At 41.6% G+C, this 72,089-nt stretch overlaps 3 protein-coding genes and 3 long non-coding RNA genes across 11 annotated transcripts in view; 3 read left to right on the top strand and 3 right to left on the bottom strand.

Annotated features, from left to right (window-relative positions):
- LOC131704973 (uncharacterized) overlaps window positions 1–1,209 on the top strand; it is a 22,612-nt gene extending 21,403 nt beyond the window's left edge. For all 4 annotated transcript variants that reach the window (XR_009310090.1, XR_009310089.1, XM_059006779.1 and 1 more), the window contains one exon: window positions 593–1,209. Coding sequence is in view for 2 of the 4 variants with exons in the window: in XM_059006779.1 (XP_058862762.1) it covers window positions 593–744 (152 nt within the window). In the remaining 2 variants the exon portion in view is untranslated. The remainder of the gene's footprint in view (window positions 1–592) is intronic.
- An 11,588-nt stretch (window positions 1,210–12,797) lies between these two features.
- On the top strand, window positions 12,798–25,653 carry LOC131696847 (uncharacterized). Its single transcript, XM_059006588.1, has 5 exons — window positions 12,798–12,864; window positions 16,135–16,479; window positions 23,265–23,501; window positions 23,784–23,827; window positions 24,792–25,653. Exons 1-5 carry the CDS (start codon window positions 12,798–12,800, stop codon window positions 24,909–24,911), a joined length of 813 nt encoding a protein of 270 aa, XP_058862571.1. The 3' UTR covers window positions 24,912–25,653.
- Window positions 25,654–27,922: 2,269 nt separating this feature from the next.
- On the bottom strand, window positions 27,923–30,187 carry LOC131704981 (uncharacterized). Its single transcript, XR_009310099.1, has 2 exons — window positions 29,975–30,187; window positions 27,923–28,712 (listed from the first exon to the last, which is right to left on the bottom strand). It is a non-coding gene; the product is annotated as an uncharacterized LOC131704981 (long non-coding RNA).
- Window positions 30,188–45,232: 15,045 nt separating this feature from the next.
- LOC117968960 (uncharacterized) lies at window positions 45,233–55,313 on the bottom strand. 3 transcript variants are annotated; one of them, XR_009310091.1, is made up of 4 exons: window positions 53,473–54,415; window positions 50,299–50,640; window positions 47,354–47,692; window positions 45,233–45,905 (listed from the first exon to the last, which is right to left on the bottom strand). XR_009310091.1 is itself a non-coding variant. In XM_059006781.1 (4 exons), the coding sequence occupies exons 1-4, from the start codon at window positions 55,236–55,238 to the stop codon at window positions 45,706–45,708; spliced, it is 948 nt and encodes a 315-aa protein (XP_058862764.1). In that variant the 5' UTR covers window positions 55,239–55,313; the 3' UTR covers window positions 45,233–45,705. The 3 variants fall into 3 exon arrangements, 2 of the variants coding, with proteins under 2 accessions (XP_058862764.1, XP_058862765.1); XM_059006781.1 differs by lacking the exon at window positions 53,473–54,415 and adding an exon at window positions 55,172–55,313; XM_059006782.1 differs by lacking the exons at window positions 47,354–47,692; window positions 53,473–54,415 and adding an exon at window positions 55,172–55,312.
- A 303-nt stretch (window positions 55,314–55,616) lies between these two features.
- On the bottom strand, window positions 55,617–58,928 carry LOC117964767 (uncharacterized). The gene is made up of 6 exons (XR_004661208.2): window positions 58,833–58,928; window positions 58,241–58,498; window positions 57,864–58,094; window positions 56,872–57,747; window positions 56,583–56,684; window positions 55,617–56,337 (listed from the first exon to the last, which is right to left on the bottom strand). It is a non-coding gene; the product is annotated as an uncharacterized LOC117964767 (long non-coding RNA).
- Window positions 58,929–71,132: 12,204 nt separating this feature from the next.
- LOC131704983 (uncharacterized) overlaps window positions 71,133–72,089 on the top strand; it is a 4,368-nt gene continuing 3,411 nt past the window's right edge. The window contains exon 1 of the long non-coding RNA XR_009310102.1: window positions 71,133–72,089. This exon is cut by the window's right edge and continues 1,412 nt beyond it. This is a non-coding gene — a long non-coding RNA (uncharacterized LOC131704983).

Raw genomic sequence — 72,089 nt, 5'->3', positions numbered from 1 at the left:
ACTCGCTTTTAAACAGCGACGTACATTTCAAACAGCTTAAAACACATTTAAATACACACAATGTCTAGAACAGCATTAGTACCCTTTGCAGCGGCCATTACCTGTAGATAACTGACTTTGGGCCCGATTCACAGAATGTTTTTGTTGGCACCATTTCTGTCTTAATATCAGTGCTGATACCCTTCAGCAAATGATGTAACCCACACAGCTCAGTATGTGTGCTTGAATTAGTGATGCAGTAATAATGTGGTGTAGTTTTCAAGACGCTTCTCATTGTTTTAGTGTCCTGTCTGTAAGAGGTAAGAGTCCCACTATCATGGTATAAAGGGTGGTATTAACGCTAAGTAATTATTCATGAGAGCTGAACAAACGACACAGAAAGAACACCATTAGGAAGTCTGTGGATTACAGCGGGAGCGAGGAGTAAAGTTTGAGGAGTGATAATAACACACCTCCAGTCTTCACTCCAGTTTTACCACTGGGACGTGAATTGGGCCCTTTGTCTTTGACGGTGGTCAATTGTGTAGAAGGTACTGGCTGCTGTGTCAGATATTAAGGCATCATTTGTATGTAAATTGAATTGTGCTTCCAGGACCTCCAAAGAGAGATTCAACTACTTCAACAACAACAACGACCACAACCCCGACAACTAGACCATCAGCAACCCAGAAAACCAGCCCATGCCCAACCCAGCAGGGGAATGCAGCAGCACAGAGGAGATCGTACTGCATGAAACCGCTTTGATAACTGGATTCTAATTGGATTGCATGTACCTGTATTTAGTGAGTGTTGTGAGTTAAGCGGAAGTTCAATTATTCCTGTGTGTTGCTGCTGCTGGTTCCCTATGCTAGTATAGTCCATTGTGAAAGAGTATTGCTGTTACTGTAACCCGCTGCATCCTGCCTGTGCCTGCATCTCTCCATTTCTATATCATTTTAATAAGAGCGTTTTAGCATTTTGATATATTTCAGGTTCTATTCATCACTGATAGCTATTAGTTTATTTTTTGTATAAGTTAGTTGTTGCTGTTTACTATAGATAATTGTTAATAACAGTTTTATATTAGTGATGTGAAGACAGCAAAGCACATTTGTTAATTTTATGCTTAGTATAAATTAGATTCCTGATTACTATTAAATGTTAGTTGCACAGTACAATATCTTATTGCTTTTCCTTTTTTGCTTATGAATAATAAAATATGTAGCTGTGTCCTGTCTCTCTTGGCATTTTTCAATTTTTTACATGACAACCATAACTTCAAAATACTGGTAGACAAACGTTTCAGACTCAGGGCACGAGGGGTTATATAGACTTAATACTGGCTTTTCAAGTTCCACTGAACAGACCTGAATTAAAAGCACTGCTGCCCCCTAGTGGATATTATCAAGAGCAATACAGCAGTATAATCTGACACAGTTTGCTGTTAATGAAGTTTCACAACATTCGACTCGGATTAAACATCAGAGCTGAAGAAGCAGCAATATGTATATTGGAATTCCCTTAAGTTTATATAGAGGGCAATTGCTAGGTAGTTACATTAACAGATAAAGGAAATATTTCAAAATTGTATCTGTGTTGCAGTTATTTACTTAATATTGCGGTATCATTCTGAGGAAAGTGATGAGTTTATGCATTGAAGCGCTGTAGAGTGTGTCAGTAGATACTCGTGGAGCCTCAGATGTGCCCATAGCCTGCATGTGGGGCACAGCCCCTTTAAATAACTCCGAGGAGAAGGCATTGTGAATGATTCCCGCTGTCTCATACTGGAGATGTCCTGGATGGCTTTTGGTTATGAGATGCAGCAAACGTCTAAACCACAAAGCAAAAGAGACGGGCTCATCTGCATTCGTGGTTTCGAGCGTTTAACCTCATCTCTCATCTCACCGGCAGGAGACAGAATCCATCCCGGGAGCGGATCACACAACACTGCCCGTTACAGCAGCAGTGTGAAGGGTTTACAGCCCCAGCGCTGGGAGGATGGCTGGCACCGAGGAGCTCGTTCTGTGGGACCTGTCTAGGGTCCTAGTGCCGACTAGAGCTAATTATTACATAGAGAGGTTTAGAAAAACATTTTACACAACACGTGTATTTTTATGTTATTTGATCGTTTTTCTTAATTTATGTGTATAAGGGAGGATGTGTGGTAGGGGTGCATGGAAATAAAATATCTTAGTATCACTTAAATATCACTAAAGGTCTATGCACACCGGACGCGAACGACGCGAGCGAGCAAATAAAAAATAATGAAAGCTATTGATTTAAATGGAGCGATGCACACCGCAGCCGTAGCGAGCGGCGCGAACGAAGCGAGCGAATTTAGAAATCAATGTGTTTTATTTCTATTCGCGACACGAGCTATTGGCGTCGCAATGCACCAATCAGAAATCAGATCAAAGGGAGCGGCTGTCAGACTGTCACTGTCTCGCTCACGCAGAGATTACCACAGAAATAAAAAAATGACATCAATGAGAATGTAATTATTAAAGACGAAAAATATAATGCTCTTTATGATGCCAGTGTCAGTGGTTATAAAGACAATAAAAAGAAGGACGCCATATGAGAAGAAATAGCAGAACATTTGAAAATTCATGGCATGTCTATCTCTCTTTATTTCACCTCAATTTCAAAGTGACGGGGAGCGCCACACACTGGTTTCGGATTTCTGTAAAATTACGCTTCTTTTTAATAATATTGACCAATAATAATAATAATCACATTCACACAATAACTGAGAAGATTTTATTAAAACTGAAAATCAATAAAAGTATATTATATTAAACTAATGTCTTCAGTATTTCCAAATAAATATATGTAGATTTTAGGGTTCCACCTGTCCTGGTTTGACCGGGACAGTCCGGGAATTGGCCTCTGTGTTCGGGTGGCAGGAATTAACAAACCCGGACGCCCTGATGTCCGGTTTGAAGTGAAACGCATAAGAGACACCAGCCTGCCTTTAATATTTTCTTTGACAGGCCGCAGAACGGGACATTTTGGAGAGGAATTGATTTTGGCTTTATTGGTGGTTTGGATTGGCTCGCCAATAATCCTTCCACCAATCAGAAGGCGGCACACAGTGTGCGATCCCGCCCTCGCACAGACTCGTGGTTTGCAGCGCAGGTTAAAGAAGCGCTGGCCATGGGGAAGAATGTTTCGGATGTCAAAGTGAATATGAGAATGGCAGCGAGTGATACTGGAATGACAATGTGCTTCAAAAAATGAAATGCAGACCGGACATTTCCATCCATGGATTTAGGAAATCTGGAATCATGATGCGATCAGAAACTCTGAGGCAGTGTAAACTGCGCTGCTACTATGGTGCAGAACCTGCAGGACTGTTCTTTTTTAGGTTCAGCAGTTTTGTGTTGTTTGTTTGTTTCTTGTAGTGAAGTTAATTAAACTAGTTCCCACAGATTATATTATTGCAGTTTATATAAAATACTTGGACCTATCAGTTTCTTATAGTGAAGTTAATTAACCAGTTCAGCAAACCTGTTCTTTTTGTGATACATACAAAGTAGACGACAACGTTAGCAGTTGAATGGTCTCGTTACAGACTCGATTACATTTGTAAAGTACACAGTACCAATTTCCCCCCAATCTATTTAACATGAATATATAAAACAGCTGCGTGCACCCAAGAATAAAATAAAATCTAACAAATGAAGCCGAGGATTCCTTGCTGCAGGAGCGGGACAGCTATCAAATAAAGCACACAACGTTAACAGTAAACTAACAGGCTCCCTGACCGGGGAACCCCAACACGCTGCACCCCGTGTTGGAAATGATCCCCTCACGGTCAAACACAGGCTTCCTGGTGTGCGACACGAAGTTATAAAGTCTCTCCACTCTCCAGATCCAGATCCAGCTCCACATCCAGATCCAGTCGGCCGCAAGGACTCTCCTTTTCAAGTCCGGCTCTCTCTCTCACAATATTCCTCCGCATTTATAAAGGCAGTAGATAATTGGCAGGGCGGGGAGATCAAGCAGCGAGCCGCTGGCAAGCAGAGCCGTGGAACGGGAGACGCGGTTGCTAAGCAACGGGGGGGCGGTGGGTGTGGTCCACTGGTTAAAGAAAAGGGCTTGTAACCAGGAGGTCCCCGGTTCAAATCCCACCTCAGCCACTGACTCATTGTGTGACCCTGAGCAAGTCACTTAACCTCCTTGTGCTCCGTCTTTCGGGTGAGACGTAGTTGTAAGTGACTCTGCAGCTGATGCATAGTTCACACACCCTAGTCTCTGTAAGTCACCTTGGATAAAGGTGTCTGCTAAAAAAAAAAAATCCACACGTGAATTATAATAATAATAATACACTAACTTAATAACTAACAAAACGACTAAAACACACACACAGTATTTGAAGTGCTTATTTGGTGCTGCGGACGGTAAGAATGTATCCGAATTTTTTTATTAAACTTTATTAAATAAGTACGATTTTTAATATATGCAGGACTCTGATAAAAATCACGTTTTTAGAACGTTCTCTTGACGTTGTGTAAAACACAACCAAACCAGAACCTTGCAGCATCGTTGTGTGTTGGTTGAGATCCATCACGTACAGAACGTTTCCCTTTCACGCAGCTAGAACGTTCCTAGAACATTACGCCTGAACAGAAACGTTCTAAGAACGTTCTAACGACATTGTGTTCGTCACAACCGAACGGGAATCTTCCAGGAACGTTAGGAACACGTTTTGTTTTAGCGAGGCTATTGTTTTGAGCCGCGGCTGCTCCAGCGCAGTACCTCTTGAGAAGCAGCGCGGCTGTGCAGACTTTTAAACCCGTGGATGCCTCACCTGGTGACGTCTTTTCCGGCTGAGTTCACGATAAGTTTCCCGCAGAAATCCACGTGTTCATTACCTCGCACCCCAGAATGGCTTGGTGCCCGTGCTAATATAATATCTGTGTCTCTGACTGCACCTTCATTGAATGCTATTAGAATATCATGTATAATATCTTTCCTGACTCCAGTCCCTGTCTCAATAGCATTCAGTGAACTCAGAGCACCAGTAAACAGGACTGCGCTGGCTGCTTTTATTAACATCACTTTATGTATCGCACCTACCTGCTGGCCATGCTGCTTCCGGCTGAACACTGATGACGATGCAAGCGTGACGACACGGCTATGCGTCGAATCTGCGCCGCGGTGCTCTGTGGGAACTGTAGTTTGTTTAATATTTTTGCAGATGTAGTAAAACACATTCGATTTAGAAAAACGTGAACAAATATAATAATGTGATCCATCCAACCCCAGCTGCTCAACCCCTTTCTTAAGCTGAAGGAACACGAAAACACTTTTTCAGGACCAGTGGTTTGAAACCTGGTTCCAGGAGACCGGGAGGCCTAGTTTGAGGTTGCTGTATCAAACCCCAAGCCTCCCCTGGTGTGCCCTGCAGGGGCCTGAAACCAACTTCCATGGCAGGAAGTGGCTTCGTGTTCCCTCCGCTTTACTCGCGATTCTGTCAGATTTCTGCGGCACCGCGGCGATGGTTAATGTTGCTGATACCAGCAGCAGGACAAGAGCACTGGCGGCTCTGCGACAGCAGGTGGTGCTGTTTCCCTAGATTCCACAGGCACCAGTAAAGGCTGCCTGAGTCACAGGTCCCGAAAACACCCATAGGGTTGTATTGTGATCTCTTAAACTAATGGAGAGGATACTGTTACATTAGTAACTATATTATTCCCACTGCTCTGGTGTTTTCCCCAAGTCAGGGTGATTTATAATAAATCCCTTTTCAATGTCACTCAATGCTGTGAATGCATCGTGAAACAATATCCTAGTTTTAAGAGTTTCAGATGGATTGGAGGTTTGAAAATGCACCAGCGATTCCACACAGGAGAGAAACCTTACCACTGCAGTTGCTGTGGGAAGTCTTTTATGGCCTCCGGTTCTCTTAAAAGACACAAATGCAAGTTGTGAAAGTTTTGTCAGAATGTGAGTGAGTGTTCATTCACCCTCACTCAGAAATCCCAGTCTTTTTAAACAGCAGCTTAATATAAAAACTGTGAGAACTCTGGTGAATGTCTACAGAAGACGCACATCCCTCAATATTAAACACACTGTTCTGAAGCTGTTCCATTATAAAGTACATTCCTATAAGTGTTTTAGCATTATAATTGATTTCTCTTTTAAAATGTCCCTTTGAACTAGCTTTAAAACATAGCTTGTCTTAATTCCAACTAATGTCTGTTTAACTCTTCCTAACATAATAAACTGCATTGCAATGAGAATTTCAAGCGGTTTTAATCAGCAAGAAGGGTTTCTATTAGCATGATTAGTAAGCTGTGTGTTAATTGTGTTCAGATGAACTTCAAGATTGAGAGAAATAATCTGAGTAAACCCTATCTTTGTAAACAAATAAATAATAATAATAATAATAATAATAATAATAATAATAATAATAATAATAATAATAATAATAATAAATGGTCTGATTGTGGCAGTTGTATATTTGAAAATATATTGTGGTTTGTTCTTTTTTCTGCTATGTTCTGTACAGTGATTTGCGATACTTTTGTATACAAAGCGCTATATAAATGCAATAAACAAATAAAGAAAGAAATAAAAAATCTACAAGAGGAACACCTGCCATACACACAGCATGTAAATACAGCACTGTGCAAAAGAGCTGGCCAAAACATTAGGAACACCTGCCATACACACAGCATGCAAATACAGCACTGTGCAAAAGAGCTGGCCAAACCATTAGGAACACCTGCCATACACACAGCATGCAAATACAGCACTGTGCAAAAGAGCTGGCCAAAACATTAGGAACACCTGCCACACACACTGCATGCAAATACACACAATACAGCACTGTGCAAAAGAGCTGGCCAAAACATTAGGAACACCTGCCACACACACAGCATGCAAATACAGCACTGTGCAAAAGAGCTGGCCAAAACATTAGGAACACCTGCCACACACACTGCATGCAAATACACACAATACAGCACTGTGCAAAAGAGCTGGCCAAAACATTAGGAACACCTGCCACACACACAGCATGCAAATACAGCACTGTGCAAAAGAGCTGGCCAAAACATTAGGAACACCTGCCACACACACAGCATGCAAATACACACAATACAGCACTGTGCAAAAGAGCTGGCCAAAACATTAGGAACACCTGCCATACACACAGCATGCAAATACAGCACTGTGCAAAAGAGCTGGCCAAAACATTAGGAACACCTGCCATACAGGGCAACAGTGTGTTCCAACTGCAATCATCACTGTGCATATTTGTTATTAATTATTATTATTATAATAATAATAATAATAATAATAATAATAATAATAATAATAATAATAATAATAATAATTATTATTATTATTATTATTATTATTATTATTATTATTATTATTATTATTATTATTATTAATAATAATAATAACAATTAGTCATTTAGCAGACGCATTTGTCCAGGGTGACTTACAGAGACTAGGGGGGTGAACTCTGCATCACAACTGCTGCTGCAGAGTCCCTTCCAATAGGACCTTGCTGGTTTTGCGTCTCATCCGAAGGACGGAGCACAAGCAGGTTAAGTGACTTGCTCAGGGGCGCACACAGTGAGTCAGTGGCTGAGGCAAGATTTACTGTGGGAAACTGGACCCCTGGACCCCTGCCTCTCTTATTCCCAGCACATCTCCACTCTGGCACGCACTTGCCGATTCTTCCTGAGCAACATCCGAAGAATCCGACCCTTCCTCACCAACTACGCCACCCAGCTCCTGGTCCAGGCCTTGGTACTCTCCCGCCTAGACTACTGCAACTCCCTCCTGGCTGGCCTTCCTGCGTCCGCCACCCGTCCGCTCCAGCTCATCCAGAACTCCGCTGCCCGCCTGGTGTTCTCTCAGCCTCGCTTCTCCCACGCAACTCCACTACTCCACTCACTCCACTGGCTACCGATCACCGCTCGTATCCAGTTCAAGACTCTTGTACTAGCCTACAGATGCCTTGACCAGACTGCACCCAGTTACCTCCAGACCCTCATCTCTCCCTACACCCCCACTCGACCTAACAGTCCTAACAGTGTTGTAATTGTTGGACAGTCCCTAGTATTAACAGTGTTGTAATTGTTGGACAGTCCCTAGTATTAACACTGTTGTAATTGGCAGACAGTCCCTACTACTAAGTGTTGTAATTGGTAGGCAGTCCCTAGTACTAACAGTGTTGTAATTGATAGACAGTCCCTAGTACTAAGTGTTGTAACTGATGGACAGTCCCTAGTACATACAGTGTTGTAATTGATAGACAGTCCCTAGTACATACAGTGTTGTAATTGATAGACAGTCCCTAGTACTAATAGTGTTGTAATTGATGGACAGTCCCTAGTACTAACAGTGTTATAATTGATGGACAGTCCCTAGTACTAGCAGTGTAATTGATGGACAGTCCCTACTACTAACAGTGTTGTAATTTATGGACAGTCCCTAGTACTAACAGTGTTGTAATTGGTAGACAGTCCCTAGTACTAATAGTGTTGTAATTGATGGACAGTCCCTAGTACTAACAGTGTTGTAATTTAAGGACAGTCCCTAGTACTAACAGTGTTGTAATTGGTAGACAGCCCCTAGTACTAATAGTGTTGTAATTGATGGACAGTCCCTAGTACTAGCAGTGTAATTGACGGACAGTCCCTACTACTAACAGTGTTGTAATTTATGGACAGTCCCTAGTACTAACAGTGTTGTAATTGGTAGACAGTCCCTAGTACTAATAGTGTTGTAATTGATGGACAGTCCCTAGTACTAACAGTGTAATTTGTAGACAGTCCCTAGTACTAGAAGTGTAATTGATGGACAGTCCCTACTACTAACAGTGTTATAATTGATGGACAGTCCCTAGTACTAGCAGTGTAATTGACGGACAGTCCCTACTACTAACAGTGTTGTAATTTATGGACAGTCCCTAGTACTAACAGTGTTGTAATTGGTAGACAGTCCCTAGTACTAATAGTGTTGTAATTGATGGACAGTCCCTAGTACTAATAGTGTTGTAATTGATGGACAGTCCCTAGTACTAACAGTGTTGTAATTGATGGACAGTGCCTAGTACTAACAGTGTTGTAATTGATAGACAGTCCCTAGTACTAAGTGTTGTAATTGGTAGACAGTCCCTAGTACTAACAGTGTTGTAATTGGTAGACAGTCCCTAGTACTAATAGTGTTGTAATTGATGGACAGTCCCTAGTACTAACAGTGTAATTGGTAGACAGTCCCTAGTACTAACATGTTGTAATTGATAGACAGTCCCTACTACTAACAGTGTTGTAACTGATGGACAGTCCCTAGTACTAACAGTGTTGTAATTGATAGACAGTCCCTAGTACTAATAGTGTTGTAATTGATGGACAGTCCCTAGTACTAACAGTGTAATTTGTAGACAGTCCCTAATACTAGCAGTGTAATTGATGGACAGTCCCTACTACTAACAGTGTAATAATTGATGGACAGTCCCTAGTACTGGCAGTGTAATTGATGGACAGTCCCTACTACTAACAGTGTTGTAATTGGTAGACAGTCCCTAGTACTAACAGTGTTGTAATTGATGGACAGTCCCTAGTACTAAGTGTTGCAATTGGTAGACAGTGCCTAGTACTAAAAGTGTTGTAATTGATGGACAGTCCCTAGTACTAACAGTGTAATTGGTAGACAGTCCCTAGTACTAACAGTGTTGTAATTGATGGACAGTGCCTAGTACTAACAGTGTTGTAATTGGTAGACAGTCCCTAGTACTAACAGCAGTGTAATTGATGGACAGTCCCTACTACTAACAGTGTAATAATTGATGGACAGTCCCTAGTACTGGCAGTGTAATTGATGGACAGTCCCTACTACTAACAGTGTTGTAATTGGTAGACAGTCCCTAGTACTAACAGTGTTGTAATTGATGGACAGTCCCTAGTACTAAGTGTTGTAATTGGTAGACAGTCCCTAGTACTAACAGTGTTGTAATTGATGGACAGTCCCTAGTACTAACAATGTTGTAATTGGTAGACAGTCCCTAGTACTAACAGTGTTGTAATTGATAGACCGCCCCTAGGACTAACAGTGTTGTAATTGGTAGACAGTCCCTAGAGTGCAGCGCTGACAGTAAGAACATGGCTGCTCACAAGGGCGTTAATGTTATACAAATTTAATCAAAATCAATATTTCCTTTCATCATTGAATCCGATTCACAGGATTAAACAACATGACAGAGGCTGGGTGTAAACCAGTAACCACACACACCACAAGCGAGCGTCTCAACCACTATGCAAAAGAGCAACACATGCGTGGTGTGAATATGATGCAAGATGTGCTTACAGAGCTCTGAACCTCATCTCACCACCAGGGCTCAGAATACGAAAGGACGGTGCAGCACACACACACTGCACACACACACACACTGCACAGCACACACACACTGCACACACACACTGCACACACACACACTGCACAGCATACACCCTGCACACACACACACACTGCACACACACACACACTGCACAGCATACACCCTGCACACACACACACACTGCACAGCATACACACTGCACACACACACACACACACACTGCGCAGCATACACACTGCACACACACACACACTGCACACACACACACTGCAGACACACAGACACTGCAGACACACACAAACAGCACACACACAAACAGCACACACACACACACACAAACAGCTCACACACACACTGCACACACACACACACACACACACACTGCACACACACACACTGCACACACACACACCTGCACAGCACACTGCACAGGACACATACACACTGCACACACACACACACACTGCACACACACACACTGCACACACACACACTGCACACACACACACTGCAGACACAAAGACACTGCACACACACACAGACAGCACATACACACAAACAGCTCACACACACACTGCACACACACACACACCTGCACAGCACACGCACACTGCACAGGACACATACACACAGCACACACACACACACTGCACAGAACCATTGATGATGGGCAGAGCCCTTTCATTGGTAAACAGGGACTGATGGTGTTTCTATGGAGACTTCAACCACTTCTAACCTGATATAAGACGCTCATGGTTTGTATGCAGAAATAAATACAAGCACAGGTTCCGATCCTGAGGCATAATTAGCAGCTATCTCAGTAGAATGTGGGATCACACAGGTCATGTACAGCAGTGGTGAAAATCCAGATGGAAAACAGCAAAGAACAACTTGCAATTGATTTTATATTTCAGATGTTATTGTTATATTTCATACATTATTTTTTGGGCGATACAATTCTGCTTAATCTTTTTTCCCCCCATATGCTCTCCCTTTGTAACAGTGTTCACAATCAGATTGCTCTGTGCTGCTCTGAACAAAACAGACACTTCTGGATAGACTTCCTGTGTCACAAACAGCAACGGAAAGCTTTATCACATGACGTGTGTCCTAAACGTTTAAAGCAGATGACGTGAGGCTTAAGCTGACCACACTGTGGCTGAGGCGTACTGCAGAATGTGTGAAGCTTGAGATAAAGAACTTGTTTCACACCTTGTATGGAGATAGAGCAGAGACAGCTAATATAATATCTCATGTTAATCACACCCCCTTCACCTCTTAATGCTTAACAGCACACAAGAAAAGCTTCATGAATTACCAACGCACCAATTTATTGTGTGTGTTAATTATTAGTAACAACAAAGTGAACGAGACCAGCTACTGTAATGTCAAACAGTTGATCATTGAACAGTGTTAGATACCATGAGGGATATTTTTTTAAGCTGTGATCTTTAGTTGCTTTTGTGCATTTTCATTTGCAAGTGAACTGTGACATTAGGGCCTTATCGAGCACTATATTCTGCAACTTTGAATACTGACTTTGGATACGGTTTTAATTCTGGAAACAGTTTTTTTTTTTTTTTTTGCTAATTGCATTGCCTTTTGCGTTGTCCGCAGTTCTGTGCATGGGTAACATTTTGATTTCATTTTGCTGTTGGGTCGTCAAAAGGTCATTTTACATACTGGTACAATACCTACTGGATTTAAAAGTATGTTCTGTATTACAGTCCACGTGTCCACAGTCGTCTCTTTTGGCAAGTAGGATATTTTTAGAATCATATCGCTCTGAATTAAAATACTACTTCTGTTGAAAATATAGTACTGTACCAACAAAACCACCTACAGTACATCTAAATGGAAGCCCACTTATTTTAAAACACAGTCCTTTCAGCTGTGTATTTTTGACATTGTATTCCCTGAAAAACAGACAAGGGTTGGAATGGTCCAAAATGAAATACAGTAATGAGATATGCGTCACACGCGTTTAACCATCACTGAAGGCAAAATGTTATAGGGTGGGATATGTGAGTGCTGACTGTATAGGGTTTGTTCATGGTATTGATCTGGAAATAAATAAACATCCAGGGATTCTCAAAAAGAAAGAAGTAATTTGTTAAATAACTAATTCTTCTTGGAAAACTTACTTTCTAAAACAGTCCAGAACTAAACCAAAGCAAATTAAAGACTTAGATTAAATGTAGATTTTTAATACTTCCATCAATTTTGAAACCCATGCTGTTTGTGTCCTACTGAAACCACAGACAACACTGAGAACAGGAGGTGGTCAGTACGCTATGCAGGTGTGTAAAAATACACAGATAGATCATTCTGATAAAACTAACAGTACAGGAAATATGCATTTAGTGCAGTCACAGAGCTGAGAGCATCAAACACAAATAGAGTTTAACCCGAGTGCTGGACTTTGTGCTGAAACTGAGAGAGAGAGGAGAGGAGAATGGCTCTGAGCACTGAGCAAGCTCTGGCACTGCTACTGATCTTAAACAGCGCTCACCTCACAGCAGGTAAGTGATTCTCTCAGAGCAGTGCTTCACAACCTCTACTAAAGTAGGGGGCACATTGCTGTTTAGGGATTTCCCTACAGAGCACTAACAGCTTTGGACAAACACAAACACTGTTATAGTACAAACTATACAGGGAGCAGCATTTTACACTAACATGTTGTTTGTAAGACGATTATGGATCTAACAGTACATCTAACAGTGTAAAATATGTGAAATGTCAGGGAAGACTCCACAATATTTTAAACTGCAACAAACACTTCTCTTAGGTGAAATGGATTTGTAATTGCAAAAGGCAGCATTTAATTACATTTTAGCATTGAAAGAACAACTGAGTCAGGTACAGTAATGATGGCACTAGCCAAAACACCTGTCTACTTGACTTAGTCTCTTGTAAGTTTTAACTTCTACTATAATTCACAGCTTGCAAACTAACAATTCTAATGCAGAAAGCGGAGATATTTATAACAGTATGTAGATTGTATTCTTTGTCATGTTCCTTATGGGTACAAATCATTTTGGAGCAGACGTTTCAGAAATAGATACTTCAGGTTTGAAATATGAGAGCAATGTGATACTGGCAGCAAAAGACAAAATCTGTCTGTTTATTCATGTTGTTCTTTCTCCATGAAGACATTTCTAAGATGTTTTGTACAGAGCCTTCAGTTATTATGCAGGGTCCATCTTGACCAGTGGTTTTCAACCTTTTCATCTCCAGTACCAGTGTTTCCAACACCAGGTGTACCAGTAACAGTGTGCAATCTTAAATTGTGTGCAATCTTACAGCCAGGTGTGTTGAGTCTGTACTCACTTGTTTGTTGCCTCATTCTGCTGAATGGTTCATCTATGCAGCTGATGACTGCAATGAACTCAGCATGTTTGTATTTGATATATTTTGCAGGTGTTGTGTGTGGAATTGGTGATCGCGCCTTTAATTGTGTACAGTTGTAATGGGAAACAGCAGCTCCCATGCTCAGTGTTAGTGAAGTCCTGATCTCACAGCATGTAATCTCCCGCGGCATTACTGTTTATCATTATGGTGACGTCACCGTGCCTGCTTCATTGGCTAAAGAGATATTATCAGCTCATCATCCAACTGGGGAATCTGCTGTGCAGTTAAATCATGCTTAAACTCCTGACGCGAAACATTGTAACCAAATCTATTATATCTGGGATAGCTGCGGCTGCTGAAGAAGAAGCAACAGAAGATAAAACATCTTTTCGTGTATCTATAAAACTTTATTCAGGCACTCTACGATTTGACTGGCGAAAGATAACGTTGGTTCACAAAGAAAACATTTTTTAGCTTGGAACGGTAACCTTTTCACTGTCTTATGTTTAAATTGAGTTTTTTTGCTGCTTACAGCCCTTCATGCTGATATATTGCCAAATATGTGTTTTAAAGCATCAATTTATATCAGTGTGTAATCACGTGACTGCACTGTGTTAGGTGTACAGCACATCTGATCCACTGTAAAGAGCTGGCCACTGTTAACTAATGACGTTTGCCTAGTCTTTGTTGTTTACATCATCTTAAAAATCTCAGTTGTGCTTTGTTGAAACTCAAACTGGCTTTCAGATCTGGTATTTGTTTCTGTGTGGCTCTGCAGGTTCACGTCCTTGTATTCTGGATGGTTTGTGTGATTTCAATTGTAACTTTTATTAGGGAGGACTTTCAGACAGATTCTACACATACAGCTTTGTGCGCCTTCACTCGCAATTGCAGCACACTCATGTTCCCACTTTGGTGGAAAGGTGTGCTTGCCTGCTGGGTAAATGCAGCTCTATGTGTTTTCAATGGTGCTGAGCGCTCTTGCGGGAGCACCAGGCTTGATCCTGCGGCTGTCACAGCGCTTGAACCCGAGTCCAGTGTTGCTCTTGTGGAAGATGGCCACGTTTATTTCATTTCTCTGAACCTGGGTGAGTTTTACCTTTATTGTCATCAGTCATGTTTAATTTTGTCATTTGAATCAGTCACTTATCCATTTAAATTGTTTTCAATAACACGCTGTTCCTTATGCTGTAATACAATTTCAACATGAATACAAATCTCGGTTATTATGTGATTACAATATAAAAATACATAAACAAGATTATGATAGATTAGCCCTTCAAAACAAACGAATGTATTCCCCACCTAAAACATTAATGTAGTCCATATACAGGTAGTGGACAAAAAAATGGAAACCCCAATGTAAAGTCACTTAATAGGGCGTTGGGCCTCTATGGTATCCCGCTCTGTGGTGTTCTCGAATGACCGTTTTTGATGAAACTGGCTGCTCGCTCCCCAGGTTGAAATTTGCAGTCAATTGATCTGCAGTTGCTCGTCTGTTTTGCCTTGCACTTGGAATTAATGCACGGATATCACGATCCTGGAGTATGCGCTTCCCCCTGCTGTTGCCCTTTGCTGATGATGTCTTTCCCTCGGAGTTCCATGCAGACATCACCTTAGACACCGTTGCTCGTGAAACATCAGCAAGTTGAGCTGTCTTGGTCACTGAAGCTCCTGCCAAACGCGCCCCAACAATCACCCCTCTTTCAAAGTCACGGAGGTCTCCTCTTGCAGCCATGCTAGCCATAATTATAGGCAACCAGGCCTGTCCAGCATTTTTATACATGACCCTAAGCATGCTGGGATGTTATTTGCTTAATTAACGCATGAGACACACCTGTGTGCAAGCCCTTGCTTTCAATATACTGGCCCTCATTTACCCAGATGTTTACAATACAATACAGTACTTGGTGGCAGTGGGTGCAGAGGAAACGTTTCGTACAATGTATTGTTGATTGTGTGATTGAAAGCTAGAGAGATAACAATACTAGTGTATCTTAGCTTCCCAATACTGAATGAAGCTGATAATAATAAGTACAAGTCTTACAAGAGCTGCTCCACATGCTGCATCACACCCCACATCATACCTCATGAACAACCTGAGCATCTCTGTTCTTCTTACTCATGTTGTTACTTCTAGAAGTGCTGACCAATTCTTCAGTCCATTTTCACACCCTTTATTGTGCTTAGCCCTTTGACTACTGCATCCTGGTACCTTTGCTGCAGGTCACATGGTCAGATTGCTTCTAGACCATTGGAGCAGGTTGGAAAACAACACAGGAAGTGATTAGGGACCAGGAAGCAGCAGCAACCTTTCATCTATAGCGTTGTCTTTGAAAGATCTGAAACATAAAAAATACAAGCGAACAACCGAAATATCATCAACAGAAGAATGTAGGTGTTTATTCCATTGAGTTTATTGTCTCTTCTCTCTCTTATAGCAGATTGCCCTCCTCTAGACCATGTTGATGTCTCTGGCTCAGTTGGGGGGAGAGCAGTGCTGCCCTGTTCTTACACCCCCACCCCTGGGCAGGATGTAGCAGTCACATGGTATGCATATCAATATCAGGGAGAATGTGTTCTATTAATCTACAATTCAAAGACCCCCTCAGCACCCATCCCTGCACAGTGGAGCGGTCGAGTGAAGCTGTCTGATGAAGTCTCCTCTGGAAACGCCTCTCTGCTAATCTCTGAGCTCACACTGGAGGACACTCAGGATTACACGTGTATAGTGGGGATCAACAAGGAATGTGTCACTCACAGGGCTGTTAAACTGACAGTTCAAGGTAAATATAATAAACATGTTCTGGTTGGTGAGTACTTGTGTTAAAATTAAGAATATGTGCTGAACTGCTGAAACCACTCAAGGTCCTGTGTGTGACTACATGAACACCCTGCCTTGTTTTCAGCACACACACACAATGGGGTTTGTTTAAGGGTCATTTTCCTGCTGGTCAGTTACGTTACAGCTCTCTTGTTTTGTTTTTTTCTTGCTGAACAAAATGTTCTTCTGCTCCACTGGCATTTGGACCTGTGCTAGGCAGATTTCAGCTGCAGTCCTTACTGACAACTTACTGACTGCTTGGGTTTAGATTTTTGATTTCTTTTGATTGGTTGTTTTGTGTAATGTATTCCCTGTGGATTAACACACAGGGGTTTCTGGTAGAATCATAACATGCAGTATAATTTCAAATCACATCCACACATTCATAACAAAAGCAAACTAGAATACAGAACCTGAGAAGGGCTGCCAACACCAAACCCTTGTGTTTACCATTGAAGCTGTGTGTTCAAAGTCCCTTCATTATCCCATATTGTAAAGCTCACAGATCTTCTCAGTCAATCAGTTTCTAAGCACAGCGAGTTCAGTCATTATCCCAGATGTAAATTAAGCTAATGGGACTTTTAAAAGCTAAACGTCTAAAGTGACTCGGGCTTTAGAATCCTGAAACTCGCTTTTAAACAGCGACATACATTTCAAACAGCTTAAAACACATTTAAATACACACAATGTCTAGAACAGCATTAGTACCCTTTGCAGCGGCCATTACCTGTAGATAACTGACTTTGGGTCCGATTCACAGAATGTTTTTGTTGGCGTTGGTACCATTTCTGTCTTAATATCAGTGCTGATACCCTTCAGCAAATGATGTAACCCACACAGCTCAGTGTGTGTGCTTGAATTAGTGACACAGTAATAATGTGGTGTAGTTTTCAAGACGCTTCTCATTGTTTTAGTGTCCTGTCTGTAAGAGGTAAGAGTCACACTATCATGGTATAAAGGGTGGTATTAACGCTAAGTAATTATTCATGAGTGCAGATCAAATGACATGGAAAAAACGCCATTAGGACATTGGTGAATTACAGCGGAAGCAAGGAGTAAAGTTTGAGGAGTGATAATAACACACTTCCAGTCCACTCCTGTTTTACCACTGGGATGTGAATTGGGCCCTTTGTCTTTGGCGGTGGTCAATTGTGTAGAAGGTACTGGCTGCTGTGTCAGATATTAAGGCATCATTTGTATATAAATTGAATTGTGCTTACAGAACCTCCAAAGCGAGATTCAACTACTTCAAAAACAACGACCACAACACCAACAACTTGACCATCAGCAACCCAGACAACTAGACCATCAGCAACCCAGGAAACCAGCCCATGCCCAACCCAGCAGGGGAATGCAGCAGCACAGAGGAGATCGTACTGCATGAAACCGCTTTGATAACTGGATTCTAATTGGATTGCATGTACCTGTATTTAGTGAGTGTTGTGAGTTAAGCGGAAGTTCAATTATTCCTGTGTGTTGCTGCTGCTGGTTTCCTATGCCAGTATAGTCCATTGTGAAAGAGTATTGCTGTTACTGTAACCCGCTGCATCCTGCCTGTGCCTGCATCTCTTCATTTCTATATCATTTTAATAAGAGCGTTTTAGCATTTTGATATATTTCGGGTTCTATTCATCACTGATTGCTGTTGTTTTATTTGTTAATAAAGTCGTTGTTGCTGTTTACTATAGATCATTGTTACATACAGTTCTAAATTCTTTTTAGGAATATTATGTATAAAATGCATTAGAGTAAAAGCTTCTACTTGGTCTTTCAAATTAAAAACAGTGAATTACTAAATGTTAATTGCACATTGAAATGTGTTATTGCTTTTCCTTTTTTGCTTATGAATAATAAAATATTTAGCTGTGTCCTGTGTCTTGGCATTTCTCTGTACAATCCTCAGCCTCATTAGAGAGCCTGCGTGCTACAGAAGGTATGAAATTCCTTTTTTTAGACTTCCAGCACCTACATAATGTGGGGTGTCAGACTATATTCCTGTTCACGGTGGAGCTGTTCTGTGGCCTCTCTGTCTAAGGAGGCCCTACAGGACTGATAAGTTCACATTGTGAAGATATTCAGCCACTACTGTTGTCTTTTTCCTGTGGTTACAGTCCCTATTGCATATCTAATGACAGTTTATTAACATGGAACTGGACTTCAACTAAAAGCACTGCTGCCCCCTAGTGGATATTATCAAGAGCAATACAGCAGTATAATCGGACACAGTTTGCTGTTAATGAAGTTTCACAACATTCGACTCGGATTAAACATCAGAGTTGAAGAAGCAGCAATGTGTATATTGGAATTCCCTTAAGTTTATATAGAGGGCAATGGCTAGGTACTTATATTAACAGATAAAAGAAATATTTCAAAATGGTATGTGTGTTACAGTTATTAATATTGCGGGATCATTCTGAGGAAAGTGAAAAACCCTATAGGATCAGCCATAATAGTTTATTATTTTACTCTGGCACAGTTGCAATGGTTCATGTATATATAGGCGACTACATGTAAGGTAAACTCATTTTATTCTCATACATCCAAGCAGTCGCTCGGTTGTCATGGCAGCGCACTCACTCACTCACTTTCCGGCAGGACGTGTTCTATAAGTCACATGACACGCCACAAGTCACATGACACACACCCTTTCCTCTTGGTAACAACTAGTAGAGCACTCAACCATGTTAGACTCAAATACATCTGTATATAAGCTTTATTCATGTATATATATATTTGTCATGGTGTATCCAGCTATTTCCTCTGCTCCATGATTGCTCCAACAGACTCTTCCCGACTCTGCGCAGCTATCTCCGCACGCTGTCTGAGTGCAGCCCTTTGGGTTACAAATAGACTTGTAATGATGAGTATATATTGTGTTTGGAGTTCTGTTTTCAGCCTCCCCAGATCACACTGCCCCCTGGTGTTTGTGTGCGGTGTTGCAGTTATTTTTGATTTGGTTTTGAGCACATTATGATTTGCTGGCACTTGGTTTATTAATTCCTGTCTGGTTGTATTTTGGTTATTTGTATTGAGACACTTATTTTGTATTTGTTTCTTTTTGAGCTCTTTCCTCTCCAGGTGCTGCTGGCATATGAGAGAGGCTGTCCTGACTTCATTGTGCTTCATCAGCCCATTCTTGTTTTCTTTAGATTTGAACCCACTGTAGCATATAATAACTGCTGGTGGCAAAGAAGATACCTGCATTAAAAAGCATGCATTTCTTTTTCATTCTCTAATCTGCATGGTTGTATTTAAATAAATGACACCTTATGCACATTTTTTTCCTTTATTCTTTATTTGGTTGCAAGGGACTCAAGCAGGGGGTCACAATATATATGGAAGATATTTCAATTTGGAGCTCTCCTTACTCCCGGTATAATTAAGGGGGGTGCAGTCAAAAACAATAGCCCTTGAGAGGGGGCGCCACGTTATATATATATATATATATATATATATATATATATATATATATATATATATATATATATATATATATATATATATACACACACATATGCGTTTTTATATTATGTGAGGTTTTCAATTAAACAAATAGAATCACTGTGTTAGATACATGTTTTTCTTTCAATGTAATTTTTGCATCGTTATATTGGAAAAAAAGACAATGTTTGACGATGTTGAAATGTCGTTTAGTTTCTGTAGTGTTGCGTGACACAAGTCCAGTGGCAGTAGTACTATCAGCAGTTGCCTCAATCAATTGCTGGGGGCCATAAAGGAAAGGAAATGAAGAAAACAAACTGAAATGCCTCAGATTGCACCATTTATTCCGGTCCGGTTTTGAAAAAATGGGAAGTTGGCAACCTGTGTGTGCGTCCTCCCTTTCCCATAGCAGCTCCTTCTGCATACACTCACAAGAGTATAAAGGGTGAAATGCACATGCATTATTATTATTATTATTATTATTATTATTATTATTATTATTATTATTATTATTATTATTATTATTATTATTATTGGTAAGCAAGTCTGAGAGGTTTTGTTACTCCAGTGTTTTTGTTTGAGTTATGAGTGGCACATGTTCTTACACTGACAACAAATAAAACAGAGACCAGGTGAAAAGTGCTGTTCAATATAAATGACAAGAAGGTCAGTCCATGGATGCTTAGAACTGACTGAAAGATAAAAGCTAAATCATGAGAGTCTGGAGAGCCGTGGGAGTCTTTTAGAACTGCGATTGCTACATGAAGGAAATGTTGTTGTGATTAACCCAATATACATTTGCAGGGAAGCAGAAGGAACCAAAACCAAAAGCATAAGTGAGACAACCAACTGTTGAAAAAGGCAGTTAGCTACAGCAGTGACTAGAAACCTGCTGTCCAGGTGTGTAAAAATACATATAGATCATTCTGATCAAACTAACAGTACAGGAAATATTCATTTAGAGAATGTCTCTGAGCACTGAGCAAGCTCTGGCACTGCTACTGATCTTAAACAGCGCTCACCTCACAGCAGGTAAGTGATTCTCTCAGAGCAGTGCCACTTTGCTGTTTAGTGACTTTCCCCCCAAACAGCTTTGGACCAAAAACACATTTTTATACCACAAGCTATACAGGGGCTGGTTCTTTACAATGTATATGTTCCTGCTCATATATACAGTGGTCTGGTTAATTCGGATCAGAATACCACCACTGTTTACATTATTGATGTAGGGCTCTTTTGTATTAAGGTTCTGAAGAATGAAGGAGTTTACTCCATTGAGTTTATTGTCTCTTATAGCAGATTGTCCTCCACTAGACCGTGTTGCTGTCTCTGGCTCAGCTGGGGGGAGAGCAGTGCTGCCCTGTTCTTACACCCCCACCCCTGGGCAGCATGTAGAAGTCAGATGGTATGCTTATTCAGATCAGGGGGATCACATTCTATTAATCGACTCAAACACACCTTCAGTATTCATCCCTGTGCAGTGGAGCGGCCGAGTGAAGCTGTCTGATGAAGTCTCCTCTGGAAACGGCTCTCTGCTAATCTCTGAGCTCACACTGGAGGACACTCGGGATTACACGTGTACAGTGTGGATCAATGGGATATATGTCACTCACAGGAATGTTAAAATGACAGTTCAAGGTAAATATAATAAACATGTTCTGGTTGGTGAGTGCTTGTGTTAAAATTAAGAATATGTGCTGAACTGCTGAAACCACTCAAGGTCCTGTGTGTGACTACATGAACACCCTGCCTTGTTTTCAGCACACACACAGACAATGGGGTTTGTTTAAGGGTCATTTTCCTGCTGGTCAGTTACGTTACAGCTCTCTTGTTTTGTTTTTTTCTTGCTGAACAAAATGTTCTTCTGCTCCACTGGCATTTGGACCTCTGCTAGGCAGATTTCAGCTGCAGTCCTTACTGACAACTTACTGACTGCTTGGGTTTAGATTTTTGATATCTTTTAACTGGTTGTTTTGTGTAATGTATTCACTGTGGATTAAATTACACAGGGGTTTCTGGAAAAATCATAACATGCAGTATAATTTGAAATAACATCCACACATTCATAACAAAAGCAAACTAGAATACAGAACCTGAGAAGGGCTGCCAACACCAATCCCTTGTGTTTACCATTGAAGCTGTGTGTTCAAAGTCCCTTCATTATCCCATATTGTAAAGCTCACAGATCTTCTCAGTCAATCAGTTTCTAAGCACAGCGAGTTCAGTCATTATCCCAGATGTAAATTAAGCTAATGGGACTTTTAAAAGCTAAACGTCTAAAGCGACTGGGGCTTTAGAATCCTGAAACTCGCTTTTAAACAGCGACATACATTTCAAACAGCTTAAAACACATTTAAATACACACAATGTCTAGAACAGCATTAGTACCCTTTGCAGCGGCCATTACCTGTAGATAACTGACTTTGGGTCTGATTCACAGAATGTTTTTGTTGGTGTTGGTACCATTTCTGTCTTAATATCAGTGCTGATACCCTTCAGCAAATGATGTAACCCACACAGCTCAGTGTGTGTGCTTGAATTAGTGACGCAGTAATAATGTGGTGTAGTTTTCAAGACGCTTCTCATTGTTTTAGTGTCCTGTCCGGCCAGGTTTGTCCTGGTCCGGTTTCACCCACTCCCTGTTTTAATATACAGGTACAGTAATACGACTGAAAAAGTATTACTTGTCGTGTGAAATTGTAATCACTTTAACTTAATCAGGGGTTGTTTCTCTGTGCCTCATCATGTACTATGGTTATCCACCAATCATACACAGCATCTAATAATACATTTCACACGACTGTTGCTTGAAAGTAACAGAAATACAACTTGAAAGAAAACCATTTTTTTTACAAGTCACTCATGTAATAAACTTCTGTTGGAACATGAATGTTAAAATGTGCTCCCTTGTTGAGCCATTGTTAGTTAAAGCAAAGGCATTTTAATACAAGCTACATTATCCTGATGTGCCTCCAGCCAGCTGTGCTGGAGGGAGCGTGGGGCAATTTATTAGGAGATAATAAGTTAAGAGTCTCACTATCATGATATAAAAGGTGGTATTAACAGCAAGTAACAATTCATGAGAGCACAGAAAAAAGTGCCATGAGGACGTTGGTGAATTACAGCGGGAGCAAGGAGTGAAGTTTGAGGAGTGATAATAACACACCTCCAGTCTTCACTCCAGTTTTACCACTGGGACGTGAATTGGGCCCTTTGTCTTTGGTGGTGGTCAATTGTGTAGAAGGTACTGGCTGCTGTGTCAGATATTAAGGCATCATTTGTATGTAAATTGAATTGTGCTTACAGGACCTCCAAAGAGAGATTCAACTACTTCAAGAACAACAACGACCACAACCCAGACAACTAGACCATCAGCAACCCCGACAACTAGACCATCAGCAACCCCGACAACTAGACCATCAGCAACTGAGACAACTAGACCATCAGCAACTCCCGCTATCCTCTCTGTAGTAGCCGTCTCTGCTGTCATCAGCATCATAGGTGCTACAGTCTTTGTCATTTTAAAGTACAAAAGGAGAGCAGGTAACAGATTAAGCTTTTCATTTGTTTTACCACAACCTACAATGGGAGCTGTTTAAACCCTGCCCTGGATCTCTCAGCTCCGGTCTAACTGGACTCTATTGAGACAACACCTCCTCCACCCTGCTTGTAAAGGCACAGTCTCACCTGTAGGGGGCAGTTTAAAGCAGTTCAAACCCTGCCCTTGGTCTCTTGGCTCTTGTCTAACTGGACTCTATTTCCACAACACCTCCCCCTGCTTGTAAAGATTATTGACTCTTGTTTTGTTTTCCTTTCCATTTTCAGCGAATGCTAATGGGAATAACCAGAATGCTGGAGATCACAATGCGGTAGGTACATGACACGCTTTCATGGACAGTCTTCCTGTTTACTGTAGGGAGTAGGACTTGCTATAGAATGCAATGACTTTGAGATGTTTGCCATGTAAATAGCACAGAAAAACATGAGAACATTTGGGAATGTTAAACCACACGGACCCTTCTAGAATGTACTGTGGTATAGCAGGGTCTGTGCACAGCACAGTGTAGTAAAACACTGTGAAAGCATGGGACAGTAAAATACAAGCAAGCATAGTAAATGACAGGAATAACATGGTGAAGCATCCTGAAACATGGCTAAGCTCTGGAAATGCATGTGGAAAGCACAGGAAGCTGTGATTGTACCAGGGGGCACTCTCTTAACTTGCTGGAATACAGTCCTAAAGATGGGAAGCTTGAGAGGAGGGGTTACAATATTTCTGAACAGTTTTCTGGTGCAGAGATAATGTTTTCTGTTTCTGATGTATGTATTGAAACTGTACTGAGGAAACCTGTTTGTGCAGGTTGTGTCTTTGAATGTAATACAAATATGAGATAATAATGGGATATACAAACCAACATAATTCTTTATTGTGGTATTTAATGAATAGCAGATATTAAAGAAAAGCTTTTTATTAGTTTGGAATTACTGTTTGGAGAAATAAAAACAAATCATTTTAATTGAACACGCCCATTTCACAATGTTAGCTAACTTAATAAAAGTGAAGCTGTTCAACTGTTAACTGAAATTTGAGGCAGAGCCCCTCCTGGTGGACAATACTTGTACTACAACATTAATGTCAGCAATACAGGTGACATCATACTTTAAAGGCAGAATAATGGATTGCCATGGAAACCAGTCCCCCTTGTGGCCGGTCTATAGTATTGCGTATCTCTCATTTCAAGCTGTGTTGAACTGGCTGTATGATGCTGTCTTATTAATGTGCTCTCTTATTAATGAGCATGATGGGACCTTATCAATTTGTCTTCCACACAGAGCTCAGACTTGCTTACCTACGCTGTAATCGATCACACGAGACAGCCGGGAGGACCCCCAGTCCGGTCAGGGGTCAGTGCTGTGGACAATACAGAGTACGCCACTGTCCGGATCCACTGATAGGACACGTCTCACCCAGCCACCAGGGATACAAGAGAGCTTCAACAACAAGATGAACCAAGGACTTGACTAACATTGATTTACTGCAGCCCTTCAATGAATCATACCAACTCTGATGAGAACAATAAACACAGCGAGCCACTAACAAGCAACCACCTGACATTCTTAATTCGATGTGAACCATTTCACTGCCACTGCTAATAGTCCACACCAGTCCCAAGCTGAGCTCCTGCAGGTGGTGTGATCCCAGCCTCAAAGAAGAGAAGCCAGTCCTCCTCATTGCAGTGTTCATCCACATTGTTAACGAGAGCCTTTACAGCAGGAGATCGCTCACCAGCACAGAGATGCGTCATGAAAGAGGCCCCAGGGGCTCTGCTTCATGACTGCAAGCCCTTGAATGCATGCGCGTGTAGCAGGAAGGGAGTAGGGGAGGGGGTTAGGTAAGCAGTTGAATTCAGGTCCCGAGCCTCACTTCCTTTTGCACCTGCTCTGAGACAGGCTGCTGTGTGTAAAACTTGACCGCTCTGCTGGATTGGGGAGTAAAGCAATACTTCCACATTCAAACTCATTTGATTAGATTGTATAGGCCTGTGTTCATTTATTTCACTTTGAACAAACACTTGTGCTTGCTAAGGTTTGCTAGCTGTCTTCTCTCATCCTTGTGGCAGCTGTGATGTACCTTTAATGCTTATCTCATCAGACCATGTGGAATATTAATAAACATCGCCATCGCTGCTTTGAACTGGGGTTACGTTGCTGTTCTTCTTTAAAGAAAAAGTACAGGGTTTTTATTTAAGCCAAAGGAGGCTGAATGGCTGAGCAAGCTGCGGGAATGTCTTGTTTAAAAACAAGCACTACGTTAAGCCAGGTTTTCCAGGACGTTTAAGTCTGTTTTTGTTCAGTTACGATTTCAATGGTAACTTAAATGTAGCCTTTCCCATTTCTAGTACTGTTTCAAAGACTTTAGAACTATAACACTATGAGTATTGCTTCACTGTGCTGTATCCTTGTATTATTCACCAGATTGAGGCTGTAGATAGCAGGTGCACACATTTATTAAAACCATTGAAAACTCATTTTCAGAGTTAGGGACATCTCAGACTTCCGGACAGCCTCCATTCCCAAGGTGTTTGTAACTCTGAGGTTCTGCTGTCATTTCTGTGTTTGTTCTGTCTGTGATCTTACTCTTCATGATTAAAAGAGGGGGTGGGGGTTAGGAAGCTGTCAGGTCCTTTAGCAGCTTCAAATTGGCACCACACATTACCTCACGGTCCATTTGCTCACATGTCTGAGTAATGCCCTTTATATAGTAGAGAATATCAAAAGTTGTAGGACAGTAATGAGCAAGCATATCCCTGCCAGTGAAGCAGGGAGTGGGAGCACTGGTCCCTTCCCAGTACCTGAGATCACATTTCAGATGTGTTTATTGATCCAGGATAGAACCCCTGAGATATACAGGACCAGCACAAATGATGGCAGCAAATGATTGACAGCAAGACGGGGGCTGGGGGTCGTATTGCCCACTTTTCCTCACTCAGACCCTTTACTTACTAAATATCTTGGTATCGTGAATGTTTTAATGAGCACGACATCTCACAAGTAGGACGGTCCCCCGAAATGTTCTCCTTTTTCTAGGAAAGCAGTACAGCTGGGGATGGGGAGTTTGTTGCTGGATAAATTCACACAGACTGCTTGCTCACTAAATATCCTGGTATTCCCGAGTAGCTAGTTGTCTCCTCTTTAAAAAATACGCTGCGCATTCTAATGAGCAATCCGTCTCACAGGTTCAGTGGTACCCTAAATCTGATTCAGTTACTAACAATGCTGAATGACTGGGTGGAGCAATTGTTCTCTGTTTCACACAAAGCTTTATTTTCCTGAGTGGTGACTCTGCCGAGACTGGTACAATATTCAGTGTAGTGTTGCCCTTGGCAGTCCTGAGCCAGAAACCTATTTCTGAGGGTAAAATGAAGAGAAGACGTCACACACAGCCATTCCGCATTGGAAGGAAGTGGATCATATTTGGGGACCACAGCACTTGTGGGAGAGACTGTTCATTAAAATCGCTTGCATATTTTTATAGAGGAGATGATTTTCTGTTGATGGGTCCCAAGATATGTTTTGATATTGAGTGATATTTCAGGGATACTAAGATATTTTATTTTGCTGCATCCCTGCCACACATCCTCCGTGAGAGATGAGGTTAAACGCTCGAAACCACGAATGCAGATGAGCCCGTCTCTTTTGCTTTGTGGTTTAGACGTTTGCTGCATCTCATAACCAAAAGCCATCCAGGACATCTCCAGTATGAGACAGCGGGAATCATTCACAATGCCTTCTCCTCGGAGTTATTTAAAGGGGCTGTGCCCCACATACAGGCTATGGGCACATCTGTGGCTCCACGAGTATCTACTGACACACTCTACAGCGCTTCAATGCATAAACTCATCACTTTCCTCAGAATGATCCCGCAATATTAAGAAAATAACTGAAACACAAATACAATTTTGAAATATTTCCTTTATCTGTTAATATAACTATCTAGCCATTGCTCTCTATATAAACTTAAGGGAATTCCAATATACATATTGCTGCTTCTTCAGCTCTGATGTTTAATCCGAGTCGAATGTTGTGAAACTTCATTAACAGCAAACTGTGTCCGATTATACTGCTGTATTGCTCTTGAGAATATCCACTAGGGGGCAGCAGTGCTTTTAGTTGATGTCCAGTTCCATGTTAATAAACTGTCAATAGATATGCAATAGGGACTGTAACCACAGGAAAAAGACAACAGTAGTGGCTGAATATCTTCACAATGTGAACTTATCAGCCCTGTAGGGCCTACTTAGACAGAGAGGCCACAGAACAGCTCCACCGTGAACAGGAATATAGTCTGACACCCCACATTATGTAGGTGCTGGAAGCCGAAAAAAAGGAATTTCATACCTTCTGTAGCACACAGGCTCTCTAATGAGGCTGAGGATTGTACAGAGAAATGCCAAGACACAGGACACAGCTAAATATTTTATTATTCATAAGCAAAAAAGGAAAAGCAATAACACATTTCAATGTGCAATTAACATTTAGTAATTCACTGTTTTTAATTTCCAAGACGAAGTAGAAGCTTTTTCTCTAATGCATTTTATACATAATATTCCTAAAAAGAATTTAGAACTGTATGTAACAATGATCTATAGTAAACAGCAGCAGCTACTTTATTAACAAATAAAGCAACAGCAATCAGGGATGAATAGAACCTGAAATATATCAAAATGCTAAAACGCTCTTATTAAAATGATATAGAAATGAAGAGATGCAGGCACAGGCAGGATGCAGCGGGTTACAGTAACAGCAATACTCTTTCACAATGGACTATACTGGCATAGGGATCCAGCAGCAGCAACACACAGGAATAATTGAACTTCGGTTTAACTCACAACACTCACTAAATACAGGTACATGCAATCCAATTAGAATCCAGTTATCAAAGCGGTTTCATGCAGAACGATCTCCTCTGTGCTGCTGCATTCCCCTGCTGGGTTGGGCATGGGCTGGTTTTCTGGGTTGCTGATGGTCTAGTTGTCTGGTTTGCTGATGGTCTAGTTGTCGGGGTTGCTGATGGTCTAGTTGTCGGGGTTGCTGATGGTCTAGTTGTCGGGGTTGCTGATGGTCTAGTTGTCGGGGTTGCTGATGGTCTAGTTGTCTGGGTTGCTGGTGGTCTAGTTGTCGGGGTTGCTGATGGTCTAGTTGTTGGTGTTGTGGTCGTTGTTTTTGAAGTAGTTGAATCTCGCTTTGGAGGTCCTGTAAGCACAATTCAATTTACATACAAATGATGCCTTAATATCTGACACAGCAGCCAGTACCTTCTACACAATTGACCACCGCCAAAGACAAAGGGCCCAATTCACGTCCCAGTGGTAAAAATTGAGTGAAGACTGGAGGTGTGTTATTATCACTCCGCAAACTTTACTCCTTGCTCCCACTGTAATCCACAGACGTCCTAATGGTGTTTTTTCCATGTCATTTGATCTGCTCTCATGAATAATTACTTAGTGTTAATACCACCCTTTATACCGTGATAGTGGGACTCTTACCTCTTACAGACAGGGCACTAAAACAATGAGAAGCGTCTTGAAAACTACACCACATTATTACTGCGTCACTAATTCAAGCACACACACTGAGCTGTGTGGGTTACATCATTTGCTGAAGGGTATCAGCACTGATATTAAGACAGAAATGGTACCAACGCCAACAAAAACATTCTGTGAATCAGACCCAAAGTCAGTTATCTACAGGTAATGGCCGCTGCAAAGGGTACTAATGCTGTTCTAGACATTGTGTGTATTTAAATGTGTTTTAAGCTGTTTGAAATGTATGTCGCTGTTTAAAAGCGAGTTTCAGGATTCTAAAGCCCGAGTCACTTTAGACGTTTAGCTTTTAAAAGTCCAATTAGCTTAAGTTACATCTGGGATAATGACTGAACTCGCTGTGCTTAGAAACTGATTGACTGAGAAGATCTGTGAGCTTTACAATATGGGATAATGAAGGGACTTTGAACACACAGCTTCAATGGTAAACACAAGGGTTTGGTGTTGGCAGCCCTTCTCAGGTTCTGTATTCTAATTTGCTTTTGTTATGAATGTGTGGATGTTATTTGACATTATACAGCATGTTATGATTCTAACAGAAACCCCTGTGTGTTAATCCACAGGGAATACATTACACAAAACAACCAATCAAAAGAAATAAAACATCTAAACCCAAGCAGTCAGTAAGTTGTCAGTAAGGACTGCAGCTGAAATCTGCCTAGCAGAGGTCCAAATGCCAGTGGAGCAGAAGAACATTTTGTTCAGCAAGAAAAAAACAAAACAAGAGAGCTGTAACGTAACTGACCAGCAGGAAAATGACCCTTAAACAAACCCCATTGTGTGTGTGTGCTGAAAACAAGGCAGGGTGTTCATGTAGTCACACACAGGACCTTGAGTGGTTTCAGCAGTTCAGCACATATTCTCAATTTTAACACAAGTACTCACCAACTAGAACATGTTTATTATATTTACCTTGAACTGTCAGTTTAACAGCCCTGTGAGTGACACATTCCCTGTTGATCCCTACTATACACGTGTAATCCTGAGTGTCCTCCAGTGTGAGCTCAGAAATTAGCAGAGAGGCGTTTCCAGAGGAGACTTCATCAGACAGCTTCACTCGGCCGCTCCACTGTGCAGGGATGGGTGCTGAGGGGGTCTTTGAATTGTAGATTAATAGAACACATTCTCCCTGATCTGGATATGCATACCATGTGACTGCTACATCCTGCCCAGGGGTGGGGGTGTAAGAACAGGGCAGCACTGCTCTCCCCCCAGCTGAGCCAGAGACAGCAACACGGTCTGGTTCAGGGCAATCTGCTATAAGAGAGAGAAGAGACAATAAACTCAATGGAATAAACACCTACATTCTTCTGTTGATGATATTTCGGTTGTTCGCTTGTATTTTTGACATTGCAGATCTTTCAAAGACAACGCTATAGATGAAAGGTTGCTGCTGCTTCCTGGTCCCTAATCACTTCCTGTGTGGTTCTCTAACTTGCTCCAATGGTCTAGCAGCAATCTGACCATGTGACGTGCAGCAAAGGTACCAGGATGCAGTAGTCAAAGGGCTAAGCACAATAAAGGGTGTGAAAATGGACTGAAGAATTGGTCAGCAGTTCTAGAAGTAACAACATGAGTAAGAAGAACAGAGATGCTCAAGTTGTTCCTGAGGTATGATGTGGGGTGTGATGCAGCATGTGGAGCAGCTCTTGTAAGACTTGTACTTATTATTATCAGCTTCATTCAGTATTGGGAAGCTAAGATACACTAGTATTGATATCTCTCTAGCTTTCAATCACACAATCAACAATACATTGTACGAAACGTTTCCTCTGCACCCACTGCCACCAAGTACTGTATTGTACTGTAAACATCTGGGTAAATGAGGGCCAGTATATTGAAAGCAAGGGCTTCCAAACAGATGTGTCTCATGCGTTAATTAAGCAAATAACATCCCAGCATGCTTAGGGTCATGTATAAAAATGCTGGACAGGCCTGGTTGTCTATAATTATGGCTAGCATGGCTGCAAGAGGAGACCTCAGTGACTTTGAAAGAGGGGTGATTGTTGGGGTGCGTTTGGCAGGAGCTTCAGTGACCAAGACAGCTCAACTTGCTGATGTTTCACGAGCAACAGTGTCTACGGTGATGTCAGCATGGAACTCCGAGGGAAAGACATCATCAGCAAAGGGCAACAACGGGCGGAAGCGCATACTCCAGGATCGTGATATCCGTGCATTAATTCCAAGTGCAAGGCAAAACAGACGAGCAACTGCAGATCAATTGACTGCAAATTTCAACCTGGGGAGCGAGCAGCCAGTTTCATCAAAAACGGTCATTCGAGAACTCCACAGAGTGGGATACCATAGAGGCCCAACGCCCTATTAAGTGACTTTACATTGGGGTTTCCATTTTTTTGTCCACTACCTGTATATGGACTACATTAATGTTTTAGGTGGGGAATACATTCGTTTGTTTTGAAGGGCTAATCTATCATAATCTTGTTTATGTATTTTTATATTGTAATCACATAATAACCGAGATTTGTATTCATGTTGAAATTGTATTACAGCATAAGGAACAGCGTGTTATTGAAAACAATTTAAATGGATAAGTGACTGATTCAAATGACAAAATTAAACATGACTGATGACAATAAAGGTAAAACTCACCCAGGTTCAGAGAAATGAAATAAACGTGGCCATCTTCCACAAGAGCAACACTGGACTCGGGTTCAAGCGCTGTGACAGCCGCAGGATCAAGCCTGGTGCTCCCGCAAGAGCGCTCAGCACCATTGAAAACACATAGAGCTGCATTTACCCAGCAGGCAAGCACACCTTTCCACCACAGTGGGAACATGAGTGTGCTGCAATTGCGAGTGAAGGTGCACAAAGCTGTATGTGTAGAATCTGTCTGAAAGTCCTCCCTAATAAAAGCTACAATTGAAATCACACAAACCATCCAGAAAACAAGGACGTGAACCCGCCGCACAGCAGAGCCACACAGAAACAAATACCAGATCTGAAAGCCAGTTTGAGTTTCAACAAAGCACAATTGAGATTATTTTAAAAGATAATGTAAACAACAAAGACTAGGCAAACGTCATTAGTTAACAGTGGCCAGCTCTTTACAGTGGATCAGATGTGCTGTACACCTAACACAGTGCAGTCACGTGATTACACACTGATATAAATTGTTGCTTTAAAACACATATTTGGCAAAATATCAGCATGAAGGGCTGTAAGCAGCAAAAAAACTTAATTTAAACATAAGACAGTGAAAAGGTTACCGTTCCAAGCTGAAAAATGTTTTCTTTGTGAACCAACGTTATCTTTCGCCAGTCAAATCGTAGAGTGCCTGAATAAAGTTTTATAGATACACGAACAGATCTTCTGTTGCTTCTTCTTCAGCAGCCGCAGCTATCCCAGATATAATAGATTTGGTTACATTGTTTCTCGTCAGGAGTTTAAGCATGATTTAACTGCGCAGCAGATTCCCCAGTTGGATGATGAGCTGATAATATCTCTTTAGCAATGAAGCAGGCACGGTGACGTCACCATAATGATAAACAGTAATGCCGCGGGAGTTTTGTACTAAAGCAGGGTCAGCTGCTGCAGGGAAAACAAAGTTTATTTCTCAAACTGACCATTTTAAGAAATGTGAAAGCAAAACGCACAGAAATACTTGGGACTGTAATTAGGAAGTGTACTGCTGAGAAAAAAAATGAAGGGAATTCAAATTGAAATGTACTGCAGATTACTCGATGGCAGAAGAACAAACGCCATTCACTAAATTTAGCGCTCAGATTGTACCAATGAAAATATCTAAAACATATGACAACGCGCTTGCTGTGGTGTATTTAATATCGTAAATAGCAGAACAAACACGCTGCGATTTAAACTTGTTTTTACTGAACAATAAACAGTAACATGTAATCATAAGAGCTGTCTGTGTTACATGCTGTCAGATCAGGACTTCACTAACACTGAGCATGGGAGCTGCTGTTTCCCATTACAACTGTACACAATTAAAGGCGCGATCACCAATTCCACACACAACACCTGCAAAATATATCAAATACAAACATGCTGAGTTCATTGCAGTCATCAGCTGCATAGATGAACCATTCAGCAGAATGAGGCAACAAACAAGTGAGTACAGACTCAACACACCTGGCTGTAAGATTGCACACAGTTTAAGATTGCACACAGTTACTGGTACACCTGGTGTTGGGAACACTGGTACTGGAGATGAAAAGATTGAAAACCACTGGTCTAGATGGACCCTGCATAATAACTGAAGGCTCTGTACAAAACATCTTACAAATGTCTTCATGGAGAAAGAACAACATGAATAAAGTATCTATTTCTGAAACGTCTGCTCCAAAATGATTTGTACCCATAAGGAACATGACATGACAAAGAATACAATCTACATACTGTTATAAATGTTTACAATTATAGAAGTTAAAACTTACAAGAGACTAAGTCAAGTAGACAGGTGTTTTGGCTAGTGCCTTCATTACTGTACCTGACTCAGTTGTTCTTTCAATGCTAAAATGTAATTAAATGCTGCCTTTTGCAATTACAAATCCATTTCACCTAAGAGAAGTGTTTGTTGCAGTTTAAAATATTGTGGAGTCTTCCCTGACATTTCACATATTTTACACTGTTAGATGTACTGTTAGATACATAATCGTCTTACAAACAACATGTTAGTGTAAAATGCGGCTCCCTGTATAGTTTGTAATATAACAGTGTTTGTGTTTGTCCAAAGCTGTTAGTGCTCTGTAGGGAAATCCCTAAACAGCAATGTGCCCCCTACTTTAGTAGAGGTTGTGAAGCACTGCTTTGAGAGAATCACTTACCTGCTGTGAGGTGAGCGCTGTTTAAGATCAGTAGCAGTGCCAGAGCTTGCTCAGTGCTCAGAGCCATTCTCTCCTCTCTCTCTCAGTTTCAGCACAAAGTCCAGCACTCGGGTTAAACTCTATTTGTGTTTGATGCTCTCAGCTCTGTGACTGCACTAAATGCATATTTCCTGTACTGTTAGTTTTATCAGAATGATCTATATGTGTATTTTTACACACCTGCATAGCGTACTGACCACCTCCAGTTCTCAGTGTTGTCTGTGGTCTCAGTAGGACACAAACAGCATGGGGTTCAAAATGGATGGAAGTATTAAAAATCTACATTTAATCTAAGTCTTTAATTTGCTTTGGTTTAGTTCTGGACTGTTTTAGAAAGTATATTTTCCAAGAAGAATTAGTTATTTAACAAATTACTTCTTTCTTTTTGAGAATCACTGGATGTTTATTTATTTCCAGATCAATACCATGAACAAATGCTATACAGTCAGCACTCACATATCCCACCCTATAACATTTTGACTTCAGTGACGGTTAAACGCGTGTGGCGCATATCTCATTACTGTATTTCATTTTGGCCCATTCCAACCCTTGTCTGAAAGGACTGTGTTTTAAAATAAGTGGGCTTCCATTTAGATGTACTGTAGGTGGTTTTGTTGGTACAGTACTATATTTTCAACACAAGTAGTATTTTAATTCAGAGCGATATGATTCTAAAAATATCCTACTTGCCAAAAGAGACGACTGTGGACACGTGGACTGTAATACAGAACATACTTTTAAATCCGGTAGGTATTGGACTAGTATGTAAAATGACCTTTTGGCGACCCAACAGCAAAATGAAATCAAAATGTTACCCATGCACAGAACTGCGTACAACATAAAAGGAAATGCAATTAGCAAAAAAAAAAACTGTTTCCAGATTTAAAACCGTATCCAAAGTCAGTATTCAAAGTTGCAGAATATAGTGCTCGATAAGGCCCTAATGTCACAGTTCACTTGCAAATGAAAATGCACAAAAGCTAAAGATCACAGATTAAACAAATATACATCAGAGTATCTAACACTGTTCAATGATCAACTGTTTGACATTACAGTAGCTGGTCTCGTTCACTTTGTTGTTACTAATAATTAACACACACAATAAATTGGTGCGTTGGTAATTCATGAAGCTTTTCTTGTGTGCTGTTAAGCATTAAGAGGTGAAGGGGGTGTGATTAACATGAGATATTATATTAGCTGTCTCTGCTCTATCTCCATACAAGGTGTGAAACAAGTTCTTTATCTCAAGCTTCACACATTCTGCAGTACGCCTCAGCCACAGTGTGGTCAGCTTAAGCCTCACGTCATCTGCTTTAAACGTTTAGGACACACGTCATGTGATAAAGCTTTCCGTTGCTGTTTGTGACACAGGAAGTCTATCCAGAAGTGTCTGTTTTGTTCAGAGCAGCACAGAGCAATCTGATTGTGAACACTGTTACAAAGGGAGAGCATATGGGGGGAAAAAAGATTAAGCAGAATTGTATCACCCAAAAAATAATGTATGAAATATAACAATAACATATGAAATATAAAACCAATTGCAAGTTGTTCTTTGCTGTTTTTCGTCTGGATTTTCACCACTGCTGTACATGACCTGTGTGATCCCACATTCTACTGAGATAGCTGCTAATTATGCCTCAGGATCGGAACCTGTGCTTGTATTTATTTCTGCATACAAACCATGAGCGTCTTATATCAGGTTAGAAGTGGCTGAAGTCTCCAAAGAAACATCATCAGTCCCTGTTTACCAATGAAAGGACTCTGCCCATCATCAATGGTTCTGTGCAGTGTGTGTGTGTGCAGTGTGTGTGTGTGCAGTGTGTGTGTGTGTGTGTAGTGTGTGTGTGTGCAGTTTGTGTGTGTGTAGTGTGCAGTGTGTGTGTGTGTGCAGTGTGTATGCTGTGCAGTCTGTATGTGTGCAGTGTGTGTGTAGTGTGCAGTGTGTGTGTGTGTGCAGTGTGTGTGTGTAGTGTGCAGTGTGCGTGTGTGCAGTGTGTAGTGTAGTGTGCAATGTGTGTGTGTGTGCAGTGTGTGTGCTGCACCGTCCTTACGTATTCTGAGCCCTGGCGGTGAGATGAGGTTCAGAGCTCTGTAAGCACATCATGCAACATGTTCACACCACGCATGTGTTGCTCTTTTGCATAGTGGTTGAGACGCTCACTTGTGGTGTGTGTGGTTACTGGTTTACACCCAGCCTCTGTCATGTTCTTTAATGCTGTGAATCGGATTCAATGATGAAAGGAAATATTGATTTTGATTTAATTTGTATAACATTAACGCCCTTGTGAGCAGCCATGTTCTTACTGTAGCGCTGCACTCTAGGGACTGTCCTCCAATTACAACACTGTCAGTACTAGGGACTGTCCATCAATTACAACACTGTCAGTACTAGGGACTGTCCATCAATTACAACACTATTAGTACTAGGGACTGTCCATCAATTACAACACTGTTAGTACTAGGGACTGTCTACCAATTACAACACTGTTAGTACTAGGGGCGGTCTATCAATTACAACACTGTTAGTACTAGGGACTGTCCATCAATTACAACACTGTCAGTACTAGGGACTGTCTACCAATTACAACACTTAGTACTAGGGACTGTCTATCAATTACAACACTGTTAGTACTAGGGTCTTTCCATCAATTACAACACTGTTAGTACTAGGGACTGTCTACCAATTACAACACTGTTAGTACTAGGGGCGGTCTATCAATTACAACACTGTTAGTACTAGGGACTGTCCATCAATTACAACACTGTTAGTACTAGGGGCGGTCTATCAATTACAACACTGTTAGTACTAGGGACTGTCTACCAATTACAACACTGTTAGTACTAGGGGCGGTCTATCAATTACAACACTGTTAGTACTAGGGACTGTCCATCAATTACAACACTGTCAGTACTAGGGACTGTCTACCAATTACAACACTTAGTACTAGGGACTGTCTATCAATTACAACACTGTTAGTACTAGGGTCTTTCCATCAATTACAACACTGTTAGTACTAGGGACTGTCTACCAATTACAACACTGTTAGTACTAGGGGCGGTCTATCAATTACAACACTGTTAGTACTAGGGACTGTCCATCAATTACAACACTGTTAGTACTAGGGGCGGTCTATCAATTACAACACTGTTAGTACTAGGGACTGTCCATCAATTACAACACTGTTAGTACTAGGCACTGTCTACCAATTACAACACTGTTAGTACTAGGGACTGTCCATCAATTACAACACTGTTAGTACTAGGGACTGTCCGTCAATTACACTGCTAGTACTAGGGACTGTCTACCAATTACAACACTATTAATACTAGGGAATGTCCATCAATTACAACACTATTAGTACTAGGGACTGTTTTCCAATTACAACACTATTAGTACTTGGGACTGTCCGTCAATTACACTGCTAGTACTAGGGACTGTCCATCAATTACAACACTTAGTACTAGTGACTGTCCATCAATTACAACACTATTAGTACTAGGGACTGTCCGTCAATTACACTGCTAGTACTAGGGACTGTCTACCAATTACAACACTGCTAGTACTAGGGACTGTCTACAAATTACACTGTTAGTACTAGGGACTGTCCATCAATTACAACACTATTAGTACTAGTGACTGTCTATCAATTACAACACTGTTAGTACTAGGGACTGTCCATCAGTTACAACACTGTTAGTACTAGGGACTGTCTATCAATTACAACACTGTTAGTACTAGGGACTGTCCATCAGTTACAACACTGTTAGTACTAGGGACTGTCTAGCAATTACAACACTGTTAATACTAGGGACTGCCCAACAATTACAACACTGTTAATACTAGGGACTGTCCAACAATTACAACACTCTTAGTACTAGGGACTCTGTACCAATTACAACACTGTTAGGACTAGGGACTGTCTACCAATTACAACATTGTTAGTACTAGGCACTGTCTACCAATTACAATACTGTTAGTACTAGGGACTGTCTATCAATTAAAACACTTAGTACTAGGGACTGTCCACCAATTACAACACTGTTAGTACTAGGGACTGTCTACCAATTACAACACTGTTAGTACTAGGGACTGTCCAACAATTACAACACTGTTAGTACTAGGGCCAGTCCATCATTACAACACTGTTAGTACTAGGGGCTGTCTATCAATTACAATTACCAAGTACAACACTGTTAGTACTATGTACACACAACAGCTCATTGACAGATGAGCACATATTCAATGTCATATCATTGCAGCCTCTACACTGTTATATATGTCACATCCAGCCTGATTGTGGAGCCGCTGCAGAGTTGTAGGCTGTCCTGCCCATATCGCCTCAGTCCATTGGTTCCAGGCTCTCCCCCCTGATCCCTATCACAGACAGCCCCTGCTGGGCTACAGTACATGATGCAGCAATGTCCACTGATCAGAGCTCCTTACACTATTCCTGGATGCACTATCATTTAGTAGGAACTCAGCAACTGGATGATAGTGAGATTTAGATCCACATGATTTCAAGGGCTGGATTTCAGAAACATGCATGCCATTGATAAAAACAATGCTCTTGTTATGCTATGATGGGGTATTAATATTTGTGTAACACTTTGTGTAGGCCAAACCCAGGCATCATCCTCTAGTGAACTGTATCCCACAGCGCAGCGTTGCCCAGTGATAAGGGTGCTTGTGTTTATAAGGAATAGTAACTATTGATTTAGAATCATCCCTCGTGTTTCTTACTGGCTTTATTAATATGCCTAGGCCCTTTTCTGTGCTGAGAATCGTTTGTTTTATTATATATTTTTGTTTTACATTTCAGATATCCTGTTGTAAGAGTTTCCCACAGTAAATCTTGACTCAGCCACTGACTCACTGTGTGCGCCCCTGAGCAAGTCACTTAACCTGCTTGTGCTCCGTCCTTCGGATGAGACGCAAAACCAGCAAGGTCCTATTGGAAGGGACTCTGCAGCAGCAGTTGTGATGCAGAGTTCACCCCCCTAGTCTCTGTAAGTCGCTTTGGACAAATGCGTCTGCTAAATGACTAATTATTATTATTATTATTATTAATAATAATAATAATAATAATAATAATAATAATAATAATAATAATAATAATAATAATAATAATAATAATAATAATAATAATAAATAATAACAAATATGCACAGTGATGATTGCAGTTGGAACACACTGTTGCCCTGTATGGCAGGTGTTCTTAATGTTTTGGCCAGCTCTTTTGCACAGTACTGTATTGTGTGTATTTGCATGCTGTGTGTGTGGCAGGTGTTCCTAATGTTTTGGAAAGTCTTTTGCACAGTGTTGTATTTGCATGCTGTGTGTATGGTAGGTGTTCCTAATGTTTTGGCCTGCTCTTTTGCACAGTGCTGTATTGTATGTATTTGCATGCTGTGTGTATGGCAGGTGTTCCTAATGTTTTGGCCAGCTCTTTTGCACAGTGCTGTATTTGCATGCTGTGTGTATGGCAGGTGTTCCTAATGTTTTGGCCAGCTCTTTTGCACAGTGCTGTATTTGCATGCTGTGTGTATGGCAGGTGTTCCTAATTTTTTGGCCAGCTCTTTTGCACAGTGCTGTATTTGCATGCTGTGTGTATGGCAGGTGTTCCTAATGTTTTGGCCAGCTCTTTTGCACAGTGCTGTATTTGCATGCTGTGTGTATGGCAGGTGTTCCTAATGTTTTGGCCAGCTCTTTTGCACAGTGCTGTATTGTGTGTATTTGCATGCTGTGTGTATGGCAGGTGTTCCTAATGTTTTGGCCAGCTCTTTTGCACAGTGCTGTATTTGCATGCTGTGTGTGTGGCAGGTGTTCCTCTTGTAGATTTTTTTATTTCTTTCTTTATTTGTTTATTGCATTTATATTGCGCTTTGTATACAAAAGTATCGCAAATCACTGTACAGTACATAGCAGAAAAAAAGAACAAACCACAATATATTTTCAAATATACAACTGCCACAATCAGACCATTTATTATTATTATTATTATTATTATTATTATTATTATTATTATTATTATTATTATTATTATTATTATTTATTTGTTTACAAAGATAGGGTTTACTCAGATTATTTCTCTCAATCTTGAAGTTCATCTGAACACAATTAACACACAGCTTACTAATCATGCTAATAGAAACCCTTCTTACTGATTAAAACCGCTTGAAATTCTCATTCCAATGCAGTTTATTATGTTAGGAAGAGTTAAACAGACATTAGTTGGAATTGAGACAAGCTATGTTTTAAAGCTAGTTCAAAGGGACATTTTAAAAGAGAAATCAATTATAATGCTAAAACACTTCTAGGAATGTACTTTATAATGGAACAGCTTCAGAACAGTGTGTTTAATATAGAGGGATGTGCATCTTCTGTAGTCATTCACCAGAGTTCTCACAGTTTTTATATTAAGCTGCTGTTTAAAAAGACTGGGATTACTGAGTGCGGGTGAATGAACACACACTCACATTCTGACTAAACTTTCACAACTTGCATTTGTGTCTTTTAAGAGAACCGGAGGCCATAAAAGACTTCCCACAGCAACTGCAGTGGTAAGGTTTCTCTCCTGTGTGGAATCGCTGGTGCATTTTCAAACCTCCAATCCATCTGAAACTCTTAAAACTAGGATATTGTTTCACGATGCATTCACAGCATTGAGTGACATTGAAAAGGGATTTATTATAAATCACCCTGACTCGGAGAAAACACCAGAGCAGTGGGAATAATATAGTTACTAATGTAACAGTATCCTCTCCATTAGTTTAAGAGATCACAATACAACCCTATGGGTGTTTTCGGGACCTGTGACTCAGGCAGCCTTTACTGGTGTCTGTGGAATCTAGGGAAACAGCACCACCTGCTGTCGCAGAGCCGCCAGTGCTCTTGTCCCGCTGCTGGTATCAGCAACATTAACCATCGCCGCGGTGCCGCAGAAATCTGACAGAATCGCGAGTAAAGCGGAGGGAACACGAAGCCACTTCCTGCCATGGAAGTTGGTTTCAGGCCACTGCAGGGCACACCAGGGGAGGCTTGGGGTTTGATACAGCAACCTCAAACTAGGCCTCCCGGTCTCCTGGAACCAGGTTTCAAACCACTGGTCCTGAAAAAGTGTTTTCGTGTTCCTTCAGCTTAAGAAAGGGGTTGAGCAGCTGGGGTTGGATGGATCACATTATTATATTTGTTCACGTTTTTCTAAAACGAATGTGTTTTACTACATCTGCAAAAATATTAAACAAACTACAGTTCCCAGAGAACACCGCGGCGCAGATTCGACGCATAGCCGCGTCGTCACGCTTGCATCGTCATCAGTGTTCAGCCGGAAGCAGCATGGCCAGCAGGTAGGTGCGATACATAAAGTGATGTTAATAAAAGCAGCCAGCGCAGTCCTGTTTACTGGTGCTCTGAGATCACTGAATGCTATTGAGACAGGGACTGGAGTCAGGAAAGATATTATACATGATATTCTAATAGCATTCAATGAAGGTGCAGTCAGAGACACAGATATTATATTAGCACGGGCACCAAGCCATTCTGGGGTGCGAGGTAATGAACACGTGGATTTCTGCGGGAAACTTATCGTGAACTCCGCCGGAAAAGACGTCACCAGGTCACGCATCCACGGGTTTAAAAGTCTGCACAGCCGCGCAGCTTCTCAAGAGGTACTGCGCTGGAGCAGCCGCGGCTCAAAACAATAGCCTCGCTAACACAAAACGTGTTCCTAACGTTCCTGGAAGGTTCCCGTTCGGTTGTGACGAACACAACGTCGCTACAACGTTCTTAGAACGTTTCTGTTCAGGCGTAATGTTCTAGGAACGTTCTAGCTGCGTGAAAGGGAAACGTTCTGTACGTGATGGATCTCAACCAACACACAACGATGCTGCAAGGTTCTGGTTTGGTTGTGTTTTACACAACGTCGAGAGAACGTTCTGAAAACGTGATTTTTCTAAAGGTCTTCAGAAGTATTGGTGAAATTATTTTCCAAATTAGGGCGAATGTTTTTTTTTTTTTTTTAATGTTTACGCAATTATTTAATTTAAAAAATCGGATAAATTCTTACCGTCCGCGACACCAGTTTTCTGTTTGCATAGCACTTGAATCACAGACAAGTTCATATACAGTTCTGCCAATTTTCGGTAATGCAGAGTTCAGCTTTCGGGGGAGGGGTGAGAGTTTGCCTTTAGTGCCGAGGGTCAGCAGTTCGAATCCAGACCCCGGAGGAGGATGAAAAATATAATAAAAACATAAAAAATTAATAGATAAATAAATAAATAAATTAATAATAATAATAATAATAATAATAATAATAATAATAATAATAATAAAAAAAATAAACATTACAACCAAAACCTACAGCGAACGTTCCAATAACGTCTGAAAACGTTTATGAAAAACATTCTGTGAACGTCCTTTCCTAACGTTCCTGTAACTTAAAAAAAACGTTCTGGGAACTTAAAATTGATAGCTGGGAGAGCGTCAAAGGCCTTCTAAAAATGATTTGCTGTATTTCTGACTCTTATATGGCGCTTCAATTTGAAGACATCAGTACTTGGAAAGGATTACTAACTGCAGTACACTTGAACGACAGGCATTTTCTAACTCTCAGTTTTAAAAACGTAGCTCTGGTTCACTAACATAACACGGTGGGATGATCACAGTATCATGAAGTGATTGCAGGACAGTATTGCCACGAGTGAAAACTTTAACAATAAAGCTGAAATGAAAACGCTTTAAATTTAAAACTGCTTAATAGACTAGCAAGCACTGGCAAAATCGTTTTTTTATACGGTGCATAACTAATTTATTTGAACATATTGGTTAGGGACGACATATTGGTTTGTGATACCTGCACGGTGGGTGTCTTAATATTAGTATGGACACATATCGACAGTAACAGTCCAAAGGAAATGTCCACCATTGTGACAGACTTTCTAACAAGTCTGGCATAAACAAATGGCTGCTACTTAATTAACCCCTGTATATAAACAAACAAACAAACAAACAACACAAAACTGCTTAACCTAAAAAAGAACAGTCTGCAGGTTCTGCACCATAGTAGCAGCGCAGTTTACACTGCCTCAGAGTTTCTGATCGCATCATGATTCCAGATTTCCTAAATCCATGGATGGAAATGTCCGGTCTGCTTTTCATTTTTTGAAGCACATTGTCATTCCAGTATCACTCGCTGCCATTCTCATATTCACTTTGACATCCGAAACATTCTTCCCCATGGCCAGCGCTTCTTTAACCTGCGCTGCAAACCACGAGTCTGTGCGAGGGCGGGATCGCACACTGTGTGCCGCCTTCTGATTGGTGGAAGGATTATTGGCAAGCCAATCCAAACCACCAATAAAGTTAAAATCAATTCCACTCCAAAATGTCCCGTTCTGCGGCACGTCAAAGAAGATATTAAAGGCAGGCTGGTGTCTCTTATGCGTTTCACTTCAAACCGGACATCAGGGCGTCCGGGTTTGTTAATTCCTGCCACCCGAACACAGAGGCCAATTCCCGGACTGTCCGGTTTAACATGTAAAGTATTCAAAAAGAATACATCTACATATATTTATTTGGAAATACTGAAGACATTAGTTTAATATAATATAGGCCTACTTTTATTGATTTTCAGTTTTAATAAAATCTTCTCCGTTATTGTGTGAATGTGATTATTATTATTATTGGTCAATATTATTAAAAAGAAGCGTAATTTTACAGAAATATGAAACCAGTGTGTGGCGCTCCCCGTCACTTTGACTGAAATTGAGGTGAAATAAAGAGAGATAGACATGCCATGAATTTTCAAATGTTCTGCTATTTCTTCTCATATGGCGTCCTTCTTTTTATTGTCTTTATAACCACTGACACTGGCATCATAAAGAGCATTATATTTTTCCACTTTAATAATTACATTCTCATTGATGTCATTTTTTTATTTCTGTGGTAATCTCTGCGTGATCGAGACAGTGACAGTCTGACAGCCGCTCCCTTTGATCTGATTTCTGATTGGTGCATTGCGACGCCAATAGCTCGTGTCGCGAATAGAAATAAAACACATTGATTTCTAAATTCGCTCGCTTCGTTCGCGCCGCTCGCTACGGCTGCGGTGTGCATCGCTCCATTTAAATCAATAGCTTTCATTATTTTTTATTTGCTCGCTCGCGTCGTTCGCGTCCGATGTGCTTAGACCTTTAGTGATATTTAAGGGATACTAAGATATTTTATTTCCATGCACCCCTGCCACACATCCTCCCTTATACACATAAATTAAGAAAAACGATCAAATAACATAAAAATACACGTGTTGTGTAAAATGTTTTTCTAAACCTCTCTATGTAATAATTAGCTCTGGTCGGCACTAGGACCCTAGACAGGTCCCACAGAACGAGCTCCTCGGTGCCAGCCATCCTCACAGCGCTGGGGCTGTAAACCCTTCACACTGCTGCTGTAACGGGCAGTGTTGTGTGATCCGCTCCCGGGATGGATTCTGTCTCCTGCCGGTGAGATGAGAGATGAGGTTAAACGCTCGAAACCACGAATGCAGATGAGCCCGTCTCTTTTGCTTTGTGGTTTAGACGTTTGCTGCATCTCATAACCAAAAGCCATCCAGGACATCTCCAGTGTGAGACAGCGGGAATCATTCACAATGCCTTCTCCTCGGAGTTATTTAAAGGGGCTGTGCCCCACATACAGGCTATGGGCACATCTGTGGCTCCACGAGTATCTACTGACACACTCTACAGCGCTTCAATGCATAAACTCATCACTTTCCTCAGAATGATCCCGCAATATTAAGAAAATAACTGAAACACAAATACAATTTTGAAATATTTCCTTTATCTGTTAATATAACTACCTAGCCATTGCGCTCTATATAAACTTAAGGGAATTCCAAGATACATATTGCTGCTTCTTCAGCTCTGATGTTTAATCCGAGTCGAATGTTGTGAAACTTCATTAACAGCAAACTGTGTCCGATTATACTGCTGTATTGCTCTTGATAATATCCACTAGGGGGCAGCAGTGCTTTTAGTTGAAGTCCAGTTCCATGTTAATAAATTGTCATTAGATAAGCAATAGGGACTGTAACCACAGGAAAAAGACAACAGTAGTGGCTGAATTTCTTCACAATGTGAACTTATCAGCCCTGTAGGGCCTCCTTAGACAGAGAGGCCACAGAACAGCTCCACCGTGAACAGGAATATAGTCTGACACCCCACATTATGTAGGTGCTGGAAGCCGAAAAAAAGGAATTTCATACCTTCTGTAGCACACAGGCTCTCTAATGAGGCTGAGGATTGTACAGAGAAATGCCAAGACACAGGACACAGCTAAATATTTTATTATTCATAAGCAAAAAAGGAAAAGCAATAACACATTTCAATGTGCAATTAACATTTAGTAATTCACTGTTTTTAATTTGCAAGACCAAGTAGAAGCTTTTTCTCTAATGCATTTTATACATAATATTCCTAAAAAGAATTTAGAACTGTATGTAACAATGATCTATAGTAAACAGCACCAACTACTTTATTAACAAATAAAGCAACAGCAATCAGTGATGAATAGAAAATGAAATATATCAAAATGCTAAAACGCTCTTATTAAAATGATATAGAAATGAAGAGATGCAGGCACAGGCAGGATGCAGCGGGTTACAGTAACAGCAATACTCTTTCACAATGGACTATACTGGCATAGGGAACCAGCAGCAGCAACACACAGGAATAATTGAACTTCCGCTTAACTCACAACACTCACTAAATACAGGTACATGCAATCCAATTAGAATCCAGTTATCAAAGCGGTTTCATGCAGAACGATCTCCTCTGTGCTGCTGCATTCCCCTGCTGGGTTGGGCATGGGCTGGTTTCCTGGGTTGCTGATGGTCTAGTTGTCGGGGTTGCTGATGGTCTAGTTGTCGGGGTTGCTGATGGTCTAGTTGTCGGGGTTGTGGTCGTTGTTGTTCTTGAAGTAGTTGAATCTCTCTTTGGAGGTCCTGTAAGCACAATTCAATTTACATACAAATGATGCCTTAATATCTGACACAGCAGCCAGTACCTTCTACACAACTGACCACCGCCAAAGACAAAGGGCCCAATTCACGTCCCAGTGGTAAACTGGAGTGAAGACTGGAGGTGTGTTATTATCACTCCTCAAACTTCACTCCTTGCTCCTGCTGTAATTCACCAACGTCCTCATGGCACTTTGTTCCGTGGTGTTTGACCCGCCCTCATGAATAATTAATTTGCGTTAATACCACCCTTTATACCATGACAGTGAGATCATATTTAGTGAGATAAAAAATGTCAGCTATTCTTTTTTTCCTTCATGATGAGGAATTCAAACAGCATTCAAACAATCCCTGATTTAGTTAAAGTGATTACAATTTCACACGACAATTAATACTTTTTCAGTCGTACTACTGTACCTGTATATTAAAACAGGGAGTGGGTGAAACCGGACCAGGACAAACCTGGCCGGACAGGACACTAAAACAATGAGAAGCATCTTGAAAAGTACACCACATTATTACTGTGTCACTAATTCAAGCACACACACTGAGCTGTGTGGGTTACATCATTTGCTAAAGGGTATCAGAACTGATATTAAGACAGAAATGGTACCAACGCCAACAAAAACATTCTGTGAATCGGACCCACAGTCAGAAATCTACAGGTAATGGCCGCTGCAAAGGGTACTAATGCTGTTCTAGACATTGTGTGTATTTAAATGTGTTTTAAGCTGTTTGAAATGTATGTCACAGTTTAAAAGCGAGTTTCAGGATTCTAAAGCCCGAGTCACTTTAGAGGTTTAGCTTTTAAAAGTCCCATTAGCTTAATTTACATCTGGGATAATGACTGAACTCGCTGTGCTTAGAAACTGATTGACTGAGAAGATCTGTGAGCTTTACAATATGGGATAATGAAGGGACTTTGAACACACAGCTTCAATGGTAAACACAAGGGTTTGGTGTTGGCAGCCCTTCTCAGGTTCTGTATTCTAGTTTGCTTTTGTTATGAATGTGTGGATGTTATTTGAAATTATACTGCATGTTATGATTCTACCAGAAACCCCTGTGTGTTAATCCACAGGGAATACATTACACAAAACAACCAATCAAAAGAAATCAAAAATCTAAACCCAAGCAGTCAGTAAGTTGTCAGTAAGGACTGCAGCTGAAATCTGCCTAGCAGCGGTCCAAATGCCAGTGGAGCAGAAGAACATTTTGTTCAGCAAGAAAAAAACAAAACAAGAGAGCTGTAACGTAACTGACCAGCAGGAAAATGACCCTTAAACAAACCCCATTGTGTGTGTGTGCTGAAAACAAGGCAGGGTGTTCATGTAGTCACACACAGGACCTTGAGTGGTTTCAGCAGTTCAGCACATATTCTTAATTTTAACACTTTAAGTACTCACCAACCAGAACATGTTTATTATATTTACCTTGAACTGTCAGTTTAACATTCCTGTTAGTGACACATATCCTATTGATCCACACTATACATATGTAATCCCGAGTGTCCTGCAGTCTGAGCTCAGAGATTAGCAGAGAGCCGTTTCCAGAGGAGACTTCATCAGACAGCTTCACTCGGCCGCTCCACTGCGCAGGGATGGGTGCTGAGGGAGTCTTTGAGTTGATTAATAGAACAGCTTCTCCCTGATCTGAATATGCATACCATCTGACTTCTACATGCTGCCCAGGGGTGGGGGTGTAAGAACAGGGCAGCACTGCTCTCCCCCCAGCTGAGCCAGAGACAGCAACACGGTCTAGTGGAGGGCAAGCTACAGGAATGAGAGAGAAGAGACAATAAACTCAATGGAATAAACACCTACATTCTTCTGTTGATGATATTTCGGTTGTTTCCTTGTATTTTTGACGTTGCAGATCTTTCAAAGACAACGCTATCGATGAAAAGTTTCTGCTGCTTCCTGGTTCCAATTATTTTGTGTTTGTTTGTTTATTTAACCAGGAGATTTACCCATTGAGACCGAGGCCTCATTTACAAGGGGGTCCTGGAAAACAATAAAGGACAAATACAACACAAGCAACCCAATAAAAACATGTGGTTCAGACTCAGTCAGCAGCATTGTGACAGGGCAGCCGGCTCTTTTGTACAGCGGTATCGGCGCTATGCTTTAGTGCGAGAGTTCCCGGGTTCGCGCCTGTGTGTGAATTGCCTCACCCTGTGTGATGCGGGAACTGAGGTTCGTTACAGTATGTTAATGAAACCCGCGACTAATTAGTATTATTAGATTTCAAGGGACTTACCTAGTTCCCCCCTCCTCCATGGCTGCACGTGGGTCTTGTTTCATTCAGGACAGCAGTCTCCGAATCCCCTCCTCCCTGGCTGCACGTGAGTCTTGTTTCATTCGGGACAGCAGTCTCCGAATCCCCTCCCCCCTGGCTGCACGTGGGTCTTGTTTCATTCAGGACAGCAGTCTCCGAATCCCCTCCCCCCTGGCTGCACGTGGGTCTTGTTTCATTCGGGACAGCAGTCTCCGAATCCCCTCCCCCCTGGCTGCACGTGGGTCTTGTTTCATTCAGGACAGCAGTCTCCGAATCCCCTCCCCCCTGGCTGCACGTGGGTCTTGTTTCATTCAGGACAGCAGTCTCCGAATCCCCTCCCCCCTGTCTGCATGTGGGTCTTGTTTTCATTCAGGACAGCAGTCTCCGAATCCCCTCCCCCCTGGCTGCACGTGGGTCTTGTTTCATTCGGGACAGCAGTCTCCGAATCCCCTCCCCCCTGGCTGCACGTGGGTCTTGTTTCATTCAGGACAGCAGTCTCCGAATCCCCTCCCCCCTGGCTGCACGTGGGTCTTGTTTCATTCAGGACAGCAGTCTCCGAATCCCCTCCCCCCTGGCTGCATGTGGGTCTTGTTTCATTCAGGACAGCAGTCTCCGAATCCCCCCCCCCCTGGCTGCACGTGGGTCTTGTTTCATTCAGGACAGCAGTCTCCGAATCCCCTCCCCCCTTGCTGCATGTGGGTCTTGTTTTCATTCAGGACAGCAGTCTCCGAATCCCCTCCTCCCTGGCTGCACATGGGTCTTGTTTCATTCGGGACAGCAGTCTCCGAATCCCCTCCCCCCTGGCTGCACGTGGGTCTTGTTTCATTCGGGACAGCAGTCTCCGAATCCCCTCCCCCCTGGCTGCACGTGGGTCTTGTTTCATTCAGGACAGCAGTCTCCGAATCCCCTCCCCCCTGGCTGCACGTGGGTCTTGTTTCATTCAGGACAGCAGTCTCCGAATCCCCTCCCCCCTTGCTGCATGTGGGTCTTGTTTTCATTCAGGACAGCAGTCTCCGAATCCCCTCCTCCCTGGCTGCACATGGGTCTTGTTTCATTCGGGACAGCAGTCTCCGAATCCCCTCCCCCCTGGCTGCACGTGGGTCTTGTTTCATTCGGGACAGCAGTCTCCGAATCCCCTCCCCCCTGGCTGCACGTGGGTCTTGTTTCATTCGGGACAGCAGTCTCCGAATCCCCTCCCTCCTGGCTGCACGTTGGTCTTGTTTAATTCGTTACAGCAGTCTCCGAATCCCCTCCCCCCTGGCTGCACGTGGGTCTTGTTTTCATGTTCTTAAAGCTACTGTAGCAGCTTGTACCAATATTGAGCAGAACATTATCTTCTAATGGCCTGGGTCTTTTCATTCCAAGAAAATATAGAAAACTTTAAGAAATATTTGACGACGGGCTCAGACAGTGCAATCGCGGACCGCATTTGGACCGCGGGCCACACTTTGCGAATCCCTGCTTTAGACATTAAGCTTTTAAAAGTTCCATTAGCTTAATTTACATCTGGGATAATGACTGAACTCGCTGTGCTTAGAAACCGATTGACTGAGAAGATCTGTGAGCTTTACAATATGGGATAATGAAGGGACTTTGAACACACAGCTTCAATGGTAAACACAAGGGTTTGGTGTTGGCAGCCCTTCTCAGGTTCTGTATTCTAGTTTGCTTTTGTTATGAATGTGTGGATGTTATTTGAAATTATACTGCATGTTATGATTCTACCAGAAACCCCTGTGTGTTAATCCACAGAGAATACATTACACAAAACAACCAATCAAAAGAAATCAACAATCTAAACCCAAGCAGTCAGTAAGTTGTCAGTAAGGACTGCAGCTGAAATCTGCCTAGCAGAGGTCCAAATGCCAGTGGAGCAGAAGAACATTTTGTTCAGCAAGAAAAAAACAAAACAAGAGAGCTGTAACGTAACTGACCAGCAGGAAAATGACCCTTAAACAAACCCCATTGTCTGTGTGTGCTGAAAACAAGGCAGGGTGTTCATGTAGTCACACACAGGACCTTGAGTGGTTTCAGCAGTTCAGCACATATTCTTAATTTTAACACAAGTACTCACCAACCAGAACATGTTTATTATATTTACCTTGAACTGTCAGTTTAACATTCCTGTAAGTGACACATATCCCATTGATCCACACGTCACACAGGTAATGCAGAGTGTCCTCCAGTCTGAGCTCAGAGATTAGCAGAGAGGCGTTTCCAGAGGAGACTTCATCAGACAGCTTCACTCGGCCGCTCCACTGCGCAGGGATGGGTGCTGAGGGGGTCTTTGAGTTGATTAATGGAACAGCTTCTCCCTGATCTGGATATGCATGCCATCTGACTTCTACATCCTGCCCAGGGGTGGGGGTGTAAGAACAGGGCAGCACTGCTCTCCCCCCAGCTGAGCCAGAGACAGCAACAGGGTCTTGTGCAGAGCAATCTGCTATAAGAGAGAGAAGAGACAATAAACTCAATGGAATAAACACCTACATTCTTCTGTTGATGATATTTCGCTTGTTTCCTCGTATTTTTGACGTTGCAGATCTTTCAAAGACAACGCTATCGATGAAAAGTTTCTGCTGCTTCCTGGTTCCCAATTATTTTGTGTTGGTTTGTTTATTTAACCAGGAGATTTACCCATTGAGACCGAGGCCTCATTTACAAGGGGGTCCTGGAAAACAATAAAGGACAAATACAACACAAGCAACCCAATAAAAACATGTGGTTCAGACTCAGTCAGCAGCATTGTGACAGGGCAGCGGGAGCGGCTGGGGGACCCAGAAATTGGGGAGGCATAAAATATTAGCAGCGGGTCCGACTGTTTCACTCCTGTTTTTACATTTGAAACGATGCTATTCAATACAAATGCTGCCATTTACATAAACACGTGTGTTTGTTTACTACACGATACAGCAACAAAGCAAAGCGCTAATAAGTGAATATGCAATCGTGAAAGCAGACGATAATACCAACACCGTGTAATAATAATAAATAATAAATCAGACACTACTGTGCCTATTATAAAAAATACAAGGGAACGATTATGATTAAAAAAAAAAAAAAAAAAAAAAAAAACATCAGTCTAATTCACTGTCAACCAACAAGCTTACTTCAATAACGCCGCGGCATTATCAGACTTTAAATTATGACGGAAACCCAAGTGTTGCACATTTGAAATAAAGCTCTTTACACACATGCATGTTTGATCCCCCCAGAATACCCGAAATGTTTACATTTAGTGCAGCAATTGTTTCCACAGAGAGGAATATACTAAATAGAAGCAATGACTGCAGCCCCTGTGCCTTTCCCTGTGTGTATGTAAACCCAAATATTAATAAAGAATTAGAAACAACATGAAATGCAGTTTAACTGTGTGTCAGGATCACAATATTATTGCTGGTAACTGAACAATAACAACAACAGCGAGCATCCTCGTAGATAGCGTGCAGTTCATTCTTCAACCTTTGTGTGAAACAGCATCTTTGTCTCAACAGGGAACCCCTTTGCTTTTGAGAAGTCTTCAGAGCAGTGCTTCTCAAACTTTGCCATAGTGAGCCTCCCTGAGCTATGAAAAAAATATCTGCGCCTCCCCAGTTTACTAAAACAATATAACAAACTGAAAATCCTATATGTTGCAAAACAAAAAAACAAAAGAGTAGAAGGGATTTGATCAATATAGAGCAGTATGAGTTTCAGAAGTATTCATTCAAAAACAGAACAAATGGAAGCAGCTAAAATCTTATTTTGTTTTTTTTTGTCCTGTTAACTTTCTTATCTTAGTTGGTTTTAATGTAACTTCACAATTTCTGCTTCTGTATTATTAGGTGTATACTGTTGTTTAACTCTGTTATTTAAATGGTCTGCTTGTGGCAGTTGTATGTGTGACATGCTATTCAAATGTATTGTGGTTTGTATTTTTTTCTGCTATGTTCTGTACAGTGCTTTACGATACTTTTGTATAAAAAGCGCTATATAAATGCGATAAATAAATAAAGAAATAAACTCATAGCGCTTCCTGTGTAAAATCATGACGGGTTTAGATGCTAAGGCAGGGTTGTCGTGTTTCGAGATGCTGGTGTAGCTTGCAGGGCTGCATGCTGTGGTTTGCCAGGATTTCGCCGCACATTTGATTCCTCGGTGCATCGCTGGACCCGCTCCATGTAAAGCCCAGTTTTAAATATGCTTGTAATGATGTGCAGTTACATATCATGACCACAAGGTGTCACTACTAGATTTGATAGTAAGTTATGAGGTAGTTTTCCAGGCTATAGGAAGTTTCGAAAAATAACTTTAGAAAGCATGTCAATAAAGGACAAGCACAAGCTAGCTGTTCATTAATAACAAATAGATTTCATTATTGAAACATTAGTGAACATAACAGTGCTTCCTCATATTTTCTGCTTCTGTGTTTTGCTGGATCCTCCGCTGCTGTCCTCTCTTCGGTTTGTGTTGTTCGTTTTTCTCCCTTTGTCACAAAACGATCCGTTTCTCATTAAAGCTGTTTCTCTCTGTAAGCTGCTGCTTCTTCTTCTGGTTAATCTATAGGGCGCATTCCATCTATTATTGTAGATGATTAGCGCCCTCTATCTGTAGTCCTTTGTCTGTCTTTGTTTTCCTTTATTTTTCTGTCATCTTTATTTATTATAACTTCCCTTCTTTTCCTGTTTCCTTTATATATTTTCTCTCTGTAAGCGCGCTGCTCAGACTGTTTACAAGTTTACTGGGGGGGGGACCACGCAACGTACGTGTGACGTATCACAGTTGCTAAGGAACATTAGCACGTTAAACAAACGTTTATTGCGTTATTTTATTTTAGTTATTTCTAAATATAATACATTTAAAATATATAATAATTTGTAATTTTCTTCAAATCATCCAACGACTCAAAAACAAAAATAATTTAATAAATAAAAGGACACGCAGCTCGCTCCCCCCTTGTCACCATGGCTGCGTTCAGTAAGTGCGCCGCTCAGAGAGGGAACGCTCACAATAATTAATAATGATTTGGTTGTTTGTGTTTCTGAGGGGATGGTTGATGAAATGGACCCGTGTGAAGTTACTGTCCCCTGCTGGACCTCGCTGAGTTCGGCGCTCTGTTTGGACTGAACCTCATATCTGGCTGTGTCTAATACCGACAATATCGACATTAATAATGAAAAGTATGAATAATATTAATACTACAAGCCTTATAATAATTCATTAGTAACTATAAAATAGCTCTACATTTTTAAAAAATGAAATTAAATGATACAAATTTGAAAACAACCATTTTTACCATCTTATTTAGCCAATGAATACATAACTTCATAAGTCGAAACCAGTTCATCGTATTTGTCAATCCTGCCTGTCATCTCCACTTGTTTCCTGCAGGTGTCCATTCCGTCCGCTCCCTCTGATCCCTGATGAGAAATGCTCAGGATCGGCTCTGAGCGGCTCAGCGGGAGCGGAACCGAGCGAGTCGTGAAGCTGATTCTTTACTGAGCCGCTCTGAGCCGCGCACGCACTTAACGCACCCCTTGCCAAGCCCCATAGCTTGAGAACCGCTGCTTAGAAAGTGTCATCATTAAAGCAGCTGAACCCTTGTTCATAATCATCCCAGCCACGGCGGAGTCTTTCTCGTTTGCGTTCCTCTCCATGGCCTCGGAGCTGTACAGTTTCTTCATAAAATCCCTCAAACTTGGCATCTTCCCCGAGTTGCTTCAGTGCATGTAGGGGACTGTCGAGTCGATCAAACGATTTCCTGAGATCCAGAGACTGGAGAGTTTGGAAGAGTATCTCTGTGTGTCCAAATATTACACGAAAGACAAATGTCACGCGAAAAATGGTCCCTCTCGCACCAGTTTTCATAATGAAATATTGTGGCCCCCCATCCCATTATAAAAGGAACAACGCCAAGTCAGAAACACGCAGCTTCAAAAGATCATAAAATATCCTCCATAACCGAAACTATAATTGAACACAGTATACATTAAAAAATAGTGTCTGTTTTCTTTGTGAATCAACGTTGTCTTTCGCCAGTCAAATCGTAGAGTGCCTGAATAAAGTTTTATAGATACACGAACAGATCTTCTGTTGCATCTTGTTTAGCAGCCGCAGCTATCCCAGATATAATAGATTTGGTTACATTGTTTCGCGTCAGGAGTTTAAGCATGATTTAACTGCGCAGCAGATTCCCCAGTTGGATGATGAGCTGATAATATCTCTTTAGCAATGAAGCAGGCACGGTGACGTCACCATAATGATAAACAGTAATGCCGCGGGAGTTTTGTACTAAAGCAGGGTCAGCTGCTGGAGGGAAAACAAAGTTTATTTCTCAAACTGACCATTTTAAGAAATGTGAAAGCTGAACGCACAGAAATACTTGGGACTGTAATTAGGAAGTGTACTACTGAGAAGAAAAAATGAAGGGAATTCAAATTGAAATGTACTGCAGATTACTCGATGGCAGAAGAACAAACGCCATTCACTAAATTTAGCGCTCAGATTGTACCAATGAAAATATCTCAAACATATGACAACGCGCTTGCTGTGGTGTATTTAATATCGTAAATAGCAGAACAAACACGCTGCGATTTAAACATGTTTTTACTGAACTATAAACAGTAACATGTTTTGGCTAGTGCCTTCATTACTGTACCTGACTCAGCTGTTCTTCCAATGCTAAAATGTAATTAAATGCTGCCTTTTGCAATTACAAATCCATTTCACCTAAGAGAAGAGTTTGTTGCAGTTTAAAATATTGTGGAGTCTTCCCTGACATTTCACATATTTTACACTGTTAGGTGTACTGTTAGATCCATAATCGTCTTACAAACAACATGTTAGTGTAAAATGCTGCTCCCTGTATAGTTTGTAATATAACAGTGTTTGTGTTTGTCCAAAGCTGTTAGTGCTCTGTAGGGAAATCCCTAAACAGCAATGTGCCCCCTACTTTAGTAGAGGTTGTGAAGCACTGCTCTGAGAGAATCACTTACCTGCTGTGAGGTGAGCGCTGTTTAAGATCAGTAGCAGTGCCAGAGCTTGCTCAGTGCTCAGAGCCATTCTCCTCTCCTCTCTCTCTCAGTTTCAGCACAAACTGTACTTTGTGACACTTCTGCAGTATTTCACATCCACCCCAGCTCTCTGTGGCTCTCTGTGGTCAAAATGGGTGTAGAAAGAACTCTACAAATCATTTCCTGCTGATAATAAAGTTGTTGCGTCTATTATAGATCTGTGATATTACACTCTAAAACCATGTGTTTAAGTTTGGAACAGTTATAAACACTTATCTGTAACACTTTTTAAATGCGTCAAGGCGTTTACTTTATAAACATGTTTAGAATATAAACGCGTTAAGGTGTTTAAGTAATAAACACGTGAACATGTTTATTCGCTGTAACACTTTATAAACACCTGAACACGTTTACAAATCTACAGGTGTTTAAGATCTAAACACATAAATGCTCTCTTATTTTTACAATACAAAAAGACACAAATTAAACAACTTACTTTTATTTATTGCATATTTCAAAGTTAAGCCAAAAACTTTTTTTTTTCACAAAAAATCTTTTGCAAGAGTAACAAGTATTTGAATTGTAATAAATATTTAAAATTTGTAGAATAAAATCTGTTACACCTATATACATATATATGATTGTATTAAAAACATCTAAAACATCAAATAGAATACTGTATATGACCACTCCCTGAAATAAATTATTTAAATACACAATAAAAACATACTACCTTATCATGAAATCCAGATTTAACAAATAATTTACAATTATTTAATTTGTTTACAGATATTTACAATTATGTAAGAATGTTATTGTTGTAATTCATTAATTTAATCGTTAAACCCTTTTGCAAATAAATCTGTATTGATGGGATTTGCATCCAGTAAATGGGTCTCCCAATATATATTGCTGCAGGAATCCAAGCACCTGCGAATAAACTTTGGGGTACTGCAGGTGGAAGGCATAGTACGTTCCCAGGAGAACAAGCACAGCATCCAATACAGTTTTTGCTTGGCAAAATATCGCAACAGTATCCCTACTATTACAGCTTCCTGGAGGGTGTTCTTTGCAACACAAAGAACAAGATGCGGTGGTTCTTCTTGTGTGGTTTTCAGGTACTTGTCAAGTTCACTTGTAGATATATCCTGAAAAATATAACATAATGAAATGATGACAAAATAATATAAATATATAAAATATAACATTTTTATTGTACTTTGCTAGATAAAAGAAAGATGATTTTAAATGTACTGTGTCAATAGTTAGCATTCTATAAGTCAATATAATTATGCTTGAATGACAATAAGAGGACATCTTGTTTGAAGCTGAGTCAATGGGTGCCCCCCCCCCACTCCCAAACATTTTGATTAATGTTATTTGGTATAATTACCTTGTATACAGTGATGACCGAAACTGACTTTTTCCCCTTTCCTTGATCAAATTTCGTTTTTTCTTCAATGAGCTGAATTACAGGTAGCATTCTGAGATCTCCCTGAAATGATAATGGGGCGGGGGTAATGACCTTTGTATAAGTGATTGCTTTGTACAGTGGCGGGGTGTGAAGGGGGAGAGGGAGGGGGTTTGTTCTTTTTGTTTGTTACCTTCGTGCGTTTCCAGCTGGCAAAGCCACAAGTCATTCACAAGAATACAATGTGTTTTGTGATCGTTTATTTCCTCACCTCTTTCTTGGATCCAATCAGTAACTCAGAGACCGTCCTAACCTGTTCAGCCCTTTTGCACAATGTTTCAAATCATGTACTTCCAAGGACCATTGCAAATTCACCCATTACCTCATAGAAAAACACATGCACAAGTTGTAAAAAATAAAAAAAAATAAAAACTACCTCCAAAGCAGGAATGTTGAACTAGAATTTATAAACCCAGGACCTATGCTGTCAGATAACAGTTTTAGAAAATGGTTGACATTACATTAAAAATAAATATTTACTTAAAATGAATAAGAAATAAAGTAAAATAAATGTCACAAAATGAGTTTCTGTATATCATCATCATAATAACTGTACTTGAATTGGATTAAAGCAAATCGCAACCTTTAAACCAACATTCACAACCACAATTTGAATTTTATTTTAGTGATCAGAAATATTGACTGTTTGATGAAACTGTAGAAGGAAAATAATAATGCAGTTAACTGTAAGCAGGTGAATTGTAGTATCCTCTCTATAACTTTACAATAACATGAGTAAATAAACAAATACTTACACATTTTCCCCATTCAAAACAAGGGTAAACTTCAACAACTGGTTTAATTCTTCCAGCTGGAAGAGTGGTCAGCCACAATCGACGATTGCCAAAGGTTTCTTTAAGAAGAATGTCTATGTGATTGTCATTAGGCTTTAGTCAAATTCTTTTCTTAATTCTTCGACATGGCGGACGTATTCTTCATCGGGCCGTTCTTCAGGCCTCTGTATGATAGGTACCTGGGCTTTCTTTGCCATAATTGGTGCCGAACTGGAGTCAATGGGCAGGTTTTTCCTTTTTAAAGACCACCTCATGTGCCTCATCTTCTGACTGAGGCACTTAGAAAATAAGGACTACAAAAGAACAAGAGGTGAAAACAAGAATTGTGAATAAATACATCAAGTTTCAGAAAGAAATGGCAAGCTTCATTTCCCAATGTATTGTTTTGCATACTTGAATTCCATCTTACCCATGGTTCATTCCCTTCATGCTTAATGCATGGGTATTTGCTATACAGCTTTTTTTCCAAAGGCCTTGTATTCAGAACTGTCACTTAGGCTGGGATAATTAGCCAGGTAATAATTAGATACTTCATCAACCATTTTATGCCATATCCCTCTTGAATTGCCAGCCAGAAGACTTCTATGCACCAGGGCAGAAAATGGAGGCAGAGGGGTTCTATCATCCACTGTTGATCATCCTGTAGAGTATAATAACAAATAATAATACAAAACCAAAAGAAATAAGACTGAGGCTGATATTCATTGATAAAGAGTGCAATCTTAATAATGTGCAACAAAACTAAATTGATGAACAAGATAAAAATAAACATAAACAGGTACTGACTCCCATTTGCAAAAGACTCCATGTACGCTGCGGAGTCAAGGGATAGGATTTCATTTATTTTTTCGGAATCAGACTTCTGCTCAATTGATGTTATGCTCGCTTGTTCTTCTGTGGGTATCTGTGGGATCCAACTCTCTCCTTCCATCAGTATTATTAAAGTTTCTGATTGCATCTCCAATAAGATTTTGTCATCATCAATCTCAGTTCCGTCAGTTTCCAGGACCAGTATATGCCCTTTTTTTGGAAGGTTTTGTGAACCTGAAAAGGTTATCAATAATTGATCATTTAGATTTATACATAACAAAATAAGAAATGGCAGAACAACAGACAGCCATTCAGCCCATTTGACTTTTTCATTCTATTTCTGTTCAGCTGTTGTTAGATCCGTGCTCCATTTTGTGCCACCAGCCAATTCAACTACAGAATAATGAATCATCCCAACACTGCCTTAAACTGTATATAACAGACTGTAAAATACAAGTGGAATGTAGTTAATTACACCACCCGTCCACCCATTGCAACCTTACAGAAAGATTATAGAAGATTATTTGGAATTATAGAAAGTTATATCAGTATCATTTTATCTACTCACCTTTTTCAAGAAGTTCTTTGAAGGATGTTCCGCTGACCATTTTGTTTTGTTTAGGCTGTCAATCCTACACTTTGGAGACACCCATGGCTTTTATCACTGTGCAGTAAAGATTATAGAATCAGGGGGCGGGCTTGGGTGAGTTACACTGTTGCGTAGCTTCACAGTAGCTATTCAATACTGTATCACTTTCACAGCATAATATTATGTGCATCTTCTATATACACATTTTGGAGTTACATACTTCAATAACGTTAGATTAGGTAACATTTTATCATTTATAAGCATTCAGCAATGTCAGACTTAGCTAATGTTTGAAAAATAAACTCCGAAAAAATCCTAGTAAATGTTACTAGTAATAATAATAATAGGAAAGCGGTATACTACAAGTGAAAAATGTGCGACCTGACCGGTATTTATTGACAATTCACCACATTTTATTAACTTATGTATCGCTAATGGGAACTGTAATTTAACTCCGGCGAGGCCATGCTGTTGATTTAGTTTTGGGCTCACAGTTGAGGCTCTTGAGGCTGCGCAGACTTTTAAACCCGTGGATGCGTGACCTGGTGACGTCTTTTCCGGCGGAGTTCACGATAAGTTTCCCGCAGAAATCCACGTGTTCATTACCTCGCACCCCAGAATGGCTTGGTGCCCGTGCTAATATAATATCTGTGTCTCTGACTGCACCTTCATTGAATGCTATTAGAATATCATGTATAATATCTTTCCTGACTCCAGTCCCTGTCTCAATAGCATTCAGTGAACTCAGAGCCCCAGTAAACAGGACTGCGCTGGCTGCTTTTATTAACATCACTTTATGTATCGCACCTACCTGCTGGCCATGCTGCTTCCGGCTGAAGACTGATGACGATGCAAGCGTGACGACGCGGCTATGCGTCGAATCTGCGCCGCGGTGCTCTGTGGGAACTGTAGTTTGTTTAATATTTTTGCAGATGTAGTAAAACACATTCGTTTTAGAAAAACGTGAACAAATATAATAATGTGATCCATCCAACCCCAGCTGCTCAACCCCTTTCTTAAGCTGAAGGAACACGAAAACACTTTTTCAGGACCAGTGGTTTGAAACCTGGTTCCAGGAGACCGGGAGGCCTAGTTTGAGGTTGCTGTATCAAACCCCAAGCCTCCCCTGGTGTGCCCTGCAGTGGCCTGAAACCAACTTCCATGGCCGGAAGTGGCTTCGTGTTCCCTCCGCTTTACTCGCGATTCTGTCAGATTTCTGCGGCACCGCGGCGATGGTTAATGTTGCTGATACCAGCAGCAGGACAAGAGCACTGGCGGCTCTGCGACAGCAGGTGGTGCTGTTTCCCTAGATTCCACAGGCACCAGTAAAGGCTGTCTGAGTCACAGGTCCTGAAAACACCCATAGGGTTGTATTGTGATCTCTTAAACTAATGGAGAGGATACTGTTAAATTAGTAACTATATTATTCACACTGCTCTGGTGTTTTCTCCGAGTCAGGGTGATTTATAATAAATCCCTTTTCAATGTCACTCAATGCTGTGAATGCATCGTGAAACAATGTCCTAGTTTTAAGAGTTTCAGATGGATTGGAGGTTTGAAAATGCACCAGCGATTCCACACAGGAGAGAAACCTTACCACTGCAGTTGCTGTGGGAAGTCTTTTATGGCCTCCGGTTCTCTTAAAAGACACAAATGCAAGTTGTGAAAGTTTAGTCAGAATGTGAGTGTGTGTTCATTCACCTGCACTCAGAAATCCCAGTCTTTTTAAACAGCAGCTTAATATAAAAACTGTGAGAACTCTGCTGAATGTCTACAGAAGACGCAGATCCCTCAATATTAAACACACTGTTCTGAAGCTGTTCCATTATAAAGTACATTCCTATAAGTGTTTTAGCATTATAATTGATTTCTCTTTTAAAATGTCCCTTTGAACTAGCTTTAAAACATAGCTTGTCTTAATTCCAACTAATGTCTGTTTAACTCTTCCTAACATAATAAACTGCATTGCAATGAGAATTTCAAGCGGTTTTAATCAGTAAGAAGGGTTTCTATTAACATGATTAGTAAGCTGTGTGTTAATTGTGTTCAGATGAACTTCAAGATTGAGAGAAATAATCTGAGTAAACCCTATCTTTGTAAACAAATAAATAATAATAATAATAATAATAATAATAATAATAATAATAATAATAATAATAATAATAATAATAATAAATGGTCTGATTGTGGCAGTTGTATATTTGAAAATATATTGTGGTTTGTTCTTTTTTTCTGCTATGTTCTGTACAGTGATTTGCGATACTTTTGTATACAAAGCGCTATATAAATGCAATAAACAAATAAAGAAAGAAATAAAAAATCTACAAGAGGAACACCTGCCATACACACAGCATGCAAATACAGCACTGTGCAAAAGAGCTGGCCAAAACATTAGGAACACCTGCCATACACACAGCATGCAAATACAGCACTGTGCAATAGAGCTGGCCAAAACATTAGGAACACCTGCCATACACACTGCATGCAAATACAGCACTGTGCAAAAGACTGGCCAAAACATTAGGAACACCTGCCATACACACAGCATGCAAATACAGCACTGTGCAAAAGAGCTGGCCAAAACATTAGGAACACCTGCCATACACACAGCATGCAAATACAGCACTGTGCAAAAGAGCTGGCCAAAACATTAGGAACACCTGCCATACACACAGCATGCAAATACAGCACTGTGCAAAAGAGCTGGCCAAAACATTAGGAACACCTGCCACACACACAGCATGCAAATACAGCACTGTGCAAAAGAGCTGGCCAAAACATTAGGAACACCTGCCATACACACTGCATACAAATACACACAATACAGCACTGTGCAAAAGAGCTGGCCAAAATATTAGGAACACCTGCCATACACACTGCATACAAATACACACAATACAGCACTGTGCAAAAGAGCTGGCCAAAACATTAGGAACACCTGCCATACACACTGCATACAAATACACACAATACAGCACTGTGCAAAAGAGCTGGCCAAAACATTAGGAACACCTGCCTGTGGCAAAGCGCCCCGCCCCTGTGTGCATTTGTGTTATGTGTTGTATGTTGCGTGTGTAAATGTTGGTGTATAGATTGGTACACGGGATATAAACGGGTCTGTGTTTCACATGTATTTAAAGTGTAGATTTGTATTTAGGCACGAGGAGAGCACAAATCACTTCACGTGCTGGTTAAATGTAATATGTGAGCACGGGGTTGCACAGAATTAATTCACGTGCTGGGATTCAAGTGAATAATTAATTAGTAATTGAATCCCAGCACAACAGTATAAATAGGCACATTGTTAGTCAGTCAGGGTTAGGTGTTCAGAGAGTGGAGAACGGGTGAGAGAGAAGGAGTAAAGTAAATATAAAAGAGTGTAAATATAATAGGTGTTTTGTTTGTACTCACCGTGTTTGTTCGTCTCCGTTTCACCTGTGTGTTAGTGTTTAGTCGTTTTGTATGTCTGTTTATTTTGGCGCAAGTGCCGTGTCCCATGTTTTTGTCTGTTCAAACCTTTTATTTTCTGTCTGTTATTAAATGCTGAGCGCAATCACGCGCTCAGCTTTACCAAAACCCCATCTCTCTGTTTATTTATTTCCTCCATCTGGTCTGACGCCACCCACTCCGGCCGTCTTTGTGACACGTGGTGTCATCGTGGGATAATAGCGCCTCCAAGCGTCAGACCAGGAGAGGGGGTTTTGTAAAAAAAAAAAAAAAAAAAATAGTAAAGCGAGGATGGGAAGAAAGAGCTGCAGGAAGCAGCAGAAGCAGCATCAGCAACAACAACAGCTGCAGCCCTCATCCTGCATGCCGGGCTGGGAGGAGGACAGCCACAACGGGGCAGTAGCCACCCCTCTACCCCCACTGCCACCGGGTTCCCCACCGTCCCGGGAAATATGGGACTGGCTGGTGCACCCCGAGGGGAACTTCGCCAGTGACCTCCCCATGGTTATTCACGCACTGCAGATGCGAGATGGGAAACGATGGGAGGACTGGGAGCAACAGCACAACCCGGCATCCGTTCGTGACCTCACCATTGTGGTGCTGGGTTACCTAGCTGCAGACATGGGAGGGATGCCTTCCAGTGAGCAAGAGGGAGAGGAGCAGTCGCTGCCCTCTCCAGTACCTGAGCGGGAGGAGCCTGAGCGTCCACAGCCCGAATGGGAGGAGCCTGAGCGTCCACAGCCCGAGTGGGAGGAGCCTGAGCGTCCACAGCCCGAGTGGGAGGAGCCTGAGCGTCCACAGCCCGAGTGAGAGGAGCCTGAGCGTCCACAGCCCGAGTGGGAGGAGCCTGAGCGTCCACAGCCCGAGTGGGAGGAGCCTGAGCGTCCACAGCCCGAGTGGGAGGAACCCGAACGTCCTACGCCTGAGTGGGAGGAACCCGAACGTCCTACGCCTGAGTGGGGGGAATCCGAGTGTCCACAGCCCAAAAGGGAGGAGTCGGGGCGTCCACAGCCCAAAAGGGAGGAGGTCGAGGATGATGGCTGGGAGGTTTTTTTAAAGAACCTCGCAGCAGAGTTATGCCCTGGCTGTGGGGCTTATGGGCACACGTTAGCCATATGCCCCACCCAGTATGAAGAGGAGGAACCAGCGCCCAGACGGGGGGACCGCGAGCGTCCAGCGCCCAGACGGGGGGACCGTGAGCGTCCAGCGCCCAGACGGGGGGACCGCGGGAATCCGAAGCCTGAGAGGCAGCTGTTCCCACCTTCACCAGCAGAGCAAGAATGCCTGCTGGTTTCCCCTTCAGAAGCAGAGCCGCACCAGTCCGCTGCAAGAGAGGCAGAGCAGCACCAGTCCCCTGAAAAAGGGGGAGACTACACGCTGCTCCCACCTCCATCGGCAGGAGACTACACGCTGCTCCCACCTTCACCGGCAGGAGCAGAGCAGCCGGAGCTGCCTCTGCCACTTCCAGGAGCAGAGGAGCAGGAGCTGCCTCTGCCTCCGCCACCTACATCGGCAGGAGCAGAGCAGCCGGAGCTGCCTCTGCCTCCGCCACCTACACCGGCAGGAGCAAAGGAGCAGGAGCTGCCTCTGCCACTTCCAGGAGCAGAGGAGCTGCCTCTGCCTCTGCCACTGCCAGAAGCAGAACAGCAGGAGCTGTCTCTGCTTCCCATACCTCCACCACGGGGAGTACGGTGGCCGGAGCCCCAGAAAGGGGAGCTGTCGGCCACGAAGAAGGGGGGGGAGGAGGTCTGGAGACCACCAACCCCAGCAGCAGTTTCGCTGCCGGAGATCGTGGGGGAGGTCAGGAGACCTGCTCCCACTGCAGCAGTTTCGCTGCCGGAGATCGTGGGGGAGGTCCGGAGACCTGCTCCCACTGCAGCAGTTTCGCTGCCGGAGATCGTGGGGGAGGTCCGGAGACCTGCTCCCACTGCAGCAGTTTCGCTGCCGGAGATCGTGGGGGAGGTCCGGAGACCTGCTCCCACTGCAGCTTCTTCGCTGCCGGCAGTACTGTGGTCGGAGCCCCACCAAAGGGAGCTACCGGCTACAAAGAAGGGGGACGAGGTCTGGAGACCACTTTCCCCAGCAGCAGTTTCGCTGCAGGAGTTCTTGTGGCAGGAGCCCCACAGGAGGGAGCTGCCGGCTACGAAGAAGGGGGAGGTCGGGGGACCACCTGCCCCCGCAGCTTTTTCGCTGCAGGACGGGACCAACAGGCTGTCAGCCGTGCCACTACCGGCAGGGGTGCTGACAGCATGGCCAGCCATGGGCCCACTGAAGCCTCCCTTCCCAGCCCGAGACTTTGTCCTGGACTGCTGGATTTTTAAGGGGGGAGGTGGCCGTTGAGGCCATGTGTGCTGCGCACAAGGGGGGGTATATGTGGCAAAGCGCCCCGCCCCTGTGTGCATTTGTGTTATGTGTTGTATGTTGCGTGTGTAAATGTTGGTGTATAGATTGGTACACGGGATATAAACGGGTCTGTGTTTCACATGTATTTAAAGTGTAGATTTGTATTTAGGCACGAGGAGAGCACAAATCACTTCACGTGCTGGTTAAATGTAATATGTGAGCACGGGGTTGCACAGAATTAATTCACGTGCTGGGATTCAAGTGAATAATTAATTAGTAATTGAATCCCAGCACAACAGTATAAATAGGCACATTGTTAGTCAGTCAGGGTTAGGTGTTCAGAGAGTGGAGAACGGGTGAGAGAGAAGGAGTAAAGTAAATATAAAAGAGTGTAAATATAATAGGTGTTTTGTTTGTACTCACCGTGTTTGTTCGTCTCCGTTTCACCTGTGTGTTAGTGTTTAGTCGTTTTGTATGTCTGTTTATTTTGGCACAAGTGCCGTGTCCCGTGTTTTTGTCTGTTCAAACCTTTTATTTTCTGTCTGTTATTAAATGCTGAGCGCAATCACGCGCTCAGCTTTACCAAAACCCCATCTCTCTGTTTATTTATTTCCTCCATCTGGTCTGACGCCACCCACTCCGGCCGTCTTTGTGACACTGCCATACACACTGCATGCAAATACACACAATACAGCACTGTGCAAAAGAGCTGGCCAAAACATTAGGAACACCTGCCATACAGGGCAACAGTGTGTTCCAACTGCAATCATCACTGTGCATATTTGTTATTAATAATAATAATAATAATAATAATAATAATAATAATAATAATAATAATAATAATAATAATAATAATAATTATTATTATTATTATTATTATTATTATTATTATTATTATTATTATTATTATTAATAATAATAATTAGTCATTTAGCAGACGCATTTGTCCAAAGTGACTTACAGAGACTAGGTGGTAACCTCTGCATCACAACTGCTGCTGCCGAGTCCCTTCCAATAGGACCTTGATGGTTTTGCGTCTCATCCGAAGGACGGAGCACAAGCAGGTTAAGTGACTTGCTCAGGGGCGCACACAGTGAGTCAGTGGCTGAGGCAAGATTTACTGTGGGAAACTGGACCCCTGGACCCCTGCCTCTCTTATTCCCAGCACATCTCCACTCTGGCACGCACTTGCCGATTCTTCCTGAGCAACATCCGAAGAATCCGACCCTTCCTCACCAACTACGTCACCCAGCTCCTGGTCCAGGCCTTGGTACTCTCCCGCCTAGACTACTGCAACTCCCTCCTGGCTGGCCTCCCTGCATCCGCCACCCGTCCGCTCCAGCTCATCCAGAACTCCGCTGCCCGCCTGGTGTTCTCTCTGCCTCGCTTCTCCCACGCAACTCCACTACTCCGCTCGCTCCACTGGCTCCCGATCACCGCTCGCATCCAGTTCAAGACTCTTGTACTAGCCTACAGATGCCTTGACCAGACTGCACCCAGTTACCTCCAGACCCTCATCTCTCCCTACACCCCCACTCGACCTAACAGTCCTAACAGTGTTGTAATTGTTGGACAGTCCCTAGTATTAACAGTGTTGTAATTGTTGGACAGTCCCTAGTATTAACACTGCTGTAATTGGTAGACATTCCCTAGTACTAACAGTGTTGTAATTGATAGACAGTCCCTAGCACTAACAGTGTTGTAATTGATAGACCGCCTCTAGTACTAACAGTGTTATAATTGGTAGACAGTCCCTAGAGTGCAGCGCTGACAGTAAGAACATGGCTGCTCACAAGGGCGTTAATGTTATACAAATTAAATCAAAATCAGTATTTCCTTTCATCATTGAATCCGATTCACAGCATTAAACAACATGACAGAGGCTGGGTGTAAACCAGTAACCACACACACCACAAGCGAGCGTCTCAACCACTATGCAAAAGAGCAACACATGCGTGGTGTGAATATGATGCATGATGTGCTTACAGAGCTCTGAACCTCATCTCAACGCTAGGGCTCAGAATACGAAAGGACGGTGCACACACACACACTGCACTGCACACACACACACTGCACTGCACACACACTGCACACACACACACTGCACAGCATACACACTGCACACACACACACACTGCACACACACACCCTGCACAGCATACACACTGCACACACACACACACACACTGCACACACACACACACACACACACACTGCACAGCATACACACTGCACACACACACACACACTGCACACACACACACACACTGCACACACACACACTGCACACCATACACACTGCACACACACACACTGCACACACACACACACTGCACAGCATACACCCTGCACACACACACACACTGCACAGCATCCACACTGCACACACACACACACACACTGCGCAGCATACACATTGCACACACACTGCACACACACACACTGCACACACACACACTGCAGACACACAGACACTGCACACACACACAAACAGCACACACACAAACAGCACACACACACTGCACACAGACACTGCACACACAAACACACACACACACACACACACACACACCTGCACAGCACACTGCACAGGACACATACACACAGCACACACACACACACACACACTGCACAGAACTATTGATGATGGGCAGAGCCCTTTCATTGGTAAACAGGGACTGATGATGTTTCTATGGAGACTTCAGCCACTTCTAACCTGATATAAGACACTCATGGTTTGTATGCAGAAATAAATACAAGCACAGGTTCCGATCCTGAGGCATAATTAGCAGCTATCTCAGTAGAATGTGGGATCACACAGGTCATGTACAGCAGTGGTGAAAATCCAGATGGAAAACAGCAAAGAACAACTTGCAATTGATTTTATATTTCAGATGTTATTGTTATATTTCATACATTATTTTTTGGGTGATACAATTCTGCTTAATCTTTTTTCCCCCCATATGCTCTCCCTTTGTAACAGTGTTCACAATCAGATTGCTCTGTGCTGCTCTGAACAAAACAGACACTTCTGGATAGACTTCCTGTGTCAGAAACAGCAACGGAAAGCTTTATCACATGACGTGTGTCCTAAACGTTTAAAGCAGATGACGTGAGGCTTAAGCTGACCACACTGTGGCTGAGGCGTACTGCAGAATGTGTGAAGCTTGAGATAAAGAACTTGTTTCACACCTTGTATGGAGATAGAGCAGAGACAGCTAATATAATATCTCATGTTAATCACACCCCCTTCACCTCTTAATGCTTAACAGCACACAAGAAAAGCTTCATGAATTACCAACGCACCATTTTATTGTGTGTGTTAATTATTAGTAACAACAAAGTGAACGAGACCAGCTACTGTAATGTCAAACAGTTGATCATTGAACAGTGTTAGATACTCTGATGTATATTTGTTTAATCTGTGATCTTTAGTTGCTTTTGTGCATTTTCATTTGCAAGTGAACTGTGACATTAGGGCCTTATCAAGCACTATATTCTGCAATTTTGAATACTGACTTTGGATACGGTTTTAAATCTGGAAACAGTTTTATTTATTTTTTTTGCTAATTGCATTGCCTTTTACGTTGTACGCAGTTCTGTGCATGGGTAACATTTTTATTTCATTTTGCTGTTGGGTCGTCAGCAGGTCATTTTACATACTGGTACAATACCTACCGGATTTAAAAGTATGTACTGTATTACAGTCCACGTGTCCACAGTCGTCTCTTTTGGCAAGTAGGATATTTTTAGAATCATATCGCTCTGAATTAAAATACTACTTCTGTTGAAAATATAGTACTGTACCAACAAGACCACCTACAGTACATCTAAATGGAAGCCCACTTATTTTAAAACACAGTCCTTTCAGCTGTGTATTTTTGACATTGTATTCCCTGAAAAACAGACAAGGGTTGGAATGGGACAAAATGAAATACAGTAATGAGATATGCGTCACACGCGTTTAACCGTCACTGAAGGCAAAATGTTATAGGGTGGGATATGTGAGTGCTGACTGTATAGGGTTTGTTCATGGTATTGATCTGGAAATAAATAAACATCCAGTGATTCTCAAAAAGAAAGAAGTAAGTCTTTAAATAACTTATACTTCTTGGAAAACATACTTTCTAAAACAGTCCAGAAATAAACCAAAGCAAATTAAAGATTTTTAATACTTCCATCCATTTTGAACCCCATGCTGTTTGTGTCTTACTGAAACCACAGACAACACTGAGAAGGAGGTGGTCAGTACACTATGCAGGTGTGTAAAAATACACATATAGATCATTCTGATAAAACTAACAGTACAGGAAATATGCATTTAGTGCATTCACAGAGCTGAGAGCATCAAACTCAAATAGAGTTTAACCCGAGTGCTGGACTTTGTGCTGAAACTGAGAGAGAGAGGAGAGGAGAATGGCTCTGAGCACTGAGCAAGCTCTGGCACTGCTACTGATCTTAAACAGCGCTCACCTCACAGCAGGTAAGTGATTCTCTCAGAGCAGTGCTTCCAACCTCTACTAAAGTAGGGGGCACATTGCTGTTTAGGGATTTCCCTACAGAGCACTAACAGCTTTGGACAAACACAAACACTGTTATATTACAAACTACACAGGGAGCAGCATTTTACACTAACATGTTGTTTGTAAGACGATTATGTATCTAACAGTACATCTAACAGTGTAAAATATGTGAAATGTCAGGGAAGACTCCACAATATTTTAAACTGCAACAAACTCTTCTCTTAGGTGAAATGGATTTGTAATTGCAAAAGGCAGCATTTAATTACATTTTAGCATTGAAAGAACAACTGAGTCAGGTACAGTAATGAAGGCACTAGCCAAAACGCCTGTCTACTTGACTTAGTCTCTTGTAAGTTTTAACTTCTATAATTGTAAGCTGTAACAATTCTAATGCAGAAAGCAGAGATATTTATAACAGTATGTAGATTGTATTCTTTGTCATGTCATGTTCCTTATGGGTACAAATCATTTTGGAGTAGACGTTTCAGAAATAGATACTTATGGTTTGAAATATGAGAGCAATGTGATACTGGCAGCAAAAGACAAAATCTGTCTGTTTATTCATGTTGTTCTTTCTCCATGAAGACATTTCTAAGATGTTTTGTACAGAGCCTTCAGTTATTATGCAGGGTCCATCTAGACCAGTGGTTTTCAACCTTTTCATCTCCAGTACCAGTGTTCCCAACACCAGGTGTACCAGTAACTGTGTGCAATCTTAAACTGTGTGCAATCTTACAGCCAGGTGTGTTGAGTCTGTACTCACTTGTTTGTTGCCTCATTCTGCTGAATGGTTCATCTATGCAGCTGATGACTGCAATGAACTCAGCATGTTTATATTTGATATATTTTGCAGGTGTTGTGTATGGAATTGGTGATCGCGCCTTTAATTGTGTACAGTTGTAATGGGAAACAGCAGCTCCCATGCTCAGTGTTAGTGAAGTCCTGATCTGACAGCATGTAACACAGACAGCTCTTATGATTACATGTTACTGTTTATTGTTCAGTAAAAACATGTTTAAATCGCAGCGTGTTTGTTCTGCTATTTACGATATTAAATACACCACAGCAAGCGCGTTGTCATATATTTTAGATATTTTCATTGGTACAATCTGAGAGCTAAATTTAGTGAATGGCGTTTGTTCTTCTGCCATCGAGTAATCTGCAGTACATTTCAATTTGAATTCCCTTCATTTTTTTCTCAGCAGTACACTTCCTAATTACAGTTCCAAGTATTTCTGTGCGTTCTGCTTTCACATTTCTTAAAATGGTCCGTTTCAGAAATAAACTTTGTTTTCCCTGCAGCAGCTGACCCTGCTTTAGTACAAACCTCCCGCGGCATTACTGTTTATCATTATGGTGACGTCACCGTGCCTGCTTCATTGCTAAAGAGATATTATCAGCTCATCATCCAACTGGGGAATCTGCTGCGCAGTTAAATCATGCTTAAACTCCTGACGCGAAACAATGTAACCAAATCTATTATATCTGGGATAGCTGCGGCTGCTAAACAAGATGCAACAGAAGATCTGTTCGTGTATCTATAAAACTTTATTCAGGCACTCTACGCTTTGACTGGCGAAAGATAACGTTGGTTCACAAAGAAAACATTTTTCATCTTGGAACGGTAACCTTTTCACTGTCTTTTGTTTAAATTGTTCAGTTTTTTTTTGCTGTTTACATCCCTTCATTTAAATGATTTTCTTCATCTTAAGTTTCCGGGGCATTTTGTTAACGGCACGCGTGCAACACACAAACCTAAAGCGGATCACTAAAGCTGTTTCCATCATAAAATGAAACAGATTTGAATTGGATTGTATTAATACATAAGGATATAAAAATAAAAGCATATACATAAAATACAATAATAATAATAATAATAATAATAATAATAATAATAATAATAATAATAATAATAATAATGAAAAGCGCTGCATTCCACACAAAGACCAAGAGGAGCAGAAACCCTTTCCATGTGATATATAACGGGAAACACAAACACAAGGAAAGCAATGAAACACTTTTCTGTGTCAATGGACAGGTGGGGTTGAAATGCAGTAAAGCCGGAGAAAACAAAACAGGCGCGTTTCATGAGACACGGAGAAAGGAGAGAAGATAGAAAGTTAGAGAGATCATTTTAACATACACTAGCTTCTTAATGTATACTGTATTCAATTATAGTTTCGGTTCTGGAGGATATTTTATGCCAAAATGAAATAAATACATGCATACATAGATATTACGTTCCCTCTAAGGCTTTTATTTAGTTAGGCACTGTGGCTAAAGTAACGAACTTCATTTTCAGCCACACTGGAAAAAACTGAGGCCACTTGACAATACTAAACAAGCTATAAACATACTGTTACAGCAAGACAAAAAGATGTGTGTTTTATTTGAAAACACGTAGATGTTTAAATGCCAGACAGTCCCCGACATGCACTGAAGCAACTCGGGGAAGATGCCAAGTTTGAGGGATTTTATGAAGAAACTGTACAGCTCCGAGGCCATGGAGAGGAACGCAAACGAGAAAGACTCCGCCGTGGCTGGGATGATTATGAACAAGGGCTCAGCTGCTTTAATGAGGACACCGACCCAAACACTTTGGAGAGACCCCCGCGCCTGCGTGTTGAAGTCCTGGATGGAATCATTTGTCAGCTATCAGAGAGGTTTGCTGACATGAAAAAGCTCCACTTCAGGATTGTAGATCTTGGACTCTCTAAGCAGCGGCTCTCAAACCATGGGGCGTGGCAACGTGCCAAGGGAGGAACGAGCTGTGTGTCCTTTTATTTATTTAATTCATTATTTATTTGAGTCGTTGGATGATTTGAAGAAAATTACAAATTATTATATATTTTAAAAGTATTATATTTAAAAATAACTCAAATAACGTTCCCCACTCCCCACCCCCTCAAGTAAACTTGAAAAC

The sequence above is a fragment of the Acipenser ruthenus genome, chromosome 33 (genome assembly GCF_902713425.1).
Source record: "Acipenser ruthenus chromosome 33, fAciRut3.2 maternal haplotype, whole genome shotgun sequence".
NCBI classification, from domain to species: Eukaryota; Metazoa; Chordata; class Actinopteri; order Acipenseriformes; family Acipenseridae; genus Acipenser; species Acipenser ruthenus.
The sequence above is the reverse complement of the archived record's forward strand: the minus strand, read 5'-3'. Positions and strand labels throughout refer to the sequence as shown.

Coding starts and splice junctions, on each gene's coding strand:
- LOC131696847 (XM_059006588.1), top strand. CDS start 12,798: ATGGCTCTGAGCACTGAGCAAGCTCTGGCACTGCTACTGATCTTAAAC. Junction 12,865..16,134: donor CAGCGCTCACCTCACAGCAG/GTAAGTGATTCT, acceptor TCTCTCTTATAG/CAGATTGCCCTCCTCTAGAC. Junction 16,480..23,264: donor TGTTAAACTGACAGTTCAAG/GTAAATATAATA, acceptor TTGTGCTTACAG/GACCTCCAAAGAGAGATTCA.
- LOC117968960 (XM_059006781.1), bottom strand. CDS start 55,238: ATGGCTCTGAGCACTGAGCAAGCTCTGGCACTGCTACTGATCTTAAAC. Junction 50,641..55,171: donor CAGCGCTCACCTCACAGCAG/GTAAGTGATTCT, acceptor TCTCTCTTATAG/CAGATTGCTCTGCACAAGAC. Junction 45,906..47,353: donor TGTTAAACTGACAGTTCAAG/GTAAATATAATA, acceptor TTGTGCTTACAG/GACCTCCAAAGAGAGATTCA.